Source organism: Oncorhynchus masou, chromosome 13 (genome assembly GCF_036934945.1).
Source record: "Oncorhynchus masou masou isolate Uvic2021 chromosome 13, UVic_Omas_1.1, whole genome shotgun sequence".
Classification (NCBI taxonomy): Eukaryota; Metazoa; Chordata; class Actinopteri; order Salmoniformes; family Salmonidae; genus Oncorhynchus; species Oncorhynchus masou.
This window is the reverse complement of record NC_088224.1, coordinates 63,725,625-63,778,359: the sequence shown is the minus strand read 5'-3', so window position 1 is coordinate 63,778,359 and position 52,735 is coordinate 63,725,625. Positions and strand designations below refer to the sequence as shown.

Here is a 52,735-nt window from a genome sequence, read left to right as displayed (position 1 = left end):
GCTCAGACGCACAAGGCATATCTCTCTCCAGAATGCGCTCTCTCCCACCATCCAGTGCACCTCCCCAGTCTGGCGACGGTCCCCAGTCCAGAGCCTCCGGCGACGGTCCACAGTCCGGAACCTCCGGCGACGGTCCACAGTCCGGAACCTCCTGCGACGGTCCACAGGCTGGAGCCCTCCTTTGCACCGGTGCCCAGTCCAGGCACGGTGTGCAGTCCCAGTCCAGGGCAAGAGCCTCCCTCTGCGCAGGAGCCCAGTCCAGGCACGGTGTCCAGTCCAACTCCATGGCCGGAGCCTTCCTCTACACCGGTGCCAAGTCCAGGCACGATGTCCAGTCCCACTCCAGGGCAAGAGCCTCCCTCTGCGCCAGTGCCCAGTCCAGGCACAGTGTCCAGTCCAGCTCCATGGCCGGAGCCTTCCTCTGCGCCGGTGCCTAGGCATGGCGTCCAGTCCAGCTCCAAGTTCAGAGCCTTCCTCTGTGCCGATGCCCAGTCCAGGCACGGTGTCAAGTCCCGCTCCAAGAACAGAGGCTTCCTCTGCGCCGGTGCCCATTCCAGGCACGGCGGCCAACTCAACTCCGTGGCAGGAGCCTTCCTCTGTGCCGGTGCCCAGTCCAGGCACGGCGTCAAGTCAAGCTTCAAGGCCGGTGTCTTCCTCTGCACCGGTGCCCATTCCAGGCACGGCAGCCAACTCAACTCCGTGGCAGGAGCCTTCCTCTGTGCCGGTGCCCAATCCAGGCACGTCGTCAAATCCCACTCCAAGGCCGGAGCCTTCCTCTCTGCCGGTGCCTAGTCCAGGCACGGCGTCGAGTTCCGCTCCAAGGCCGATGTCTTCCTCTGTGCAGGTGCCCAGTCCAGGCATGGCGGCCAACTCAGCAGGAGCCGTGGAGCTGTAGTACATACGGCCCTGTACATCACTGGGGCCAAGCTTCCTGCCATCCAGGACATCTATACCAAGCGGTGTCAGAGGAAGGTCCTAAAAAATTGTCAAAGACTCCAGCCACCCTAGTCATAGACTGTTCCCTCTCTGCTACCCCACGGCAAGCTGTACCGGAGCGCCAAGTCTAGGTCCAAGAGGCTTTTAAACAGCTTCCACCCCAAAGCCATAAGACTCCTGAACATCTAAGCAAATGGCTACCAATACTATTTGCATTGCCCCCCCCCCCCCTTTCACGCTGCTGCTACTCTCTGTTAATATCATGCATAGTGACTTCAATATCTCTACCTACGTGTACATATTACCTTAATTACCTCGACTAACCGGTGCCCCCCTGACATTGACTCTGTACCGGGACCCTGTGCATATAGCCTAGCTATTGTTATTTTACTGCTGTTCTTTAAATATTTGTTACATTTATTTTTTAAAGGTATTTTTCTTAACAACATTGTTGGTTAAGGGCTTGTAAGTAAGCATTTCACTGTAAGGACTACAGCTGTTGTATTCAGGCTCATGTGACAAATAACATTTGATTTGATTTGAATGGAATCGATCTCATATCTCATGTCATAATCTCCCGAGTGGCGTAGTGGTCTAAGGCACTGCATCTCAGTGCTAGAGGTGTCACTACAGACACCCATGTTCGAATCCAGGATGTATAACAACCGGCTGTGATTGGGAGTCTCATAGTGTGGCGTGGAATTGGCACAGCGTTGTCTGGGTTTGGCCGGTGTAGGCCGTCATTGAAAATAATAAGTTGTTCTTTGAAATGACTTTGTTTTGATTAATCATGTAACTAATTCAGTTGAATATTTTTGCGGGTCGCTCCGTAACTCTGAGTTGAATTAAGATTTGTGAAGATTAAAAAATATCTACAGTACCAGTCAAAAGTTTGGACACCTACTCATTCAAGGGTTTTTCTTTATTCTTACAATTTTTTACATTGAAGAATAATAGTGAAGACATCAAAACTATGAAATAACAACTGTGGAATCATGTAGTAACCAAAAAAGTGTTGAACAAATCAAAATATATTTTAGATTCTTCAAAGTCGCCGCCCTTTGCCTTGATGACAGTTTTACACACGTTTGCCATCACCTCAACCAGCTACCCCTGGAATGCTTTTCCAACAGTCTTAAAGGAGTTCCCATATACTGAGCACATGTTGGCTGCTTTTCCTTCAATCTGCGGTCCAACTCATCCCAAACCATCTCAATTGGGTTGAGTTCGGGTGATTGTGGAGGCCAGGTCATCTGATGCAGCACTCATCACGCTCCTTCTTCGTCAAATAGCCCTTACTCAGCCTGGAGGTGTGTTGGGTCATTCTCCTGTAGAAAAACAAATGACAGGAAAGGGGGATACCTAGTCAGTTCTCCAACTGAATGTATTCAACTGAAATGTGTCTTTAACCCAACCCCTCTGAATCAAAGACGTGCGGGGGGCTGGCTTAATCGACATACACATCTTCGGCGCCCAGGCTACAGTGGGTTAACTGCCTTGCTCAGGGGAAGAATGACAGATTTTTACCTTGTCAGCTCAGGGATTCAACACTCTAACCACTAGGCTACCTGCCGCCCCACTAAGCGCAAACCAGATGGGATGGCGTAACGCTGCAGAATGCTGTGATAGCCATGCTGGTTAAGTGTGCCTTGAATTCTAAATAAATCACAACAGTGTCACCAGCAAAGCACCCCCGCACCCTCACACCTCCTCCATGATTTATGATGGGAACCACACATGCGGAGATCATCTGTTCACCAATTCTGCATCTCACAAAAAGACGTCGGTTGGACCCAAAAATGTAAAATTTGGACTCATCAGACCAAAGGACATATTTCCACCAGTCTAATGTCCATTGTTCGTGTTTCTTTGCCCAAGCAAGTCTATTTATTATTGGTGTCCTTTAGTAATGGTTTCTTTGCAGCAATTTGACCATGACGGCCTGTTTCGTGCCGTCTCCTCTGAACAGTTGATGTTGAGATGTGTCTGTTAAAAGTTGTAAAGTTGCCTTTACATTTGATCATTTTCATTTATATTGAGATTGTAGAATGTAGATCAACCACCAACAATGATTTTGAGATACAAAGACTATTATAAATTAAAAGAAACTCTTACCACAAAAATGTTTATATGAGTATCATAACTGATGCGCAAATTGGTAGAAATGGTATATAAATTGGTACACAGGGTGTGTCTATATATGGAAATATACATGTTTAAAAATTGACAAATCGATTGGTCGAAAGAAAAGACTACGTTTGATCGACCAATTGAAATGCAGGAAAGTAGCAATAGACCCCCAGAAAACCCTGCCAGATTATGTCACCACACTTCTAAAACCAAAGTTGAGCCCCTTGATATAGGTATCTAGGAATTAAGCACCATTTAACCATGCAACAGTTTTGGCAGATTAGACCTTTATTTTTGTTGACTTCTGACATCAGGAAGACTCCCTGTTGTTTAAGATCATGTAACTAACGTTTCATATTAATGATTTTATGTGCATTACACTTTCTAAAAATGGCCCTTCGAATCTGCTGGAGGTTAAGTCCATATATGACAGGGTTAAAGACAGGTGGTATAACAAGGAATTGCACAGCCATTGCATTACGCATATTGAGCGTAATATTTACACTACTATTCCACCCTTGCAACGTGTCAAACAGGGTCACTGTGATGAAAATAACCATTGATATTAAATGTGGCACACATGTCTGTGTGAACTTAATCCTTCCCTTAGATGACTTTACACAAGTCCTTACAATCTGACAGTAAGAGAATACAATGAAAAGTATCTGTAAAACATGAACCACTACTGCAAATTTGTTCAAATTCTGATTGATGGTAATGGGTAAACATGCATGTTTCAGTATAGACGGAATGTCACAGAAGATCTTATCAATGCGAGATCCACACAAAGGAAGTCTGACGGCTAAACTAACTGCTATGAGTGCTATAAATAAAGGATAACACCAAGACAATAAGAGTAACTTTCTAATAGTTAAAGGTGTCACAATGTTATGGTATAGTAGTGGTCTGCATATTGCCACATACCTGTCATAAGACATCACTGTTAGAGTAGAAAGTTCACACATGACAGATGTGTATATTACATAGGTTTGAGTGAAACATCCACCATAAGATATCACATGAACATCTGACTGAAGGTCCATTAACAACTTGGGGTAGAAACCAGCAGTTCCATACAATCCACTGACACACAAACTACACAGAAAGATATACATGGGCTCATGGAGACCTTTCTCCTGAATGATTGTTAGGATCAGAGTCAGATTCACAGTGATGATGAGAAGGTATGTGATAAGAGACAAGGTAAAATAGACCGATTTGTTGATAAATGTCTCTTTGAAGCCAAAGAGATAAAAGAACTTGACTTGGGTTGAGTTCTCCATAGATTTTGTTAATTTTCTTCCTCTGGTCAATGCAGCAATTCGTAGTCCTTACAAGGCTTCAGCATGTATGGAGGTGAACGAATTCAAGTGTGAATCATTTTATTCTGTTTAGGCTCAGAAACTCCATGAAATGTCTTCTCGCTTGAGAGAGGGATACTGCTTCAATAACTTGTCCTGGTAGCCTCTAAATATATTGTTGTGTATGATCACATGGGATTGTAGTTTCAGTGTCAACATGTAACCACTCCATAGAGATCTATATTGAGTTTATGACAAGCAACTAATTGGATTATATTTACTCTATTTATGTATTAACCCAGCAAACCGGTGGATGTCCAAAAGACATTAGGCAATGTCCCCATTAGGTCCATATCAGGCAGTGTTGACCAAACTCTGTCCTGCACAAGCATTTGTTTGCCATAGCACTACATAGCTGATTAAATAATCAAAGTTTGATGATTAGTTGATTATTTGATTCAGCTGTGTAGTGCTAGGGAAAAGAACAAAACATGCACCCCTTGGGGTCACCAGGTCAACGTTTGGGAAATGCTGTTTAAGGGTTTCAGCGAGACGTTATCCCACTGATGTTCTGAGAACATTAAATGAACATTAAAACATGACATTAACTACGGGACCATAAGAGGGCGTTCAGTACAGATACCGGTTTGGTCGCAGTATAACGTTATGAAAAGGTATACTGAACAAAAATGTAAATGTAACATGCATTTTTAAAAGACTTTACCGAGTTCCAGTTCATATAAGGAAATCAGTCAATTGAAATAAATGAATTAGGCCCTAATCTATGGATTTCACATGACTGGGAATACAGATATGCATCTTTTGGTCAGATATACAGTACCTTTAAAAAGGTAGCGGTGTTGATCAGAAAACCAGTCAGTATTTGGTGTGACTTCTATTTGCCTCATACAGCGCGACACTTCTCCTTCGCATAGAGTTGACCAGGCTGTTGATTGTGGAATGTGGATTATTTCCCCACTCTTCTTCAATGACTGTGCAAAGTTGCTGGATTTTGGCGCGAAGTGGAACACGCTGTCGTACCCATCTTTCCAGATTATCCCAAACTTGCCTGGTGAGTATGCAGACCATGGGAGAACTCTGACATTTTCAGCTTCCAGAAACGGTGTCCAGATCATGCAAGATGGGGCTGTTCATTATTATGCTCAAACATGAGGTGATGGCGGCAGATTAATGGCACGACAATGGACCTCAGGATCTCGTTACAGCATCTCTGTGCATTCAAATTGCCATCAATAAAATGCAATTGTGTTCATTGTCCATAGCTTATGACTGCCCATACCATAACCCCACCACCACCATGTTCACAACGTTGACATCAGCAAACCACTCTTCCACACGATGCCATACACGTGGTCTGCAGATATGAGGTCAGTTGGACCTACTCTACCGGTCAAAAGTTTGGGGTCACTTAGAAATGTCCTTGTTTTTGAAAGAAAAGCACACTCTGGGATGCTGGCCTTCAAGGCAGAGTTGCAAAGAGAAAGCCATATCTCAGATTGGCCAATAAAAAGAAAAGATTAAGATGGGAAAAAGAACACAGACACTGGACAGAGGAACCCTGCCAAGAAGGCCAGGATCCCGGAGTCGCCTCTTCACTGTTGACGTTGAGACTGGTGTTTGGTGGGTACTATTTAATGAAGCTGTCAGTTGTGAGGCGTCTGTTTCTCAAACTAGACACTCTAATGTACTTGTCCTCTTGCTCAGTTGTGCACAGGTGCCTTCCATTCCTCTTTCTATTCTGGTAAGAGCCGGTTTGCACTGTTCTGTAAAGGGAGTAGTACACATCCTTGTACGAGATCTTCAGTTTCTTGGCAATTTATCGCACGGAATAGCCCTCATTTCTCAGAGCAAAAATAGAGTGATGAGTTTCAGAAGAACATTATTTGTTTCTGGCCATTTTGAGCCTGTAATCGAACCCACAAATGCTGATGCTCCAGATACTCAACAAGTTTAAAGAAGGCCAGTTTTATTGCTTCTTTAATCAGTACAACAGTTTTCAGCTGTGCTAATATATTTGCAAAAGGGTTTTCTAATGATTAATTAGCCTTTTAAAATGATAAACTTGGATTAGCTAACACAACGTGCCATTGGAACACAGGAGTGATAATGGGCCTCTGTACGGATATGTAGATATTACATTTAAAAAAAATCAACCGTTTCCAGCTACTATAGTCATTTACAATATTAACAATGTCTACACTGTATTTATGATCAATTTGATGTTATTTTAAAGGACATTTCTAAGTGACCCCAAACTTTTACATAATAGGATTGAAAAGTGGTGGACATTACTAGAAAATAAATTAATAAAAAGTACAGCTGAAGTTGGAGGTTTACATACACCTTAGCCAAATACATTTAAACTCAGTGTTTCACAATTCCTGACATGTAATCCGAGTTAAGATTCCCTGTTTTAGGTCAGTTAGGATCACCACTTGATTTTATGAATGTGAAATGTCAGAATAATCATAGAGAGAATGTTTTATTTCAGCTTGTATTTCTTTCATCACATTCCCAGTGGGTCAGAAGTTGACATACACTCAATTAGAATTTGGTTGCATTGCCTTAATTTTTAAAGCTTGGGTCAAATGTTTCAGATAGCTTTCCACAAGCATCCCACAATAAGTTGGGTGAATTTTGGCCCATTCCTCCTTACAGAGCTGGTGTAACTGCGTCAGGTTTGTAGGCCTCCTTGCTCGCACAAGCTTTTTCAGTTCTGCCCACAAATCTTCTATAGGATTGAGGTCAGGGCTTTGTGATGGCCACTCCAATACCTTCTCTTTGTTGTCCTAAAGCCATTTTGCCACAACTTTGGAAGTATGCTTGAGGTCATTGTCCATTTTGAAGACCAATTTGCGACCAAGCTTTAACTTCCTGACTGATGTCTTGAGATGTCCAAACATAACGATGGTCATTATGGCCAAACAGTTCTATATAGCCACTTGCCCTGTTAACTGTAAGAAACCCTACTCTGGTGAGCCAGACTGGGAGTCCCCTAATTTCCATCCCCTGCCCACCTTTTTTTGTGATTCTGCTGTGGGGAGTCCAGTCTAAGTCTCTCTGGGTGCTCATTGACTCTGGGGCTGATGAAAGTTTTATGGATGCTTCCACGGTTTCCGAATGAGGTATTCCCTCTCAACTACTCTGTCCCCATGGATGCAAGGGCACTCGACGGCCGCCATATTGTAAGAGTCACCCATAGCACAGTGCCCCTTCAAATACGGTTATCAGGAAACCACAGTGAGACCATACAGTTCCTCCTTATCGATTCCCCCCATGTTCCTGTGGTTTTGTGATTTTCTTGGTTCAGAACCACAATCCTATTATTGACCACAAGCTCCATCCTGGGTTGGAGCCCGTTTTGTCATTCTCGTTGCCTAAAAGCGGCACAGCCGTCATTGAGACGTCCCCCTCAGGACGTAAACAAAGCCTCGGATGTCTCTGTCGTTCCCACTGAGTACCATGACCTCCTGGAAGTCTTCAGTAAGGCATGTGCAACTTCTCTTCTCCTGCACCATCCTTATGATTGTGCCATTGATCTCCTCCAAGGCACCACACCATCTCATGGTCGGCTATATTCTCTATTTGGCCCGGAGACCAAGGCCATGGAGGAGTACATAGAGGAGTCTCTGGCTACTGGAGGCATCCGTCCGTCTGCATCTCCTGTCGCGACAGGGTTTTACTTTGTTGAGAAGAAGAACAAGACCCTGCGTCCGTGCATTGACTACAGGGATCTGAATGATATTACGATCAAGAACCTCTCCAGTGGGCTACCATCTTTTACAGCTGGACCTTCGCAATGCCTACCGTCTGGTTGGAATATGCGAAGGAGATGAGTGGAAGTGTCACTAACGTCATCTTGGAAATGACCAGACCAAGGTGCAGCGTAGTATGCGTACATTTTTAATTTATTTAGAATGTCGCCAACAAAACAATAAACAACAAAAATGAATGTGAAGCTTACTTGGGCTATACAGGCCACTAACAAAGACAAGATCCCACAAACACCAAAGGGAAATGGCTACCTAAATATGATCCTTAATCAGAGACAACGATAAACAGTTGACTCTGATTGGGAACCATATCAGGCCACCATAGACATACAAATCCCCTATACCTACAAAAACCCTAGACATACTAAAAACCATAGACAATACAAAAACTAGCGTACCCACCCTAGTCACGCCCTGACCTAACCAAAATATAAAGAAAACAGAGATATCTAAGGTCAGGGCATGACATGAAGACATCATTCAACACAGCCAGTTGACATTATGAGTACCAGGTCATACCATTTGGACTCGCCAACTGTCTTCCAGGCTCTGGTAAACGATGTGCTCCGGGACATGCTATACTGTGGTAGGCCTGATCACCGACAACGACGAGACAGGCTATAGGGAGCAGGTCAGAGAGCTGGCCTTATGGGGCCAGGACAACAACCTCTCCCTCAACATGGTCAAGACAAAGGAGATGATTGTGAACTACAGGAAAAGGAGGACCGAGCACACCCCCATTCTCATTGGCAGGGCTGTAGTGGAGCACGTTGAGAGCTTCAAGTTCCTTGGTGTCCACATCACCAACAAACAAACATGGTCCAAGCACACCAAGACAGTCGTGAAGAGGGCACGATAAAACCTATTCCCCCTTCGTAGACTGAAAAGATTTGGCATGGGTCCTCAGATCCTCAAAAGGTTCAACAGCTGCACCATCGAGAGCATCCTGATGGGTTGCATCACTGCCTGGTATGGCAACTGCTTGGCCTCCGACCGCAAGGCACTACAGAGGATAAGACATACGGCCCAGTACATCGCTGGGGCCAAGCTTCCTGCCGTCCAGGACATCTATACCAGGAGGTGTCAGAGGAAGGCCCTAAAAATTGTCGAAGACTCCAGCCACCCTAGTCATAGACTGTTCTCTCTCTGCTAACGCACGACAAGAGGTACCGGCGTGCCAAGTAGGTCCACAAGGCTTTTAAACAGCTTCTACCCCAAAGTCATAAGACTCCTGAACATCTAAGCAAATGGCTACCAAGACTATTTGCATTGCCCCCCCCCCCCTCTTTCACGCTGCTGCTACTCTCTGTTAATATCTATACGTAGTCACTTTAATAACTCTACCTACATGTACATATTACCTCAACTACCTCGACTAACCGGTGCCCCCTTGACATTGACTCTGTAACGGTATCCACTGTATATAGCCTCGCTATTGTTATTTTACTGCTGCTCTTTAAATATTTGTTAGATTTATTTTTTAAATGTATTTTTCTGAACAGCATTGTTGGTTAAGGGCATGTAGGTAAGCATTTCACTGTAAGGTCTACAGCTGTTGTATTCAGGCTCATGTGACAAATAACATTTGATTTGACTTTAATGGAATCGTTCTCATATCTCATGTCATAATCTCCCGAGTGGCGCAGCGGTCTAAGCCACTGCATCTCAGTGCTAGAGACGTCACGACAGACACCCTGGTTTGATTCCAGGATGTATAACAACCGGCTGTGATTGGGAGTCCCATAGTGTGGCATGGAACTGGCACAGCGTTGTCTGGGTTTGGCCGGAGTATCCTGTCATTGAAAATAAGAATTTGTTCCTAAGGACAACAACGTCAAGGTATTGGAGTGGACATCACAAAGCCCTGACCTCAATCCAAAATTTGTGGGCAGAACTGAGAAAGCGTGTGCGAGCAAGGAGGCCTACAAACCTGACTCAGCTACACCATCTCCGTCAGGAGGAATGGGCCAAAATTCACCCAACTTATTGTGTTAAGCTTGTGGAAGGCTACCCCAAAACGTTTGACCCAAGTTAAACAATTTAAAGGTAATGCTACCAAATACTAATTGATTGTATGTAAACTGCTGACCTACTTGGAATGTGATGAAGGAAATAAAAGATGCAATAAATCATTTTCTCTACTTTTATTCTGATATTTTTCATTCTCAAAATCAAGTGGTGATCCTACCTGCCTTAAAACAGGGAATTTTAAGTCGGATTAAATGTCAGTAATTGTGAAAAATTGAGTATAAATTTAGTTGGCTAAGGTGTATGTAAACTTCCGACTTCAACTATATGTGTGGGGACCCTCTAGTCTGGTAATTTACACTGTAGAAGAAGTATGTGACATCACCAATGTGCTGGGCTGACAAAGCTATCAGATCTATCATTAACTCTTTAGCAGGAGTTTGTGTGCTATGTATTGTGCACCATGTACAAGAAAGAAATGGTTCGGTGAAACCAATCCAAAGCCTCTGACAAAGGACGGTTTCCCGGACCATATAACCTAACCAGGGAAAACAGAGTAACTCTGGACCCTAAGTCATAGCTATACTTTAAAATTTAGGCCCAGAGCTATTCCTGCTGAGGTAAAAGTGAGGACCCTTATTGTCACTCTTGGATATCCTAGGCCTTCAGTACACTTTCAATGATAGAATGTGCGTCACAAATGGCACTCTATTCCCTATATAATGCAACACTTTTGACCAGAGGGCTCTGGCCAACATAGGGAATAGGGTACCATTTGGTATGCAATCAAGACCAGCCGTGCCTCTCCTTCAGCCCCTCAGGTCTCTACAGGTTAATAGCTGCATTAATTGGGTCCCAGGGAACGAGGTGATTTAGTGGACTAATGACCTGGTACCTACTGACTCAATAAACATGTTTTTATGCTCTTGTTACTGGCTTATTTTTTCCACATTGTAAGGTATGCATGGAGTAAAGAATATACTGGTGTTTCGCACAATTTTCTTTTGACAGAACTACAAAACGTTCGACAGCTTTTTACAGGATGGATGGAGTACATGACCGATGTGTGTTATACATACAATACATTGTCATTAACCTTACTGTATTATTTTATTTGGAGAGTCAAACATATCTCACAGTGACCCTGGAAAAACAATATTGGTATGTGGGTGTCCCATCTAGCTATTTTAAGATGAATACACTAACTGTAAGTCGCTCTGAATACAAGTGTCTGCTAAATGACTAAAATGTAAATGTATATCTGGTCCTCTGATTTTGCAATAAAACTAAATACAGTATATGCACTATATTTGTTATTATCAAGGAATTATCTGGAATTTGTTAGGATATTTGACCTTTCCGTATTTGACAACAGGTTTCTCTTGTGTCCCAGGTAGTTTTCTTTCTGGTATGACTCAATTTCTGAAGAATACCAAAACTAGTCATCTGTCAGATAGCTGGCACACAGATATCATGTTAAATACAGTAGATCAACTGGTCCTCAGAACATTTCAGACAGAATATACACTGCTCAAAAAATAAAGGGAACACTAAAATAACACATCCTAGATCTGAATGAATTAAATATTCTTATTAAATACCTTTTTCTTTACATAGTTGAATGTGCTGACAACAAAATCACACAAAAATTATCAATGGAAACCAAATTTATCAACCCATGGAGGTCTGGACTTGGAGTCACACTGAAAATTAAAGTGGAAAACCACACTACAGGCTGATCCAACTTTGATGTAATGTCCTTAAAACAAGTCAAAATTAGGCTCAGTATTGTGTGTGTCCTCCACGTGCCTGTATGACCTCCCTACAATGCCTGGGCATGCTCCTGATGAGGTGGCGGATGGTCTCCTGAGAGATCTCCTCCCAGACCTGGACTAAAGCATCCGCCATCGTCTGGACAGTCTGTGATGCAACGTGGCGTTGGTGGATGGAGCGAGACATGATGTCCCAGATGTGCTCAATTGGATTCAGGTCTGGGGAACGGGCGGGCCAGTCCATAGCATCAATGCCTTCCTCTTGCAGGAACTGCTGACATACTCCAGCCACATGAGGTCTAGCATTATCTTGCATTAGGAGGAACCCAGGGCCAACCGCACCAGCATATGGTCTCGCAAGGGATCTGAGGATCTCATCTCGGTACCTAATGGCAGACAGACTACCTCTGGCGAGCACATGGAGGGCTGTGTGGCCCCCCAAAGAAATGCCACCCCACACCATGACTGACCCACCGCCAAACCGGTCATGCTGGAGGATGTTGCAGACAGCAGAACGTTCTCCACGGCGTCTCCAGACTCTGTCACGTCTGTCACATGTGCTCAGTGTGAACCTGCTTTCATCTGTGAGGAGCACAGGGCGCCAGTGGCAAATTTGCCAATCTTGGTGTTCTCTGGCAAATGCCAAACGTCCTGACGGTATTGGGCTGTCAGCAAAACTCCCACCTGTGGACGTCTGGCCCTCATACCACCCTCATGGAGTCTGTTTCTGACCGTTTGAGCATACACATGCACATTTGTGGCCTGCTGGAGGTCATTTTGCAGGGCTCTGGCAGTGCTCCTCCTGCTCCTCCTTGCACAAAGGCGGAGGTAGCGGTCCTGCTGCTGGGTTGTTGCCCTCCTACGGCCTCCTCCACATCTCCTGATGTACTGGCCTGTCTCCTGGTAGCACCTCCATACTCTGGACACTACGCTGACAGACACAGCAAACTCCGTCTCATGCTACCAATAGAGTGAAATCACCGCCAGCATTCAAAAGTGACTAAAACATCAGCCAGGAAGCATAGGAACTGAGAAGTGGACTGTGGTCACCACCTGCAGAACCACTCCTTTATTGGGGGTGTCTTGCTAATTGCTTATAATTTCCACCTGTTGTCTATTCCATTTGCACAACAGCATGTGAAATGTATTGTCAATCAGTGTTGCTTCCTAAGTGGACAGTTTGATTTCACAGAAGTGTGATTGACTTGGAGTTACATTGTTGTTATGTACTTGAGTGAAGACCCAAAAGCGGTTTTAACAGAAAACAGAGTTCTTTAATGAAAAACAGGAATGGCATAAATCCTCTTCCAACGTAGTCAATGGAACAAAAAGAACGTTAGTATAATGCAGGATGCACCTGCCAGGCAGACTCCGACAGGATAGGACAAGGTGGAAGCAAACGGGACGACAGCTTGCTTCTGGCATCGAAAACACAAACAAGAATCAGACACTGAAAGTAGCAGGAACAGAGAGAGAAATAGAGACCTAATCAGAGGGGGAAGAGAGAACAGGTGGGAAGGAGTGAATGAGCTAGTTAGGGGAGATGTAGAACAGCTGAAGAATGAGAGACAGAGAAGGTAACCTAAAAAGACCAGCAGAGAGAGACAGAGTGAAGAGAAAGGACAGGAACAGACATAACAAGACATGACAATTGTGTTGTTTAAGTGTTCCCTTTATTTTTTTGAGCAGTGTAGTTTGTTTTTAAAATGTGAAACAATCGCCAAGCATGTACTGTATATACCATACAGGGCCTATTTTTCATTAGGGATGGACAGAATGGTGCCAGATGGGCTATAAAGTGGGTTTACCTTTTACACATTTACATCCAGTGTATTGATCCAGACAGTTTTGCATTTCTAGATGTGTTACTTACTTTGATTGTAATGCCCTGATCTGTTTCACCTATCCTTGTGCTTGTTTCCACCACCCTCCAGGTGTTGCTTACTATCCCCGGTGTATTTATGCCTGTGTTTGCTGTCTCTCTGTGCCAGTTTGTCTTGTTTTGCCAAGTCGACCAGCATTTTTTCCTTGGTCCTTTTTCCCAGTCTGTTTTTTCCTAGCCCTCCTAGTTTTTACCCTTGCCTGTCCTGACACCGAACCTGCCTGCCTAACCTCCACCTGTTCTGTCCCCGAGCCTGCCTATCGCCTGGTACTGTTTGGACTCTGACCTGATTACTGAACTCCTGCCTGTCCTGACCTCGAGCCTGCCTATTGCCTGGTACTGTTTGGACTCTGACCTGGTTAATGAACTCACAACTGTCCCCGACCTGCCTTTTGCCTACTCCTTTTGTTATAATAAATATTGGGGGCTCAACCGTCTGCCTCCTGTGTCTGCCCTTAAAGTAAAAACTGGCCATGAAAGACCCAGCAGACTTGGACCAGCTTCGTCACGTTGTCTCCCTGCAGGGAGCCACCATTGGGAGGTATGAGGAGCAACTTTGGGACCTCTTGGAAGGGCTTTGTTCCCTTACGGAACGCCATGACCACGGGTTCAAGGCTATATCAGAGCAAATCTGTGAATTAGCTCAAAGGCAGCATGCCACATTTGAGACCTCCCAACCACCCAGTAACCTTTCCAATACTAGTGGATTTGTTCAACCGACCCCGGATCCCCCAAAACTCAGCTTACCTCCTCTGGAGCGTTATGTATGCGATCCTGGTACCTGTCAGGGATTCCTTTCCCAGAGTTCCCTCATTTTCGAACTCCAGCCCTCTTCGTTCCCGTCGGACCGATCGAAGATAGCGGAGAGCTGAAAACACCCGAGGTTCCCCGGGAATCATCGGTGATGGGTGAGTTGGATACTCCTGAGCCCATGTAACTGGGAAGAGCTAGGTTATTGGTTGGGGAACGCTCACGTAGGCTGAATTCTAACTGTTGTCTGTTCTGTGGAGGGGCGGGACAATATATAGCCACTTGCCTTCTTAAGAAACCCTACACTCGTGAGCCAAACTGGGAGTCCCCTAATTTCCATCGCCTGCCCACCTTTTTTTGTGATTCTGCTGTGGGGAGACCAGTCTAAGTCTCTCCAGGTTCTCATTGACTCTGGGCCTGATGAAACTTTTATGGGCGCTACCATGATTTCTGAATTATGTATTCCCACTCAACTTCTCTCTGTCCCCATGAATGCAAGGGACGGCCACCCTGTTAGAAGAGTCACCCATAGCACAGTGCCCGTTCATAGACTGGTATCAGGAAACCACAGTGAGACCATTCAGTTCCTCCTCATCAATTTCCCCCTATGTTCCTGTGGTTTTGGGATTTCCTTGGCTTCAGAAACACAATCCTGTTATTGACTGGACCACAAGCTCCATCCTGGGTTGGAGCCCGTTTTGTCATTCTCATTGCCTTAATTCCTGATGCTCCCATCCCGTTAGCGGGATCATTTTCGTCAACCAAAGCTGAATTACAGAGCGCCAAATTCAAATTAAATTACTAAAAATATATAATTTTCATGAAATCACAAGTGCAATATAGCAAAACACATCTTAGCTTGTTGTTAATCCACCTGGCATTTCAGATTTCAATAAAACTTTTCGGCGAAAGCATACCAAGCGTTTATGTAAGGACATCTCCTCAGTAGACAAAATATTACAAACAGCTAGCAGCCAAGTAGATTGGTCACGAAAGTCAGAAAAGCAATAAATTAAATCGCTTACCTTTGATGGTCTTCGGATGTTTGCACTCACGAGACTCCCAGTTACACCATAAATGTTCCTTTTGTTCCATAAAGATTATTTTTATATCCAAAATACCTCCATTTGGTTGGCGCATTATGCTCAGAAATCCACAGGCTTGAGCGGTCACGACATCGCATACGTAAATTCCAAATAGTATCCGTAATGTTCGTAGAAACATTTTAAATGTTTTTTATAATCAATCCTCAGGTTGTTTTTACAATATATAATCAATAATATCAACCGGTAATGTAGCTTCTTTAATAGGAGAGAGAGATAAAATGGCTGCTCCAAGCTGTTTGGCATACAAAATGCTGCTGGCACCCAGCCATGCAATGACGCAATGTGATCTTTCTCGCTCATTTTTCAAAATAAAAGCCTGAAACTATGTCTAAAGACTGTTCACACCATGGGGAAGCCATAGGAAAATGAATCTGGTTGATATCCTTTTAAATGGAGCGAAGGCAGGCTATGGAACATGGAGCTTTCAAAAATAGAGGCAACTTCCTGGTTGGATTTTCCTCAGGTTTTCGCCTGCAATATCAGTTATGTTATACCCACAGACAATATTGTGACAGTTTTGGAAACTTTAGAGTGTTTTCTATGCTAATCTGACAATTATATGCACATTCTAGATTTTGGGCCTGAGAAATAGGCAGTTTCATTTGGGTACGTTTTTCATCCAAACATCAAAATACTGCCCCCTACACTCAATAAGTTTTAAAGCAACACAGCCGACTTTGAGACGTCCCCCGCAGGACGTAAGCAAAGCCTCGGATGTCTCTGCCGTTCTCAATGACTACAATGACCTCCTGGAGGTCTTCAGTAAGGCACGTGCTACTTCTCTTCTCCCGCACCATCCTTATGATTGTGCCATTGATCTCATAGAGTGCCATTGAGTACATAGAGGAGTCTCTGGCTACTGGAGGCATCCATCCATCTGCATCTCCTGCCGGTGCAGTGTTTTTCTTTGTTGAGAAGAAGGACAAAACCCTGCATCTGTGCATTGATTACCAGGGTCTGAATGATATAATGATAAAAAATGACCTCCTACCACTCATCTCCTCGGCTTTCAACCTCTCCAGTGGGCCACCATTTTTTCCAAGCTAGACCTTCGGAATGCCTACCATCTGGTTTGGATACACGAAGGAGATGAGTGGAAGACAGCATTTAACACAGCCAGCGGACATTATGAGTACCAGTTCATGCCATTTGGACTCGCCAAATGTCTTCCAGGCTCTGCTAAACGATGTGCTCCGGGGCATGCTAAACCATTTTGCGTTCGTCTACCTTAACGACATCCTGTTTTTTCCCGGTCTGCCCAAGAACACGTTCTTCATGTCAGACAAGGCCTTCAACGCCTCCTGGACAATTCACAATTGTTTGTGAAAGCCAAGAAGTGTGAGTTCCACCTCTCTAACCAGTGGAGGCACTGGCTGGAAGAAGCAGAGCAGCCATTCTTGGTTTGGACCGACCATAAAAATTGGAATATCCCCGTACAGCCAAGCGCCTTAACTCCATGCAGGCCCAGAAGGCTTTATTGTTTACAAGATTCAACTTCACCATTTCCTACTGCCCAGGGTCAAAAATGTGAAGCCTGTCACCCTCTCCCGCCTATACAATTTCTCTGCCACACACTCAGTCTCCAAAAAACATTCTCCCTACCTCATGCCTTGCGGCTTCAGTGGGTTGGGGTATTGAAACCTTGGTCCGCAAGGCACAACGTTACCAGCCTGAACCTGATGGAGGCCTGGCTAAACGACTATTTTTCCCTAACTCAGTCTGGTCCCGTGTCCTGGAATGGGCTTATTCCTCCAGGCTGACCTGTCATTCAGGTTCCCGTCATACCCTAGCCTTCCTCCAACAATGTTCCTGGTGGCCCACAATGGTTCCTGACATCTCTGCCTTCGTCGCCACGTGCACTGTGTGTGCTCAGAACAAGACTCCACGGCAAGCTCTTTCTGGCCTCCTTCAGTCACTACCTGTCCCTCCTCGCCTCTGGTCCCATATTTCTCTGGACTTTGTCACTGGCCTCCCTCCATCTGATGGCAACACATCGGTTCTCCAAGGCCGCCCATTTCATTCCTCCCCCCAAACTGCCCTCTGTCAAGGAGACGGCCCAGTTTATGGTGCAGCACATCTTCCGGATCCATGTACTCCCGGTGTACAGGGTCTCCGACCGAGGTAATTGATCTGGGTGGAGTATGCCACGGGACTCTCCCCTTTTGAGTGTTCAAGGGGGTGTCATCCTCTTCTCTTCCCAGAAGAAGAGCAGGAGGTTAACGTACCCTCTGCTTAGACGTTTATACGCCGCTGTCGACGTACCTGGAGAATAGCTCGGGCGTCAACCATCTGCCTCCTGTGTTTGCATTTGTGTCTCGACTTGTGCCCTTACAGTACAATAAAGCAGTCTTTGGCAAAACTGTAAATGTAAGGAATTCAAAGTAATGAACTTCTGTTATTTCTTATATATTATAATAATAATTTATTACATTTGTAAAGTGCTTTTCATTATCAAATAATAATCTCAAAGTGCATAAAAACAGATAAACAAATCATGAAAGCAACAATGAAAGTCTAGAAAGAAGGGAAGGCTCATAGAGATGAGTCTTAAGGCCTGCTTTAAAGGTAGTCAATGGAGATCAGCAAGTGAATAAAAGGTAAATGACAATATTATGCAAATCAGCAAATGTTTTACAAGTCTTATTTTTAACATCCTCACCCACATTCATTATTGTACTGTATAAGCAACAAAACACACAAGTCAACATCACAAAAATCTAACAATCAGGACAAAAAAGGTCACACTAATGTCTAGCTTATGTTTTAGGATACAGACCACTGGTAGTATGTTTTTATAAGCCTGTCTGATTTTAGCCACCCTAAATACATACACAATAGGATTTAAAAGTGGCTGACACATCAGATCATATTCAAAAACTCAAGTCACCCAAGTCATAGACTGTTTTCTCTGCTACCGCACAGCAAGCGGTACCGGATTGTCAAGTTCAGGTCCAAAAGGCTCCTTAACACCTGCACCCCCAGGCCATAAGACCCCCATCCCCTTTGATTTTACACTGCCGCTACTCACAGTTTATTATTTATGCACAGTCACTTTACCCCTACCTACATGTACAAATGACCTCAACTAACCTGTACCCCCGCACATTGACTCGGTACCGGTACCCCTCGTTATTGTTATTTTATAGTGTTACTTTTTATTTTCACTTTAGATTATTTAGTAAATATTTTATTAACGTTTTATTTTATTAACTGCATCGTTAGTTAAGGGCTTGTAAGTAAGCAATACACGGTAGTGTCTACACCATGTGACAAATACAATTTGATTTGACTTGATATGCAATTGTACACCGATGAAATAGTGTGTACCGTTGGAACATTGTTCATAGGCCTATCAAGTATACTGTGGAGCAGAGTTAAGAAACAGACGAAAGAGAAGTTGAGGAGAACAGGTGCTGAAAGCTTTCTGTCTGGTCTCGATGGAAGATTTCCCAACAGTTTTTTTTCTCTTGTCAGGACCAGAAAGAAAGAAACTCAGATGTTTTTTATGCATGCTACATTACGTCAGGTTGACACAAATTAGAGAACACCTCACTCTGACCGTTTTAGACACCATAGCAGAGCTGGTTAGACTAGTTTTCAAGTTATACACAAGACACACCCACATCAGAGCACGCCTCCAATACACACGTATCTTTGGCTGTTAACTAACATGTTATTTGACATTCACAATAAACGTATTTTCTTAAAGCCGCACTGCCCCCTCAAGACAAACTTACACTTTCAAACTTGGTGAACTTGATAGCCATGCATTGTTATGAACTTGAGTGAAGACCCAAAAGCGGTTTTAACAGAAAACAGAGTTCTTTAATGAAAATACAGGAATGGCATAAATCCTCTTCCAACGTTGTCAGCGGAACAAAAAGAACGTTAGTATAGTGCAGGATGCTCCTGCCAGGCAGACTCCGACAGGACAGGACAAGGTGGAAGCAAACGAGACGACAGCTTGCTTCTGGCATCAAAAAACACAAACAAGAATCAGACACTGAAAGTAGCAGGAACAGAGAAAGAAATAGAGACCTAATCAGAGGGGGAAGAGAGAACAGGTGGGGAAAGAGAGAATGAGCTAGTTAGGGGAAATGTAGAACAGCTGAAGGATGAGAGACAGAGAAGGTAACCTAAAAAGACCAGCAGAGAGAGAGAATGAAGAGAAAGGACAGGAACAGACATAACAAGACATGACATGCATGGCAGGTGAGCATTTTGCATGAAGCATGAAGTCTTTATTGGAGGATCTATCCATTCAAAGCTAAATCCCCCAGGGGTAACTGGATACAGGTGAATAACTACAAAATAACTCACTTTAACAAGAAGCTCAATTCAGACAACTGACAAATGTGATACTCTTGTTACAAAACAAATACTGTTGCAAAACAAATATACCTACCCTGGCACTGAAATAAAATAGCTGAAACTAGTTTAGGTGTCTGTCAACGAATGTTGGACTTCCCTTGCCCGCAATACTGCAAAATGGTCATGCCCTGACCATAGAGAGCCTTTGTTTTTCTATGGTATAGTAGGTCAGGGCGTGACTGGGGGGTTTACTAGTTATTATTTTCTATCTGGGGTTCTAGTTTAGTTTTTCTATGTTGGTGTTTGGTGTGATTCCCAATTAGAGGCAGCTGGCTATCGTTGTCTCTAATTGGGGATCATATTTAAGTAGCATTTTGTCCACCTGTGTTTTATGGGATATTGTTTTGAGTTAGTGTATGTTACACCTCTTAGTTACGGTTTGTTGTTTGTTTCGTTCTTGCTTTATTGTTTTGTGCATTTCACTAAATAAAGATGTGGAACCCAGATGACAGTATGCTTCAAAAGAACGTGACAGAATATCCCATCAAACCAGGACCAAGCAGCGTGCCCAAAGAGGGAAGGATTTCTGGACATGGGAAGAAGTGATGGAGAGATGCGAAACCTTTCCCTGGCGACAGACGGAAGGAGATTATGGAGGACAGCGACGACAAAAGGGTTCGCGGCTACAGAAAGCCCAAGGACAGCCCCATTATATTTTTTTGGGGAGGGGGAACATGGAGCTGGTGGCTGAGCAGAGGGATGAGCCAGAGACTGTCAGGGAGGCAATGGTGAAGTTGGGAGAGAGTGAGATGAGTGGAGATGTTGTGCAAGTGTGTTCTGTTCAACATCTGACCATCTGATCAGAGGATCCAGTTAGAACTCTGGTGCAACCTGTGCCGGTTCCACGCTTCTGGCCTCAAGTGCGCCTCTCCAGTCCGGTGTGTCATATGTCTCCTCCTCGCACTCTCCCTGAAATGCATGTCCCCAGTCCGGTGCATCCTGTGCCTGCTCCTCACACTCTCCCTCCAGTGCGCCTTCCCAGTCCGGTGCGTCCTGAGCCTACTCCTCGCACTCTCCCTGAAATGCATGTCCCCAGTCCGGTGCATCCTGTGCCTGCTCCTCACACTCTCCCTCCAGTGCGCCTTCCCAGTCCGGTGCGTCCTGAGCCTACTCCTCGCACTCTCCCTGAAATGCGTGTTCCCAGTCAGGTATGTCCTGTGCCTGCTCCCCGCACTCGCCCTGAAGAGTGTGTCACCAGTCTGGCGCCACCTGTACGGGCCCCACGCGTCAGGCCTCCAGTGCGCCTCCCCAGTCCAGAGGTTCAGGCGACGGTCCCCACTTCAGAGCTTCCGGCGACGGTCCCCAGTCCAGAGCTTCCGGCGATGGTCCCCAGTCCAGAGCTTCCGGCGACGGTCCCCAGTCCAGAGCTTCCGGCGATGGTTCACAGTCCAGAGCTTCCTGCGACGGTTCACATTCCAAAGCTTCCGGCGACAGTTCACAGTCCAGAGCTTCCGGCGACGTTTCACACTCCAGAACCTCCAACGACGGTCAACTGTCCGGAACGTCCTTTGACGGTCAACGGTCCGGAACCTCCAGCTCCATGGCCGGAGACTTCTCCTGCGCCGATGCCCAGTCTAAGCACAGCGTCCAGTTCAGCTCCAAGGCCAGAGTCTTCTTTTGCATTGGTGCCCAGTCCAGGCACAGCGTCCAGTCCCGCTCCATGGCGGGAGCCTTCCCATGCGCCGATGCCCAGTCCAGGCACGGCGCCCGGTCCAGCTCCATGGCTGGAGCCTTCTCCTGCGCCGGTGCTCTGTCCAGATACGTCGTCCAATCCTGCTCCATGGCAGGAGCCTTCCTCTGCACTAATGTCCAGTCCAGATCTGGTGTCCAGTCCCGCTCCATGGCAGGAGCCTTCCTCTGCACTAATGTCCAGTCCAGATCTGGTGTCCAGTCCCGCTCCATGGCAGGAGCCTTCCTCTGCACTAATGTCCAGTCCAGATCTGGTGTCCAGTCCCGCTCCATGGCAGGAGCCTTCCTCTGCACTAATGTCCAGTCCAGATCTGGTGTCCAGTCCCGCTCCATGGCAGGAGCCTTCCTCTGCACTAATGTCCAGTCCAGATCTGGTGTCCAGTCCCGCTCCATGGCAGGAGCCTTCCTCTGCACTAATGTCCAGTCCAGATCTGGTGTCCAGTCCCGCTCCATGGCAGGAGCCTTCCTCTGCACTAATGTCCAGTCCAGATCTGGTGTCCAGTCCCGCTCCATGGCAGGAGCCTTCCTCTGCACTAATGTCCAGTCCAGATCTGGTGTCCAGTCCCGCTCCATGGCAGGAGCCTTCCTCTGCACTAATGTCCAGTCCAGATCTGGTGTCCAGTCCCGCTCCATGGCAGGAGCCTTCCTCTGCACTAATGTCCAGTCCAGATCTGGTGTCCAGTCCCGCTCCATGGCAGGAGCCTTCCTCTGCACTAATGTCCAGTCCAGATCTGGTGTCCAGTCCCGCTCCATGGCAGGAGCCTTCCTCTGCACTAATGTCCAGTCCAGATCTGGTGTCCAGTCCCGCTCCATGGCAGGAGCCTTCCTCTGCACTAATGTCCAGTCCAGATCTGGTGTCCAGTCCCGCTCCATGGCAGGAGCCTTCCTCTGCACTAATGTCCAGTCCAGATCTGGTGTCCAGTCCCGCTCCATGGCAGGAGCCTTCCTCTGCACTAATGTCCAGTCCAGATCTGGTGTCCAGTCCCGCTCCATGGCAGGAGCCTTCCTCTGCACTAATGTCCAGTCCAGATCTGGTGTCCAGTCCCGCTCCATGGCAGGAGCCTTCCTCTGCACTAATGTCCAGTCCAGATCTGGTGTCCAGTCCCGCTCCATGGCAGGAGCCTTCCTCTGCACTAATGTCCAGTCCAGATCTGGTGTCCAGTCCCGCTCCATGGCAGGAGCCTTCCTCTGCACTAATGTCCAGTCCAGATCTGGTGTCCAGTCCCGCTCCATGGCAGGAGCCTTCCTCTGCACTAATGTCCAGTCCAGATCTGGTGTCCAGTCCCGCTCCATGGCAGGAGCCTTCCTCTGCACTAATGTCCAGTCCAGATCTGGTGTCCAGTCCCGCTCCATGGCAGGAGCCTTCCTCTGCACTAATGTCCAGTCCAGATCTGGTGTCCAGTCCCGCTCCATGGCAGGAGCCTTCCTCTGCACTAATGTCCAGTCCAGATCTGGTGTCCAGTCCCGCTCCATGGCAGGAGCCTTCCTTGATACCGAGGTCCAGTCCAGGCACAGTGTTCAGCCTGGGTCCATGGCTGGATCCGCAGGATGAGCGGGTTCTTCGGCCTGCATCAGAGCCACCACCAAAGATGGTGGATCCACGATCTGAGTGGGGGCTACAACCTGCACCAGATCTGCCACCGACACTAATCACCCTCCCTACCCTCCCCATTTGTTTCAGATTTTGCGGCCGGAGTCCGCACCTTTGGAGGGGGGTACTGTCACACCCTCATACCACACCCTCATAACTCATACCACTGCTTAAACAATCATTCTTACCATCATAAAACAGTGAAAATACATCATTTTCAACTGTCAGAATATGAATATATATGTTAAACTTGGATTTTAAAAATGTAGTGATTAAATTAAATAGAAATTCACAATGTGATATTTCTGTTCAGTATTTCTTGTATCTTGTTTATGCATGCTATATCACCCTAAATGTGTAGCCTACATTCAACCATACAGTACTTTCTTCATGCATATTAATGTTAATGCATCCATGGAATGATGAATTTTCTTCCAAAGTGTTTGTGAATCGACATTTATTTTGAGATACACTGAGGAGGCCTGGTTATAAGCACATAGATGTGTTATATAAAAAAAACGATAAAAAATTAGATTTGTGTAAACACAAGCATTATTGACATCAATTTTTTCAGAATTAACAATAAAGCAACCAGTGGACAAATATATTTTGAAAGAGTGGCTTTCCATATTGTTATTCTTCTTTAGAAATAAGTAGTCACAAATTTGTTCTATCAATTTCACCCTATAAACTTTATAGTGCACTACTTTGGCTCTGGTCATAAGTAGTGAACTATTGCAGACTTGTTTACGTGTTGCTGTGCGTTTTCTTGCCAACCTTACTTTGCTACCTAACAACTTTACGGTTTTTACTTTTTAATTTCCCTTTATATTTTGGGGTTTTCCCTCCATTTTTTTTCTTCCATTCAACCTTTTTACTCCGGACGCTTTATCTGGACATGGTTCGTCAGGACCTCCAACAGCCGAAGCTAAGTAGCAACATTAACATGATGCCTTCTAATTGCAGTCGCTGTACTCATAATATACAGGAGAATGATCGCCTTACGGCGAGGATAGCTGTGCTACAAGCCCAGCTTCAGACGCAATCGTTAGGCAAGGGTAATTTCAGTGTAGGAAAGGATGAAACAGTGTCTGTGCCGCCAGTAAGTACAGATAGTAACGTTAGTATAAATCCCCTCGCACGGTCCCCGCAGCCGGACAACTTACATTTTCTGAAGGGAAATGCTGTAGGAATGCTCAACCAGTGTGGCTCATTCAGCCGACAGAAACTTTCAACCGGTTTTCCCCATTAAGCAACGAGTCGGAGTCAAAGGCCGAGCCTTCTCTTGTCTCTACTCCTCCCGTTACGGGGTCTGAGATGCCGAAGCTTCTCACCATTAGCTCTGACAAATTGAAAACTCTAGTCATTGGCGACTCCATTACCCACAGTATTAGACTTAAATCGAATCATCCAGCGATCATACACTGTTTACCAGGGGGCAGGGCAACCGACGTTAAGGCTAATCTGAAGATGGTGCTGGTAAAAACTAAAACTGGCGAGTGTAGAGAGTATAGAGATAATGTTATCCACGTCGGCACCAACAATGTTAGGATGAAACAATCAGAGACCACCAAGCGCAACATAGCTTCAGCGTGTAAATCAGCAAGAAAGATGTGTCGGCATCGAGTAATTGTCTCTGGCCCCTTCCCAGTTAGGGGGAGTGATGAGCTCTACAGCAGTTTCACAACTCAATCGATGGTTGAAAACTGTTTTCTGCCCCTCGCAAAATATATAATTTGTAGATAATTGGCCCTCTTTCTGGGACTCACCCACAAACAGGACCAAGCCTGACCTGCTGAGGAGTGACGGACTCCATCCTAGCTGGAGGGGTGCTCTCATCTTATCTACCAACATAGACAGGGCTCTAACTCCTCTAGCTCCACAATGAAATAGGGTGCAGGTCAGGCGGCAGGCTGTTAGCCAGCCTGCCAGCATAGTGGAGTCTGCCACTAGCACAGTCAGTGTAGTCAGCTCAGCTATCCCCATTGAGACCATGTCTGTGCCTCGACCTAGGTTGGGCAAAATTAAACATGGCGGTGTTTGCCTTAGCTATCTCACTAGGATAAAGACCTCCTCCATTCCTGTCATCATTGAAAGAGATCATGATACCTCACATCTCAAAATAGGGCTACTTAATGTTAGATCCCTTACTTCAAAGGCAATTATAGTCGATGAACTAATCACTGATCATTGTCTTGATTTGATAGGCCTGACTGAAACATGGCTTAAGCCTGATGAATTTACTGTGTTAAATGAGGCCTCACCTCCTGGCTACACTAGTGACCATATCCCCCGTGCATCCCATCCTGCTAACATTTACGATAGCAAATTTCAATTTACAAAAAAAAAAAAATGACGTTTTCGTCGTTTGAGCTTCTAGTCATGAAATCTATGCAGCCTACTCAATCACTTTTTATAGCTACTGTTTACAGGCCTCCTGGGCCATATACAGAGTTCCTCATTGAGTTCCCTGAATTCCTATCAGACCTTGTAGTCATAGCAGATAATATTCTAATTTTTGGTGATTTTAATATTCATATGGAAAAGTCCACAGACCCACTCCAAAAGGCTTTCGGAGCCATCATCGACTCAGTGGGTTTTGTCCAACATGTCTCTGGACCTACTCACTGCCACAGTCATACTCTGGACCTAGTTTTGTCCCATGGAATAAATGTTGTGGATCTTAATGTTTTTCCTCATAATCCCGGAGTATCGGACCACCATTTTATTATGTTTGCAATTGCAACAAATAATCTGCTCAGACCCCAACCAAGGAACATCAAAAGTCATGCTATAAATTCACAGACTATAAACACAAAGATTCCTTGATGTCCTTCCAGACTCCTTCCAGACTCCCTCTGTCTACCCAAGGATGCCAGAGGAGAAAAATCAGTTAACCACCTAACTGAGGAACTCAATTTAACCTTGTGCAATACCCTAGATGCAGTTGCACCCCTAAGAACTAAAAACATTTCTCATAAGAAACTAGATCCCTGGTATATAGAAAATACCCGAGCTCTGAAGCAAGCTTCCAGAAAATTGGAACGGAAATGGCGCCACACCAAACTGGAAGTCTTCCGACTAGCTTGGAAAGACAGTACCATGCAGTATCGAAGAGCCTTTACTTTTGCTCGATCATCCTATTTTTCCATCTTAATTGAGGAAAATAAGAACAATCCGAAATTCCTTTTTGATACTGTCACAAAGCTAACTAAAAAGCAGCATTCCCCAAGAGAGGGTGGCTTTCACTTCAGCAGTAATAAATTCATGAACTTCTTTGAGGTAAAGATCATGATTATTAGAAAGCAAATTACAGACTCCTTTTTAAATCTGCATATTCATTCAAGGCTCAGTTGTCCTGAGTGTGCACAACTCTGCCAGGACCTAGGATCAAGAGAGACACTCAAGTGTTTTAGTACTATATCTCTTGACACAATGATGAAAATAATAATGGCCTCTAAATCTTCAAGCTGCATACTGGACCCTATTCCAACTAAACTACTGAAAGAGCTGCTTCCTGTGCTTGGCCCTCCTATGTTGAACATAATAAACAGCTCTTTATCCACCGTATGTGTACCAAACTCACTAAAAGTGGCAGTAATGAAGCCTCTCTTGAAAAAGCCAAACCTTGACCCAGAAAATATTTTTAAAACTATCGGCCTATATCGAATCTTCCATTCCTCTCAACATTTTTAGAAAAGGCTGTTGCGCAGCAACTCACTGCCTTCCTGAAGACAAAAAATTTATATGAAATGTTTGTCTGGTTTTAGACCCCATCATAGCACTGAGACTGCACTTGTTAAGGTGGTAAATAACCTTTTAATGGCATCAGACCGAGGTCCTGCATCTGTCCTCGTGCTCCTAGACCTTAGTGCTGCTTTTGATACCATCGATCACCACATTCTTTTGGAGAGATTGGAAACCCAAATTGGTTTCCACGGACAAGTTCTGGCCTGGTTTATATCTTATCTGTCGGAAAGATAACAGTTTGTCTCTGAATAGTTTGTCCTCTAATAAATCAACTGTAAATTTCGGTGTTCCTCACGGTTCCGTTTTAGGACCACTATTGTTTTCACTATATATTTTACCTCTTGGGGATGTCATTCGAAAACATAATGTTAACTTTCACTGCTATGCGGATGACACACAGCTGTACATTTCAATGAAACATGGTGAAGCCCCAAAATTGCCCTCGCTTGAAGCATGTGTTTCAGACATAAGGAAGTGGATGGCTGCAAGCTTTCTACTTTTAAGCTCGGACAAAACAGAGATGCTTGTTCTCGGTCCCAAGAAACAAAGAGATCTTCTGTTGAATCTGACAATTAATCTTAATGGTTGTACAGTCGTCTCAAATAAAACTGCGAAGGACCTCGGCGTTACCCTGGACCCTGATCTCTCTTTTGAAGAACATATCAAGACTGTTTCAAGGACAGCTTTTTTCCATCTACGTAACATTGCAAAAATCAGAAACTTTCTGTCCAAATATTATGCAGAAAAATTAATCCATGCTTTTGTCACTTTTAGGTTAGACTACTGCAATTCTCTACTTTCCGGCTACCTGGATAAAGCACTAAATAAACTTCAGTTAGTGCTAAATACGGCTGCTGGAATCCTGACTAGAACCAAAAAAAAATCATATTACTCCAGTGCCTCCCTACACTGGCTTCATGTCAAGGCAATGGCTGATTTCAAGGTTTTACTGCTAACCTACAAAGCATTACATGGGCTTGCTCCTACCTATCTCTCTGATTTGGTCCTGCCGTACATACCTACACGTACGCTACCTTCACAAGACGCAGGCCATGTAATTGTCCCTAGAATTTCTAAGCAAACAGCTGGAGGCAGGGCTTTCTCCTATAGAGCTCAATTTTTATGGAATGGTCTGCCTACCCATGTGAGAGACGCAAACTCGGTCTCAACCTTTAAATCTTTACTGAAGACTCATCTCTTCAGTGGGTCATATGATTGAGTGTAGTCTGACCCAGGAGTGTGAAGGTGAACGGAAAGGCTCTGGAGCAGCGAACCGCCCTTGCTGTCTCTGCATGGCCAGTTCCCCTCTTTCCACTAGGATTCTCTGCCTCTAACCCTATTACAGGGGCTGAGTCACTGGCTTACTAGGGCTCTTCCATCCCGTCCCTAGGAGGGGTGCGTCACTTGAGTGGGTTGAGTCACTGATGTGATCATCCTGTCTGGGTTGGCGCCCCCCCTTGGGTTGTGCCGTGGCGGAGATCTTTGTGGGCTATACTCGGCATTGTCTCAGGATGGTAAGTTGGTGGTTGAAGATATCCCTCTAGTGGTGTGGGGGCTGTGCTTTGGCAAAGGGGGTGGGGTTATATCGTTCCTGTTTGGCCATGTCTGGGGGTGTCCAGTATTTATGCTGCAGTAGTTTGTGTCGGGGGGCTAGGGTCAGTTTGTTATATCTGGAGTACTTCTCCAGTCCTATCTGGTGTCCTGTGTCAACTTAAGTATGCTCTCTCTGATTCTCTCTCTTTCTTTCTCTCTCTCGGAGGACCTGAGCCCTAGGACCATGCCTCAGGACTACCTGACATGACTCCTTGCTGTCCCCAGTCCACCTGGCCGTGATGCTTATCCAGTTTCAACTGTTCTGCCTGTGATTATTATTATTTGACCATGCTGGTCATTTATAAACATTTGAACATCTTGGCCATGTTCTGTTATAATCTCCACCCGGCACAGCCAGAAGAGGACTGGCCACCCCTCATAGCCTGGTTCCTCTCTAGGTTTCTTCCTAGGTTTTGGCCTTTCTAGTGAGTTATTCCTAGCCACCGTGCTTCTACACCTGCATTGCTTGCTGTTTGGGGTTTTAGGCTGGGTTTCTGTACAGCACTTTAAGATATCAGCTGATGTACGAAGGGCAATATCAATAAATTTGATTTGATTTTGATTTGTGGTGGTTAATTTCTTTACTATCAAATAAGTAGATACAAACTTATCACACAAGTCAGAGTTATACTTAAACTAAATCTTTAATAAGAGCTTTGCAATAGCAATGACTTTCAACTATTCACCATTTCTAATGATCCATTGAGAGTGATAAAACAAAAGTACCAAAGATACAAGATACACCCCTTTCAACCTACATGATGAGCAACAGATACATAGAATGGTCACAAGGTTAAGATTTCTATGAAAGATATCTATAATACATAGCAGACAGCATCTGCTGTGTCAACAGTTTTCATTGTATAGACCAGTGTCTGGCCCTCCTACTCCAAACTGGAACCATCTCTCCCTGGTACGGTATAGAACAGAAACATTAACTCATGTTCTCTGGAATGCTCTTTAGGTTTTATCACCCAAAGACATTGTCAATCTCCTCTGTCAGTGTTATCTCATAGAGGCCCATCCTCAGTAGAACACACAGAATACTCTTTTCTGTTGGGGAATAAACAACAATTATAATGCAATACAAGCATTATAACATAATCTTGCAATTTTCTTGACAATATGCTGGGAATAGGGTGCCATTTGAGATGCCTTCAAGTGTTTTCCTGCTCTGGAAGTCTGCTACAATTACTCTATTATAATATTTGTATATCACAGAAGATGGCGAAAGGCAGGGGCGCAATTTTCACTGGGAATGGGGGGGACGTGATCCACCACATTCTGGGTGCCTTATGGAATATTACATGACAAAAGGGGTCTATATTGAAAACATTCAATTAATTTTTGTCAAATAGTCACAAATATATACATATATTTTTCATGGTACATGTGTCACGTTCGTCATAACAAGGAGACCAAGGCGCGCTGCATGATTGGAATACATTCTTCTTTTATTTAACGAAGAACACTTAAACAAACTAACAACCAATTCAGGCCACCATAGAGCTACAAATGATCTAGACTAACAAACACCCCTAGACATACAAAAACCCTAGACAGGACAAGAACACATACACCCATCCTCGTCACACCCTGACCTGAAAACATAGATAACTAAGGTCAGGGCGTGACAACATGAGACACAGATTCGCACCTGTCTCAATGAGGAGGCCGCAGGGATGCCACGGTCCAAGAATATGGGGATTGTGGCTCAGACGCACAGGGCTTGTCTTTCTCCAGAATGCGCTCTCTCCCGCCATTTCGTGGGTATTCATTGTTTCATAACTTCATTGTGTGCATTGTTTACTATGTCTATCAATTCCCCATTACAAATATCACTAGTAGTAGCCTGCATTTACTGTCAATTCACATAATTACTCATCTGCAATGTCTATTTGGTTACGGTACGTTCTGTTAATGCATTGAATATATTACTATTACAGTAATTGATTTTTCTCAATTTCGGAGTGGACATGTGTTTTGCAGAACTCACAACCTATGATCCACATGTGAGAAACAAGTTTTGGTTTATTCCATTCGATTTACGAGTTTTGTCAATTTATTCATAGTTTTGTGTTTGAATCTCTCCTGTCAATGTTTAGTAAGGACGCGCACTTGTGTCTTTGCTGTCATTAATGTGTTTGACTGTTATTTTATAAAAATCAATTAACTACATTTAATTATTACGCAATAAAAATAACCATTTAACAATTAATTAAGTAGTGATCTGGGACACCACGGAAAAAGTTTATTTAAAGAGTCACCATTTTCCGAATTAACTCTTAAAGATCTCTTACATTAGTCACAGTCAATTCATTAATTCTTATTTAACTCCAGTCTCATTCTGAACATCGTTGACTTCAAATATGCACGAACCCTAGCATAAAGGGTTACTTCCGGCGCCGACAGAGATGGCCGCCTCGCTTCGCGTTCCTAGGAAACTATGCAGTTTTTTGTTTTTTTTACGTGTTATTTCTTACATTAGTACCCCAGGTCATCTTAGGTTTCATTACATACAGTCGAGAAGAACTACTGTATATGAGATCAGCGTCAACTCACCATCAGTACGTCCAAGAATATGTTTTTCGCGACGCGGATCCTGTGTTCTGCCTTGTGTTCTGCCTTACAAACAGGACAACGGAATGGATTGCATGCAGCGACCCAAAAAAACGACTCCGAACGACTCCATGGTGCGATGAAAGAAACATACAGGAACTCAAATCCTTCTGTTCACCTGATTTAGAATTCCTCACAATCAAATGTAGACCGCATTATCTACCAAGAGAATTCTCTTCGATTATAATCACAGCCGTATATATCCCCCCCCAAGCAGACACATCGATGGCTCTGAACGAACTTTATTTAACTCTTTGCAAACTGGAAACCATTTATCCGGAGGCTGCATTCATCGTTGTTGGGGATTTTAACCAGGCTAATCTGAAAACAAGACTCCCTAAATTTTATCAGCATATCGATTGCGCAACCAGGGGCGGAAAAACCTTGGATCACTGTTACTCTAACTTCCGCGACGCATATAAGGCCCTGCCCCGCCCCCCTTTCGGAAAAGCTGACCACGACTCCATTTTGCTGATACCTGCCTACAGACAAAAGCTAAAAAAAGAAGCTCCCACGCTGAGGTCTGTCCAACGCTGGTCCGACCAAGCTGACTCCACACTCCAAGACTGCTTCCATCACGTGGACTGGGACATGTTTCGTATTGCGTCAGATAACAACATTGACGAATACGCTGATTCGGTGTGCGAGTTCATTAGAACGTGCGTTGAAGATGTCGTTCCCATAGCAACGATTAAAACATTCCCTAACCAGAAACCTTGGATTGATGGCAGCATTCGCGTGAAACTGAAAGCGCGAACCACTGCTTTCAATCAGGGCAAGGTGTCTGGTAACATGACTGAATACAAACAATGCAGCTATTCCCTCCGTAAGGCTATCAAACAAGCTAAGCGTCAGTACAGAGACAAAGTAGAATCCCAATTCAACGGATCAGACACAAGAGGGATGTGGCAGGGTCTACAGTCAATCACGGACTACAGGAAGAAATCCAGCCCAGTCACGGACCAGGATGTCTTGCTCCCAGGCAGACTAAATAATTTTTTTGCCCGCTTTGAGGACAATACAGTGCCACTGACACTGCCTGTAACGGAAAAATGCGGTCTCTCCTTCACTGCAGCCGAGGTGAGTACAGCATTTAAACGTGTTAACCCTCGCAAGGCTGCAGGCCCAGACGGCATCCCCAGCCGCGCCCTCAGAGCATGCGCAGACCAGCTGGCTGGTGTGTTTACGGACATATTCAATCAATCCCTATACCAGTCTGCTGTTCCCACATGCTTCAAGAGGGCCACCATTGTTCCTGTTCCCAAGAAAGCTAAGGTAACTGAGCTAAACGACTACCGCCCCGTAGCACTCACTTCCGTCATCATGAAGTGCTTTGAGAGACTAGTCAAGGACCATATCACCTCCACCCTACCTGACACCCTAGACCCACTCCAATTTGCTTACCGCTCAAATAGGTCCACAGACGATGCAATCTCAACCACACTGCACACTGCCCTAACCCATCTGGACAAGAGGAATACCTATGTGAGAATGCTGTTCATCGACTACAGCTCAAGTTTTAAGTTCCTCAGCATACACATCACAGACAAACTGAATTGGTCCACTCACACAGAAAGCATCGTGAAGAAGGCGCAGCAGCGCCTCTTCAACCTCAGGAGGCTGAAAAAATTCGGCTTGTCACCAAAAGCACTCACAAACTTCTACAGATACACAATTGAGAGCATCCTGGCGGGCTGTATCACCGCCTGGTACAGCAACTGCTCCGCCCTCAACCGTAAGGCTCTCCAGAGGGTAGTGAGGTCTGCACAACGCATCACCGGGGGCAAACTACCTGCCCTCCAGGACACCTACACCACCCGATGTTACAGGAAGGCCATAAAGATCATCAAGGACATCAACCACCCAAGCCACTGCCTGTTCACCCCGCTATCATCCAGAAGGCGAGGTCAGTACAGGTGCATCAAAGCTGGGACCGAGAGACTGAAAAACAGCTTCTATCTCATGGCCATCAGACTGTTAAACAGCCACCACTAACATTGAGTGGCTGCTGCCAACACACTGACACTGACTCAAGTCCAGCCACTTTAATAATGGGAATTGATGGGAAATGATGTAAATATATCACTAGCCACTTTAAACAATGCTACCTTATATAATGTTACTTACCCTACATTATTCATCTCATATGCATACGTATATACTGTACTCTATATCATCGACTGCATCCTTATGTAATACATGTATCACTAGCCACTTTAACTATGCCACTTTGTTTACATACTCATCTCATATGTATATACTGTACTCGATACCATCTACTGTATCTTGCCTATGCTGCTCTGTACCATCACTCATTCACATATCCTTATGTACATATTCTTTATCCCCTTACACTGTGTATAAGACAGTAGTTTAGGAATTGTTAGTTAGATTACTTGTTGGTTATTACTGCATTGTCGGAACTAGAAGCACAAGCATTTCGCTACACTCGCATTAACATCTGCTAACCATGTGTATGTGACAAATAAAATTTGATTTGATTTGATTTGATAAATGATGAATCAACAATATACAAATTGGCTTAATTATTTATTTACTAACTAACTAAATAATCACACAGAATGACATAAACACACAAACAGGATAGCTTACACATTGATTACTAACCCGATATGATGGCTTGTTACAAAAATGAAAAGGAAGGGGAATGTTAGAAAGAGCGGGGGAAGAGACAAGAGGCTTCACTATTGCACATACAGCTGATAACTATGCTCATGCAAATGCAAATACTCTGCACATGAATGGCCGCTCATTCGAAAATATTTGCAATATACATATTTACGTGTGTATGTCTTGACCATCTGGGGAGTAATTCGACAGAAATCTCTGGTTTGTCCAGCAGAGATCAAAGTCTTTTGAAGTTGTGGCTTGTTCAGTGGGCTCTGTTATAAAGGGTGAATCAGATGTACCAATGGTCGGTTAATAGGGAAAAGTTCTTTAGAATGGATCTTTCAGAGTGCCACCCGGTGGTTCTTGTCAGTTTTACTAGACTAAGAGTACTTAAACAGCTGCAGACTGAATGTTCCTGTGTAGTCTTCATCTTCTTCACTCAAGAGAGTTTCAGAGAGTTACCATTTTCTGGTCTTGTAGTATTAAAACCATTTGTAATGTATTCAGCTGGAACCACTTCACACACCGGCAGCAACATGGCTTGTTTTGGTCTAAGATGTGAGTTCTTCAGTGAATCCTTTTAAACACTTGGGGGAAAAGGGCGTTCGACTACGTTTGGCATAATGTCTGTAATCACATGGGTGTGGTTACTGACTGGATAAACATTACATGAAAAGCAATGTTCTCACTATCTTCTCACAAATAGGTTCATATTTAATCGCAGGAATTCCACAACATTTGGATGTAAAACTGACAACTTGGAAATATATACATTCAGACATACAGTTATGTTGTTATACCGTCCTTAATGAGATCACAAAACAACTGATCTGACATAATTGTTCTTCGGACCCTTCCAACTCTTTGGAATACAGAAATATTATTCCATTATTCAACCTTTTGATGTTACCGTACTGCAACGTCTCTCTGTGGTAACAAAGGGATTTAACTTCCACTTCTGAAAGAGTGGGAGACAGAATTTTCCTGTAGGTATTTCCGACCATCATAAAACTATGGTGGGAGAGAGAGTGAGAGAGGGGTGGAACTTGGCTCCTATGATCCTTTCCCAAAAGGGCAAGTCATGACACCTGATTACGCATATTGAAGTACGACTAGTTTACCTGGCCTGTGTGCAAATTTAGGCCTATAAATGTGCCCATTTGTTGATGTCTGATAGTATTTCTGATTGCCTTAACTCACCACCACTAATGAGCTGTGGAGCTTCTCAAAGTATTTTTTCATCACCTCAAACAGCAAGTAAACAAAATCTGTTTTTAGAATCAATTGAGAATGACAATAGTTCCTCAAAGTGATAGAACAATATTTCCATCTCTCTCCCTTTTGATAACCACTCGGCATGAAAGGGAAAAATGTAATGCTCTGATCCAGTGGAAACGTCATAAAATACCTGACCCAGTTGATAGTTGATACAATGTTAGAGTTCGTTGAAGACAGGTCGTACCTAGCAAATGTGATTTATAGGATATTTATATTCATCAGGATATTTCTCTGCCTGCAGGTTGCAATGTTTTTATGTGTTGCTTTATGTAGGCTTTTTTTTACATAGTTGGCAGTGGCAATAAAAGTTACTTTTAGATTTGTATCATTTTGTAGAATATAGATTAACCACAGAAAATTATTTTAAGATACAAAGACTATTATAAATGAAATGAAACTGTTCCACGAATACGTGCCTATGAAGATCATAACTGTCTCGCAGGTTGGTAGAAATGGTAAGATAAAAAGGCACATCAGATATGGAAAAATACATGTTTTAAAATCTAGACAGACTGATTGGTCGAAAGAAAAGACTACGCTTGGTTGACCAAGATTTTTGTTGTCGTTGTGTACAGCACTAGTAGAAATGCAGGAAATTAGCATTAGATGCCCCAGAAAATGTAGGGAAGGCCCCCAGACCCCTGCCAGGTTATGTCCTCCCCTACACTTTTAAAACCAAAGTTGCGGAACTTGCGATAGGTATCAAGAAATAGGGCACCATTTAATCTTGCAACAGTTTAGCAGATTTGACCTTTATTTTTGTTGACTTCTGATATGACGAAGTCTCCCTGTTGTGTAAGATCATGTAACTAACGTTTCATATCAATGATTTTATGTGCATTACACTTTCTGAAAACTGCTCTTCGAATCTTCTGGAGGTTAAGTCCATATATTACAGGGTTTAAGACAGGTGGTACAACAAGAAATTGTACGGCCATTGCGTTACGCATATTCAGCGTAATATTTACATTATTCCACCCTTGCAATGTGTCAAACAGGGTAACTGTGATGAAAATAAATATTGTTATTAAATGTGGCACACATGTCTGTGTGAACTTAATCCTTCCCTGAGCTGACTTTACACAATTCCTTACAATCTGACAGTAAGACAATACAATGAAAATCATCTGTAAAACATGAACCGAAATAATACATTTGTTCAAAATCTGATTAATGGTTATGGGTAAACATGCATGTTTCAGTATAGATGGATTGTCACAGAAGATCTTATCAATGCGAGATCCACACAAAGGAAGTCTGACAGTTAAACTAACTGCTATGAGTGCTATAAATAAAGGATAACACCAAGACAATAAAAGTAACTTTCTAACAGTTAAAGATGTCACAATGGTATGATATAGTAGTGGTCTGCATATTGCCACATACCTGTCGTAAGACATCACTGTTAAAGTAGACATTTCACATATGACAGATGCGTATATTACATAGGCTTGAGTCAAACATCCACCATAAGATATCACCTGAACATCTGACTGAAGGTCCAGTAACAACTTGGGGTAGAAACCAGCAGTTCCATACAATCCATTGACACATAAACTACACAGAAAGATATACATGGGCTCATGGAGACCTTTCTCCTGAATGATTGTTATGATCAGTGTCAAATTCACAGTGATGATGAGTAGGTATGTGATAAGAGACAAGATAAAATAGACTGATTTGTTGTTAAATGTCTCTTGTAAGCCAAAGAGATAAAAGAACTTGACTTGGGTTGAGTTCTCCATAGCTTTTGTTAATTTTCTTCCTCTGGTCAATGCAAAAATTCTTAGTCCTTACAAGGCTTCAGTGTGTATGGAGGTGAACAAATTCAAGTGTGAATCATTTAACAAAACTAATTCACATCCTTCCTCAAACTCTTAATTCTCAACAAAAAAGTTCCCAATACTAGCTATACATTATCAGACTTCTGAGGTGTGAAAGAAATAAAAAAACTTGAATCCATGAAATGTCTTCTTGCTTGACAGAGGAGACTGCTCCAAAGACTTGTCCTGTTAGCCTTTAAATACACCATAGTGTATACTCACATGGGATTGGTTGCGTCATTGCTTGGTATGGCAACTGCTTGGCCTTTGACCGCAAAGCATTACAGGGGGTAGTGCCTTGAATTCGGAAGTTATGTGTCGGACATTATCGATGAGGCATTCAATGACCACAAGGAGAGGTTGCATGATGGTCAAGTGGATGTCACATGATGGTCATTTTCAGGACGTTCTCGGGACTTGTCTAGTTCCCTCTAAGTTACTATGATGTTACTGAGGATCATATCAGGAATTTCTCAGGACTAAATTAGGACATTGTGTGATCAAATCAAATCAAATTGTATGAGTCACATGCGCCGAATACAACAGTGAAATGCTTACTTACAAGCCCATAACCAACAATGCAGTTAAAAAAATATGAATAAGAATAAGAAATAGAAGGAACAAGTCATTTAAGAACAGCAGTAAAACAGTAATGAGACTATATACAGGGGGTACCGGTACAGAGTCAAGGGAGGTAAGGGAGGTAAAATGTGCATGTAGGTAGAGTTATTAAAGTGACTATGCATAGATAATAACAATGTAGCAGCGGTGTAAGGGGGGGGAATGCAAATAGTCTGGGTAGCCATTTGATTAGATGTTCAAGAGTAATTTGGCTTGGGGGTAGAAGCTGTCTAGAAGCCTCTTGGACCTAGACATGGTGCTCCGATACCACCTGCCATGCGGTAGCAGAGAGAACAGTCTATGACTAGGGTGGCTGGAGTCTTTGACAAATTTTGGGCCTTGACAAATTTTGGGTACGTACGACCCTCTGTAGTGCCTTGTGGTCGGAGGCCTAGCAGTTGCCATACCAGGCAGTGATGCAACCAGTGAGGATTCTCTCAATGGTGCAGCTGTAGAACCTTTTGAGGATCTGAGGACACATGCAAAATCATTTCAGTTTCCTGAGGGGGAATAGGTTTTGTCGTGCCCTCTTCACTACTGGTTTGGTGTGCTGGGACCATGTTAGTTTTGTTAGTGATGTGGACACCAAGAAACTTAAAGCTCTTAATCTGCTCCATTACAGCCCCATCAATGAGGATGGGGGAGTGCTCTGTCCTCCTTTTCCTGTAGTCCAAAATCATCTCCTTTGTATTGATCACGTTGAGGGAGAGATTGATGTCCTGACACCACATGGCCACGTCTCTGACCTTCTCCCTATAGGCTGTCTCATTGTTGTCTGTGATCAGACCTACCACTGTTGTGTCATCGGCAAACTTGATGATATTGGAGTCATTCCTGGCCGTGCAGTCATGAGTGAACAGGGAGTACAGGAGGGGACTGAGCACGCACCCCTGAGGGGCCCATGTTGAGGATCAGTGTGGCAGATGTGTTATTTCCTACCTTTACCACCTGGGGCCGGCCCGTCAGGAAGTCCAGTTTCAGAGGGAGGTGTTTAGTCCCAGGGTCCTTAGCTTTTTGATGAGTTTTGAGGGAACTATGACTTTGAACTCTGGGCTGTAGTCAATGAATAGCATTCTTACATAGGTGTTGCTTTTTTCCAAGTGTGAAAGGGCAGTGTGGAGTACAATAGAGATTGCATCATCTGTCAATCTGTTAGGGCAGTATGCAAATTGCTGTGGGTTTAGGATTTCTGGGATAATGGTGTTGTGAGCCAAGACCAGCCTTTTAAAACACTGCTACAGGTCGCTGGTCATTTAGGCAGGTTACTAGTGTTCTCGGGCAAAGGGTCCCAAGGCAACGTCCCTGCAAGCAAAAAAGTTAGGACATCCCTGGAACGTCACAAAATGGTCATCTAAAGTTGTCAGGATGTTGTGTTATGGGCTGCTGGAGGATGTCTAGCTCCCGGTTTGTCCGGGGACGTTTTTGGGATGTTGTGAAATGGTACCCTGGAATTCTAGTTCCCAGATTGTCCCAGGGATGTCCCTGAGTATTTTTAAGACGTTCTTGGGAAGTTGTCATGGTCCACTTGAGGTTTTTGCCACGAGATGGTCCCAGGTGTCCCAAACCATTATAAAATCAATGGTATGGGGGTTCAGGTAAGTGGTACGCTGGACAGCTAAAAATAGTTTTCAAATTTTTGACAGGATTACTTAGAACTGACTTTTCATTATGACCCCACCTGGGATTTGAACTTGGGGTATACTGATGTTTCTGATTTGCCACAAAAGTCCCCCCTCTGCACATTCATTACCTATAATACATCCCTGCGCAGCAAAACAGCGCCAGCTCCAAAGTCATTTTAGTTATCTGCATAACATATACCTGGAGATTCAGGAAGCGGGTACAGAATGTGAGTTTAATAATAATAAACATGAAGAAAATACTAAACAGGAGAAGTGTACTGAACGTAACAAAATCCCAAAATGCCTGATGAGGGCTATATGAAGGGAGAGTAATCAGGTTGGTGATGATGTCCAGATGTGCTTAACGATTGGGAGCAGGTGTGCGCAATGATTGTTGCCAGGACTGGTGGCTAGTAGACCGGCGATGTCGAGCTGACCGTGGCCCCTAAGGCAAGGAGCAGGCCAGTCTGGACAGCAGAGATGGAAATCCGGATGATGTTGGGGTCCAGGATGTGGACCCAAGAGCACTCCTCAGGAACGTACCCCTCTCAGTCTACCAGGTACTGGAGCCAACCTCCATGACATCAGGAGTCCACGAGGGGCTTAACAACATAGGCGGGGGTCCCCTCGATGTCCAGGGGAGGGGAGGGGTGTTGCAGGGGACGGCGTCATCCAGGGGACCAGGAATCACCAGCCTGAGGGAAACATGAAAGCAAGGTGAGACAGGCAGTTGGTGGAGAGTTCTAAATGATAGGTTACCACATTGACCCTCCGGAGGACCTTGAAGGGGCCCAGAAACCGGGGGCTCAGCTTCCGGCAGGACAGGCAGAGAGGGAGGTTCCTGATGGAGAGCCAGATGCGATGGAGCACGGGAGGCTCACCGCGGCGGCGGTCCACCAGAACCTTCTGAAGGTGGGCTGGAGCCTCATGTGAGCGGCGTTCCACACCTCTGCTCACCGCAACCACTTGTCAACTGCATGGGGCTGCGGTCTGGCTCAGAGTCCTCGGAGGCAAGGCCAGCTGATATCCCAGACCCGCACTGGAAAGGAGATCACTCACAGAATGAGCAGTATGGCTGGTGGTATTGTCATGCTGGAGGGTCATGTCACAATGAGCCTGCAGGAAGGGTACCACATGAGGGAGGAGGATGTCTTCCCTGTAACACACAGTGTTGAGATTGCCTGCAATGACAACAAGCTCAGTCTGAGGATGCTGTGGCACACCGCCCCAGACCATGACGGACCCGCCACCTCCAAATCTATCCCACTCCAGAGTATAGGCCTGGGTGTAACATTCATTCCTTTGATGATAAACGTGAATCCGACCATCACCCCTGAAGAGACAAAACCGCGACTCGTCAGTGAAGAGCACATTTTGCCAGTCCCGACTGGTCCAGCGATGGTGGGTTACTGCCCATAAGTGACCTTGTTGCCGGTGATGTCTGGTGAGGACCTGCCTTACAACATGACTACAAGCCCTCAGTCCAGCCTCTCTCAGCCTGTTGCAGACAGACTGAGTACTCATGGGAGGGATGTGCATTCCTGGGGTAACTCGGGCAGTTGTTGTTGCCATCCTGCACCTGTCCCGCAGGTGTGATGTTTGGATGTACCGATCCTGTGCAGGTGTTGTTACACGTGGTCTCCCATGGCGATGACGAACAGCTGTCGTCCGTCTCCCTGTAGCGCTTTCTTAGTCATCTCACAATATGAACATTGCAATTTACATCTGCAGTCGTCATGCCTCCTTGCAGCATGCCTAAGGCACGTTCACGCAGATGAGCAGGGACCCTGGGCATCTTTCTTTTGGTGTTTTTCAGAGTCAGTAGAAAGACCTTTATAGTGTCTTAAGTTTTTTCATAATTGTGACCTTCAATGCCTACCGTCTGTAAGCTGTTACTGTCTTAACGACCGTTTTACTGGTGCATGTTCATTAGTTGTTTATGGTTCATTGAACAAGCATGGGAAACAGTGTTGAAACCCTTTACAATGAAGATCTGTGAAGTTATTTGGATTTTTACAAATTATCTTTGAAAGACAGGGACGTTTCTTTTTTTGCTGAGTTTATATACTATATACTGCTATATACAGCTATTTTCATTTAGTTGGCCAGCCAAACACCTGAATCTGTCATTAACAACAAATGAGAGGGTCAAAGTCTTTTCTGACGAAGGTCATTGATAGCAAAACATCATGATTTTAATTAAATTAAATTTGATTAATTTATTGATTTAGATTTTAGATTTATTGATTTAGATTGATTGATTTAGATTTTTAGATAAAGTACCAAGCTTTTAATTGTTTTCCTTCCTAATGTCTTAATTACACATGAACATTGTTAATATATCTTTACGTAAAATTAAGTATGTTGCATATTTTAGATCAACAAGAAAAATATGTTGATACACACAAGTGCATCACTACAATACCTTTAGCGTAGGGCAGGAACTTTACTGTTGAACATCTATACAACTTTATTCCGAATCTTAGTGAGTTTCATTCCGTATATGATAAGGTTCACAAGAGGCACAACTAGGAACTCCACTGCCATGATATTCCTCAGGGCCAGCAGGCTGGTGTTGCTGCCGCAGCGAGCGTACATCCCATCCAAGGTCATGGATATGGTGAAGTTAGTCAGCATGATTAGATGAGGTCTGCATGAACTTCCTCCTCTCCGCCCGGGAACGCATAGGAAATCAGGACGAGTAATGTTTGAGAGACGTGAGAAAACCTGACAATGAAGAAGCAGAGGTTGGTCAGAGTGGTGTCCACACACGAGGGCTTCACGACTGCCCAGTTTGAGCAGTAGAGTTTATTGCCGTAGACGCCACAGAGGGGTAACCCATCCCAATGCTATTTTCTAGCCATGAAAAAAGCCACGTAAGAAAAAGCAGTGTCCATACTTTTCGAGTGGTCATGATAAAGTGGTATTGTAACGGCTTGCAGATGGCAACATACCTGTCATATGTCATCACTGTCAAGCTGGTGAATTCACAGAAAGCATAGGAGTAGATGACATATCTGGGTTAGGCACCCAATGTACATGAGAGTCAAATAAAAGGTCATGAAGTATCTTCGGGTAGAAAGCTGAAATGCCATAGATACCATTAATACACAGATTACAGAGGAATAAATACAACATTTTCTACAGAAAAATGTTAACAATCAGTGTCAGATTGACAAAAATGGTGAAGAGGTATAGGATGAGAGTCAATCTGAAGTAAATATGCCACGTCCAGTCCATGCAGCACAAACACTATCTCCTGGGTGGAGTTTAATACCATTTTTTGGGGCACTTTGCTACATTTTGAACATAACTTGTTGAGAGCATGGCCGTATTTCTAATTGGAAATTTGGACCACATGGGTTAATTTTTCTTTGTCTTTAAAGGCTTTCCACAAAATGCTCAGATCAGAACTGTTCCTCCTTTAAAAGTGTTGAGCTTGCACCGTGGGACTTAGAGGTACCCAGCGTCACGGCTTCATTGCAAACGTATGTGCATATTGAGGTCATGAATTTAATTTACGAATATCGCTATTTAGCAAGTTATCTGACTAGCTAACATTAGCCAGTTAGCAAGTGTTAGAAGAATTCATTTGTAATTTGTGTTGTTAAATGTTTTAGGAACTCCTGAGAAAACCAGCAAACCAGGCTGTCGTCATGTGAAACAGTGGCTGTAAAGAATCTAGCTCGCTAAAGCATTTACTGAAAATGGAATGTACAATTGTGACATACAGTTATTTTTTTAGTAATAAAGTAATTACTTTTCAAACAAGTTACCTTACATGTTATATTGGCTGACAATTTGTTAGCTACGCTGTCCTTACGAACTACATAGCATATCAATACAGCAGTATATACCAGCATGTTAGCTAGCTACCCAACGTTAGTAGTTATACATCAAACTTGCCAGTATATTAACTATAGGCTATCTAACTACCCAACTTTTGACTTTATTATTCTTGTCATTCTTAGCTTAGCTAAATGGTATAGTTTTTGTGCTTTCTCAATGGACATTTGGGTGTTTTCGTAAATTCGCTCTGGCTCTCTATAGGCTGGACAGTAGAACGAGTCAAAATTTACCCAAGGCTGAAAAACGGCTTAAGAACGTTTGCTAAACTGGAACGCTAGAGCGAGCCCATAGCAAATTAATGGAATCGAATGTTCGCGGAGCCTGTTTTGACTGGAGTGATGCTTAGAATTAAAAATGTGTCCCTTTTTATTTTACCGCTACAATCTGTTCGTAGTACGAAACTGGAAAAAAACGACTTGTGTAGAAAGTAAATATCCGCACCTCAATGGTGTCAACTGTGCTTGTCTGTGTTCTGAAATAGTAGGGGAAAATAAAAACTTTGGACTATTTCTGGTCTCACGATCGATGACGAACGAGCTCGCTGCCCAGACTTACATAATGACAAAGAAGAGATTCCTGATTAAAATGGTGACCGTGTAACAGTTTTGCTTTCATCCCTCTCCTCGCTCCTTCCTGGGCTAGAACCAGGGACCCTCTACACACATAGACAACAGCCACCCTCGAACCATCATTCGCCATCGCTCCACAAATGCAACCTTCCGGTTACTAGTCCAACACTCTAACCACTAGGCTACCCTGCCACCCCAGTGTTGTTTACATTTTGTTGTTTACATTTGAGCTATAAAACAATGTGAGCAGGTCTCATTGCCAACAATAGCGAAGGAGGCATTGTGACATTGAACAATAAGCTTGGAATAGAATGTTCGGAAGGTGAGTTGGTGCCACAGTGCTCATTAGATCTAATAGGAGCTGGCAGGGTGAAAAATAGACCTGAGGCCTGTTTTTTCGCGATTACTTCAAAACGACAGCAAGCAGCTGGGAAATATGGTCATATTATGAAACTGGGCTCCACGGCGGATGCAATGAACTCATTTTTTAATCAGAAAAGAACGTTGTTAAAAATTTCATGTGTCCAGCCTACTATCTACACAGATTTCAGAGCACACTCGTCTGAGTGTACCAGAGCGCAAAATAATTACTTTATGAGCACTCAACACCCTTTGAATATGGCCGGTGTAAGTAAATGGTCGGAGTGATCTCATTTGTGTCTGGAAGTAGCTAGCCAACGTTAGCTTGGGTGCTTGACTTCCGTTGTAAGGCCAGAACACTCAAAACACATCTGCCCGAATTTTACAATCTGACAATATTTCTCTCAATGGAAACACCATGATATTAATCAAATGAATTGAGCCAAATTTCTTAAAATCAATCCCATATACTATGTTATTAAAAAAATGGTTTTAATGCCAATACGGAACACTATCAAATGAGTCTCAAAGATGCCCCCTGGTGACAAACTAGCAATAACTTGCAGAAACAGAAGAAATGGCTGAGAATTAAATGACGTGTCACAGAATGCTGCAGCATCAGGCAGGGTGTGCCGCAGTATGACGCAACTTTTAAAGGAGGAACAACTGTACATACTAATATGACCCCACTATGGAAAGGGGAGACTCTCATGAACTCGATGGCGTTCTCTGTTTTGCTCAGTGTCACGGGACTCATCTGAAGGTAACCCATACAAAAGAATGGAAGTATGGAGGTAGTTTTGTGCCAACAAAAATAAGGGGTTATACATGTGTCCAAAAAAACACAAATATTTCCTTAGCTATTTTATATCTCCTAGATATATACCTGACACTTCAAAACCTTATTCGTTGTGATTTATTTTTGGATTGTCTTTTTGGACATTTATGAATGTGTTATTAATTGCGTTTTGATGGGCTGTAGTAATAAAGGCCAAATTCTAAATTTTATCAAATAATTTGTCAATATTTATTTTTCAAATACCTAAAGATCCTACAGCTGTAGTACACAGGCCTGACTAATATTAGGCTTAGGGATGACTGAAACACAATACCCTTATGCCTGCAACTTGACAGATGGCCACTTGTTTTAGTTTTGCTGGAAATTGCAATCATTACAAAGACAACTCATTTGTGATTTCAGTGTTTTGAAATGCACTCTATTTATATGGGAATTTCTTCAAGGGAAGGTAAAACATTATATGTAATATTGTGTGTTTGAGATATAACATAGTGCATACCACATAGAAACGCAGAGACATTGGGATGTTAAGTAACGACTTGAAGGCCTGTTCATTATCCTCATGCCTTAGGGTATGTAGAAGCTGGTCAATTGAGCAGGAAAACATGTTCACTGTATTTGTTTGGCTGTCAGTCTTCAGAAAACAGGTCATTAGTCCACTGTATCTCTTAATTCCCTTGAAAACCTTAAAGCAACACCTACCTGTGAGATCAGAGAGAATGAAACAACAACAAAGGTTGGCCTTGGTTACCGTCTCTTGTCTCTTGTTAGGCCAATTGAAGGGTTAGTCCCAGGGAGGTTTACAGTGGCATTAGTCTTAATGGCCTCCCTTCAGACTGGTCTGATGTGAATGATGCAACAATATTGAACCTAGCCTAACAAGAAGTTGGTTGCAGCGGAAAGATACTGCAAACACATATTGTTGATCATACTATGTTGACCTGTGGCCTGTGAGTGAAAATTATGATAAGGTCAAGAATATGTAAAGTGGTGATAGCTTCTCAAGCTTGATCTATCTGCTAGGAGAATAAAAATAGAGACAATTTCAACCAATGTGTTGAACTTTGGCTTGAACTGTGTGTCATCAAAAAGCTCTGTCACAAATACGTAGTAGGGAAATTGGCATGTTCAGATATCTTGTACGTTAACATATACACCTCAACTATAAAGATTATTATAATCTATTCTTACACAATTATCATTGCAGTTTTCCTAAATGTAACCAAATCTGGACAAACTGAAGCGATGACAACATGCTTCCCACATGTAGTAACTTTAAAAAAATGTTATACTTGCTCGTTAATTTGAGCTGTTCCACAGCAGATTTGATATTGAGTCATATATCACACCAAATTGGGGTGAAACTATCTGTATTTCTTTATTATTTCACCTGCTGTAAATTCAATCAACTATGAAGATAGAACACAAAAGATTGTCATTGCAATACAGAGCAAAATATTTGTATATTGTGGATGATACATTTTTTTATTTGACAAATTTTACAGTGGGAGAAAAACAATTAATTAAATATAGTATATATTTTGTTATTAAATGTAAAACGTGTATTTTGATACATCTGTAGGTGATATAAACTTCTACACTTAATCTTGAGAAAACTAAGGTGTATCAACAATTCAGGACAACTGAAAGCTATGTGACACTCTATTGTTGCAAAACAAATAATGTTGCAAAACAGAGGTAACCCCTGGCACTGAAATAAAATAGTTAAAACTAGTTTGAGGTGTCTGTTATTGAATTTTGCACTTCCGTTGAACCCGATACTGCAACAATGTAGCTCTGTATAGTAGGCTATTTTACATCCTGTTGTGCTAGAAGAAAAAAATCATAACACTACCACTACATCAGAGAGGGAAGGGCCAACAAAGCTACAATCAATGGTTGGCTAGTCAATATGTCAATCCAACTCAAGGTTTGTCCAATAACAAGTGTAAATCATTTGATTTACTGCCTGAAGCTATACATAGCCTACTTTGTGCCATTTCTAAAACAATCATTCATACCACCATAAAACTGTAAAGAACAAAAATACATCATTTCGACTTGTCAGAATATGAATATGTAATATACGTTAATCTTGGATTTCTAAAAATGTAGTGATGTGATATTTCTGTTCGGTATTTCTTGTATCTTGTTTATGCACATCATATCACTCTAAATGTGTAGCCTACATTCAACCATACTTTCTACACGCATATTATTCTTCTTGCATCAATGCAACAATGAATTTTCTTCCAAAGTGGTTGTGAATATCCACTTATTTTGAGAGACACACTGAGGAGGCCTGGTCATAAGCACATAGATGCTTAATAATACTCAATAACCTAAAAAATGTGTATCTAATGGAACCAGCAGCCAAAGGATGGAAGACCGATATTCTGATGTTTTCTGAGAGCGCAATGTGAGTTTTTATTAGAGTCACTATAGCAATATAACGTTATTGATCTGTCAGTTTTCCTATATCATTCCCTACTTTTCACACGAACACTGTATAAACAGCTCTACCATCTTCACTGTTATAGTGCACAGTCAGTACACAGCACTATGCTCATCATGTCTTAGCAGGATCAGACAGCGAGGGAAGGCCAGTCTAAAGAGCTCAGGTGACTTTTGCAGTATATTATAACAATCAGTGAATAGATACAAAGATCCATTGTCACACCCTGACCATAGTTTATTTGTATGTTTCTATGTTTTGGTTGGTCAGGGTGTGATCTGAGTGGGCAATCTATGTTGGATGTCTTGTTTGTCTATTTCTATGTCTGGCCTGATATGGTTCTCAATCAGATGCAGGTGTTAGTCATTGTCTCTGATTGGGAACCATAGGTAGCTAGGTAGCCTGGGTTTCACTGTGTGTTTGTGGGTGATTGTTCCTGTCTCTGTGTTTGTTGCACCAGATAGGGCTGTTTCGGTTTTCCACGTTTGTTGTTTTGTATTGTTTGTGTTTCATCTTCATTAAAGATGTTTCTAACTAACCACGCTGCATTTTGGTCCGATCCTTGTTCCACCTCTTCGTCAGAGGAGGAGTTAGAAGAAACCCGTTACATCCATCTTGAGTTGTTGGGTAGGCTACAGTCTGAGATCTGGGAATAATGGTCATTTCAATTATTGAACCATTGATTCTATTCTTGGATAATATAATGTATAAATGTACACCAAAGCAATTCATTGTCATGCCTCATCTGAGTTGGCTACATTCTGGCAGACTATGTTCTTTTTTCTCAGCATGTCTATAGATTCTCACTTTCCCTGTTTTTGTTTGCTTGGAAATGTTGATATTAAAATAAGAAACTATGTAACCATAGCATGTATAGCAACGGAGGTGTTGCTAACATTTACGATAGCAAATTTCAATTTACCCCCCAAAAAATGACGTATTCGTCTTTTGAGCTTCTGGTCATGAAATCTATGCAGCCTACTCAATCACTTTTTATAGCTGCTGTTTACAGGCCTCCTGGGCCATATACAGAGTTCCTCATTGAGTTCCCTGAATTCCTATCAGACCTTGTAGTCATAGCAGATAATATTCTAATTTTTGGTGATTTTAATATTCACATGGAAAAGTCCACAGACCCACTCCAAAAGGCTTTCGGAGCCATCATCGACTCAGTGGGTTTTGTCCAACATGTCTTTGGACCTACTCACTGTCACAGTCATACTCTGGACCTAGTTTTGTCCCATGGAATAAATGTTGTGGATCTTAATGTTTTTCCTCATAATCCTGGAGTATCGGACCACCATTTTATTATGTTTGCAATTGCGACAAATAATCTGCTCAGACCCCAACCAAGGAACATCAAAAGTTGTGCTATAAATACACAGACTATAAACACAAAGATTCCTTGATGTCCTTCCAGACTCTTTCCAGACTCCCTCTGTCTACCCAAGGATGCCAGAGGAGAAAAATCAGCTAAACCTCTTAAAGTTTGGGTTACTTTTTTCAACTTTTTGTTAAAAATCGCGCAGAATTTCAATGTCCTGCTACTCATGCCAGGCATATAGTATATGCATATGATTAGTATGTGTGGATAGAAAACACCCTGAAGTTTCTAAAACTGGTTAAATCATGGCTGTGACTATAACAGAATGTGTGTTGCGGGCAAACCCCCAAGGAAAACTGATCACAAAAAAAATATATCAATCCGCCATTTGCCTGTATTGTCTATGGCAAGGGAAAATAGATAGCTCCCAGTTGACAATTTCTACAGCACCAAGTTATTCCTTGGTGAAATGAAGAATAGGCACTTCCTGTCATCAGGGCACAACAAAGGATGTTTTGGTAGAGAGAATATCGACCTTCATTTCAAGACCTGCTGCGATTGAATACAGATCGCCCCGTGATGAATTCGATCGATTATTAACGTTTACTAATACCTAAAGTTGGATTACAAAAGTAGTTTGAAGTGTTTTGTCAAAGTTTATAGGCAACTTTTTTAATTTAAAAAAATGACGTTGCATTTTGAAACAGTGTTTTTTCTTGGATCAGACGGTCTTCATAAATGGACATTTTGGGTATACATGGACCGATTTAATCGATTTTAATCGAAAAAAAAGACCCAATTGTGATGTTTATGGGACATATAGGCGTGCCAACAAAGAAGCTCGTCAAAGGTAATGAATGTTTTATATTTTATTTCTGCGTTTTGTGTAGCGCCGGCTACGCTAATTATTTTGTTTTCGTCCCCTTCAGGTATTTCGGGGTGTTTCATGCTATCAGATAATAGATTCTCATGCTTTCGTCGAAAAGCATTTTAAAATTCTGACTTGTTGGCTAGATTCACAACGAGTGTAGCTTTAATTGAGTACCCTGCATGTGTGTTTTAATGAAAGTTTGAGTTTTATCGAGTGCTATTAGCATTTGGCGTTGCGCATTTGCATTTCCTGTTGGCTAAGTGAGACGCTAGCGTCTCAGCTTGCTCTAAGAGGTTTTAACCACCAAACTGAGGAACTCAATTTAACCTTGCGCAATACCCTAGAACTAAAAACATTTCTCATAAGAAACTAGATCCCTGGTATATAGAATATACCCGAGCTCTGAAGCAAGCTTCCAGAAAATTGGAACGGAAATGGCGCCACACCAAACTGGAAGTCTTCCGACTAGCTTGGAAAGACAGTACCGTGCAGTATCGAAGAGCCCTTACTTTTGCTCGATCATCCTATTTTTCCATCTTAATTGAGGAAAATAAGAACAATCTGAAATTCCTTTTTGATACTGTCACAAAGCTAACTAAAAAGCAGCATTACCCAAGAGAGGGTGGTTTTCACTTCAGCAGTAATAAATTCATGAACTTCTTTGAGGTAAAGATCATGATTATTAGAAAGAAAATTACAGACTCCTCTTTAAATCTGCATATTCCTTCAAAGCTCAGTTGTCCTGAGTCTGCACAACTCTGCCAGGACCTAGGATCAAGAAAGACACTCAAGTGTTTTAGTACTATATCTCTTGACACAATGATGAAAATAATCATGGCCTCTAAACCTTCAAGCTGCATACTGGACCCTATTCCAACTAAACTACTGAAGGAGCTGCTTCCTGTGCTTGGCCCCCCTATGTTGAACATAATAAACGGCTCTCTATCCACCGTATGTGTACCAAACTCACTAAAAGTGGCAGTAATGAAGCCTCTCTTGAAAAAGCCAAACCTTGACCCAGAAAATATTTTAAAAACTATCGGCCTATATCGAATCTTCCATTCCTCTCAACATTTTTAGAAAAGGCTGTTGCGCAGCAACTCACTGCCTTCCTGAAGACAAACAATGTATACGAAATGTTTGTCTGGTTTTAGACCCCATCATAGCACTGAGACTGCACTTGTAAAGGTGGTAAATGACCTTTTAATGGCATCAGACCGAGGCTCTGCATCTGTCCTCGTGCTCCTAGACCTTAGTGCTGCTTTTGATACCATCAATCACCACATTCTTTTGGAGAGATTGGAAACCCAAATTGGTCTACACTGACAAGTTCTGGCCTGGTTTATATCTTATCTGTCGGAAAGATATCAGTTTGTCTCTGAATAGTTTGTCCTCTGATAAATCAACTGTAAATTTCGGTGTTCCTCAAGGTTACGTTTTCGGACCACTATTGTTTTCACTATATATTTTACCTCTTGGGGATGTCAATCGAAAACATAATGTTAACTTTCACTGCTGTGCGGATGACACACAGCTGTACATTTCAATGAAACATGGTGAATCCCCAAAATTGCCCTCGCTTGAAGCATGTGTTTCAGACATAAGGAAGTGGATGGCTGCAAACTTTCTACTTTTAAACTCGGACAAAACAGAGATGCTTGTTCTCGGTCCCATTAATCTAACAATGAATCTTAATGGTTGTACAGTCGTCTCAAATAAAACTGTGAAGGACCTCGGCGTTACCCTGGACCCTGATCTCTCTTTTGAAGAACATATCAAGACTGTTTCAAGGACAGCTTTTTTCCATCTACGTAACATTGCAAAAATCAGAAACTTTCTGTTCAAATATTATGCAGAAAAATTAATCCATGCTTTTGTCACTTCTAGGTTAGACTACTGCAATGCTCTACTTTCCGGCTACCCGGACAAAGCACTAAATAAACTTTGTGCTAAATACGGCTGCTGGAATCCTGACTAGAACCAAAAAAAATCATATTACTCCAGTGCCTCCCTACACTGGCTTCCTGTCAAGGCAAGGGCTGATTTTAAGGTTTTACTGCTAACCTACAAAGCATTACATGGGCTTGCTCCTACCTATCTCTCTGATTTGGTCCTGCCGTACATACCTACATGTACGCTACGGTCACAAGACGCAGGCCTCCTAATTGTCCCTAGAATTTCTAAGCAAACAGCTGGAGGCAGGGCTTTCTCCTATAGAGCTCAAATTTTATGGAATGGTCTGCCTACCCATGTGAGAGACGCAAACTCGGTCTCAACCTTTAAATCTTTACTGAAGACTCATCTCTTCAGTGGGTCATATGATTGAGTGTAGTCTGACCCAGGAGTGTGAAGGTGAATGGAAAGGTTCTGGAGCAACGAACCGCCCTTGCTGTCTCTGCATGGCCAGTTCCCCTCTTTCCACAGGGATTCTCTGCCTCTAACCCTATTACAGGGGCTGAGTCACTGGCTTACTAGGGCTCTTCCATCCCATCCCTAGGAAGGGTGCGTCACTTGAGTGGGTTGAGTCACTGATGTGATCTTCCTGTCTGGGTTGGCGCCCCCCCTTGGGTTGTGCCGTGGCGGAGATCTTTGTGGGCTATACTCGGCATTGTCTCAGGATGGTAAGTTGGTGGTTGAAGATATCCCTCTAGTGGTGTGGGGGCTGTGCTTTGGCAAAGGGGGTGGGGTTATATCGTTCCTGTTTGGCCCTATCTGGGGGTGTCCAGTATTTATGCTGCAGTAGTTTGTGTCGGGGGGCTAGGGTCAGTTTGTTATATCTGGAGTACTTCTCCTGTCCTATCCGGTGTCCTGTGTCAACTTAAGTATGCTCTCTCTCATTCTTTCTCTCTCTTTCTTTCTCTCTCTCGGAGGACCTGAGCCCTAGGACCATGCCTCAGGACTACCTGACATGACTCCTTGCTGTCCCCAGTCCACCTGGCCGTGCTGCTTATCCAGTTTCAACTGTTCTGCCTGTGATTATTATTTGACCATGCTGGTTATTTATGAACATTTGAACATTTTGGCCATGTTCTGTTATAATCTCCACCCGGCACAGCCAGAAGAGGACTGGCCACCCCTCATAGCCTGGTTCCTCTCTAGGTATCTTCCTAGGTTTTGGCCTTTCTAGGGAGTTATTCCTAGCCGTGCTTCTACACCTGCATTGCTTGCTGTTTGGGGTTTTAGGCTGGGTTTCTGTACAGCACATTAAGATATCAGCTGATGTACGAAGGGCTATATAAAAAAATTTGATTTGATTTTGATTTGTGGTGGTTAATTTCTTT

General features: G+C 43.4%; 2 protein-coding genes and 1 pseudogene across 2 annotated transcripts; all 3 read right to left on the bottom strand.

Annotated features, from left to right (window-relative positions):
• Window positions 1–630: 630 nt before the first annotated feature.
• On the bottom strand, window positions 631–4,349 carry LOC135553388 (olfactory receptor 2G6-like). The gene is made up of 2 exons (XM_064985527.1): window positions 3,446–4,349; window positions 631–947 (listed from the first exon to the last, which is right to left on the bottom strand). The coding sequence occupies exons 1-2, from the start codon at window positions 4,347–4,349 to the stop codon at window positions 631–633; spliced, it is 1,221 nt and encodes a 406-aa protein (XP_064841599.1).
• Window positions 4,350–35,970: 31,621 nt separating this feature from the next.
• Window positions 35,971–36,906, bottom strand: LOC135553387 (olfactory receptor 6N1-like). The gene has a single exon (XM_064985526.1). It carries the CDS (start codon window positions 36,904–36,906, stop codon window positions 35,971–35,973), a length of 936 nt encoding a protein of 311 aa, XP_064841598.1.
• A 4,748-nt stretch (window positions 36,907–41,654) lies between these two features.
• LOC135553386 (olfactory receptor 4S1-like) lies at window positions 41,655–42,507 on the bottom strand (annotated as a pseudogene).
• Window positions 42,508–52,735: the final 10,228 nt, after the last annotated feature.

Coding starts and splice junctions, on each gene's coding strand:
- LOC135553388 (XM_064985527.1), bottom strand. CDS start 4,349: ATGGAGAACTCAACCCAAGTCAAGTTCTTTTATCTCTTTGGCTTCAAA. Junction 948..3,445: donor AAGGGCCATTTTTAGAAAGT/GTAATGCACATA, acceptor CGCTTGGTATAG/ATGTCCTGGATGGCAGGAAG.
- LOC135553387 (XM_064985526.1), bottom strand. CDS start 36,906: ATGGAGAACTCAACCCAAGTCAAGTTCTTTTATCTCTTTGGCTTACAA.